Source organism: Rosa chinensis, chromosome 6 (assembly GCF_002994745.2).
Source record: "Rosa chinensis cultivar Old Blush chromosome 6, RchiOBHm-V2, whole genome shotgun sequence".
Taxonomy (NCBI): domain Eukaryota; kingdom Viridiplantae; phylum Streptophyta; class Magnoliopsida; order Rosales; family Rosaceae; genus Rosa; species Rosa chinensis.
Window position 1 is genome coordinate 40,254,678 of NC_037093.1, and position 72,089 is coordinate 40,326,766.

The 72,089-nt window shown below is 37.5% G+C and overlaps 3 protein-coding genes and 2 long non-coding RNA genes across 5 annotated transcripts in view; 2 read left to right on the forward strand and 3 right to left on the reverse strand.

Annotated features, from left to right (window-relative positions):
- The first annotated feature begins 9,877 nt into the window (after positions 1-9,877).
- On the forward strand, positions 9,878-13,382 carry LOC112174663. The gene is made up of 3 exons (XR_002926116.2): positions 9,878-10,101; positions 11,051-11,180; positions 12,281-13,382. It is a non-coding gene; the product is annotated as an uncharacterized LOC112174663 (long non-coding RNA).
- Positions 13,383-15,616: 2,234 nt separating this feature from the next.
- LOC112168792 lies at positions 15,617-19,706 on the reverse strand. Its single transcript, XR_005802390.1, has 8 exons — positions 19,654-19,706; positions 18,758-19,171; positions 18,109-18,593; positions 17,479-17,997; positions 17,345-17,408; positions 16,245-16,331; positions 16,068-16,152; positions 15,617-15,875 (listed from the first exon to the last, which is right to left on the reverse strand). It is a non-coding gene; the product is annotated as an uncharacterized LOC112168792 (long non-coding RNA).
- A 504-nt stretch (positions 19,707-20,210) lies between these two features.
- On the reverse strand, positions 20,211-25,432 carry LOC112171326 (probable LRR receptor-like serine/threonine-protein kinase At3g47570). The gene is made up of 5 exons (XM_024308526.2): positions 24,798-25,432; positions 23,920-23,991; positions 23,438-23,797; positions 20,914-22,902; positions 20,211-20,830 (listed from the first exon to the last, which is right to left on the reverse strand). The coding sequence occupies exons 1-5, from the start codon at positions 25,351-25,353 to the stop codon at positions 20,439-20,441; spliced, it is 3,369 nt and encodes a 1,122-aa protein (XP_024164294.1). The 5' UTR covers positions 25,354-25,432; the 3' UTR covers positions 20,211-20,438.
- A 16,606-nt stretch (positions 25,433-42,038) lies between these two features.
- On the forward strand, positions 42,039-42,608 carry LOC112171328. The gene is made up of 2 exons (XM_024308527.1): positions 42,039-42,206; positions 42,258-42,608. Exons 1-2 carry the CDS (start codon positions 42,039-42,041, stop codon positions 42,606-42,608), a joined length of 519 nt encoding a protein of 172 aa, XP_024164295.1.
- A 29,338-nt stretch (positions 42,609-71,946) lies between these two features.
- LOC112172812 (S-adenosyl-L-methionine-dependent uroporphyrinogen III methyltransferase, chloroplastic) overlaps positions 71,947-72,089 on the reverse strand; it is a 3,991-nt gene continuing 3,848 nt past the window's right edge. The window contains exon 5 of the mRNA XM_024310298.2: positions 71,947-72,089. This exon is cut by the window's right edge and continues 607 nt beyond it. The gene's annotated coding sequence lies outside the window, so the exon portion shown is untranslated.

Here is a 72,089-nt window from a genome sequence, read left to right on the forward strand (position 1 = left end):
TAAGGATCAGGAGGAGGTGTATACATCAGAGGGAGTCTAACACACATGTCATCCTCAAATGTAATAGGTGCGTTGTGCTCTTTTCCTTCGACCAAGGTGTATTTTTTTTGTCCCACAAGGTTTTTATTGTTACTTGGCAAGGTTTTTAGTGAGGCAACAATTCATGCACCATTTCATCTTTGACTTGGCATAAGGGGGAGTGTTAAAGGAAAAACGCATTATGTGCCTTTGTCAAAGTGACTGACAAAGAGGGAATCATGGAATTGCAATCACAGCTCAATCAGCATTTACTATCATTATTATAATTGATATTTCCGTTGTAATTTTATCCTTATATAAAGGGACTATGAAATGAAATGAGTAGACCAATTCCCATCTACTTTTACATATATGAAATTAAACTTTCTGTGTAAAACATTTTAGGAAAGTGAACAACAATTTTACTTGAACCACTCGAGTTGTCCATTTGGTTATTCTCCTGATTCCACCTTTATATTTCTCTTAGATTTGATGGGACTATTTCAGAATAAGAAAACAATATGTGTATCAGCAGGGACAAAATCTGACATATATACAGTTAGCCATTCACGTCAGTTTCTTCCATCAAGAAACTGTCATGATGTGTTAACTGTATCTTCAAATTAAACATCATAATTGAATTCATTTGAATTTCATAATTTTAACAGATTAGAAGTCAGACCATATATGATTTAATATAGTCTCTACACTTATTTCAATTCTTGAACTCAAAAAGCAGTTATACATATATCTACATTCAGCTTTATATAATGTCTTGTTCACTACGATATCTAACATTCTTTATCTGGGTTCAATTTGTTATTAACAACAATTTTCTTTTCTTAAAAAGGACAAAGTGAACCACATATTTTATTTGGTTTTTCTCATCATCAGGGCCGGCCTTGCTGCTGGGCAGCATTGGCGATAGCCCAGGGCCGCAGATCCAAGGGGGCACCAAATTTGAAATTCCAATTTATTTTAGTATATATATGTATGTGATATGATGTCATTTTTGTAATGATAGAGACAGGAAAAAAAAAATGATCAAGAACCAAGGAGATTCTAATTAAATAGAGTTAAAATAGGTTCTCTCTTCTAGGCATTTTTCTCTTTCTTTACAACCTCTTTCTCTCTTTCATAAAACAAGAAAACACTCTTTTCTCATTCTCAAAAAAAAAAAAAAAAAAAAAAAAAGACTTTCTCTTTTCTCAAATTTTGCCTCCATATCTATCTCAATCCCTCTTCCCTCACAAGTTCATCGAGTCATTGTCTCATCATATTTTCTTCTCTATAGTTTTTTCTTCTTCTTTTTTATATTCTCTCTTTGCTGCAATCTCCAAAAATTAGGGTTTTTGAAATAATAATATAATAATAAGAGGTATGTCTTCTACTTTTCTAGACTAATACAGAATGAGAAAGAGATTATGTTTTTTTTTTTTTTTTTTTGGGATGAGTTTGGTTAACCATCCATACTAATGCACGTTTTGTTTATAATTTTGCTGAATTTTGTAGTAGAGGTTTTTTTGGTTGCTAAAATTTTGCAGTAGAGTTTGATACTTCCATTGAAATATATATTTATTGTGTTAATCCTCAATAAATTTTGAATCATGAATTTATATAGATCTTATTGTACTCGATCTCTGACAAGCCTTGTGAACCAAAGACTATTTACAAGACTTATATTAATATGCAAATTAGCGGCCCCGAAATAATTCTCGCCCGAGGTCTTGAAAGACTTAGGACCGGCCCTGCTCATCATATGATTATCCTACTTCTATATAAATCCCAAGACATTGAATTGTTTGCCTCAAAATCTCTCTGCTCAAATGTGACAGTCAAAGGACTTGCAGTCCAATTGTCCTTCTAAATTGCATGGGCATGCCAACTCGTGGTCACAGCTAATCAAGAATTTGTTGTTTAATTTTGCACTTGTATCTGAATTCCTCAAGTGATTGTGGGTCGAGGAAGAAAACTTCTCTGCCGTAGGGTTCTCTTGCCTTTGTTGCAAGCTTTTGGCCTTTTCACCGAAGTTGTTTCTTTCTCTAAGTACAAACATACCCCAGTTCCTTAAGCGTCAGTACAAACAAAGTGGTTGATGAACTAGTGAACAAATTAATAATTTAATTTTGCAATTAGTCGGCCCCATTGTTGAGTAAACTTTTGGCCGAGAGAATAGAGGTATTCTCAGCCTCACTCCGAAATGCTTCCCAGTCGTAGTCCTTGTAAGAGTACCCTAACTTTAGTGGCAATAGAACTAAATGAAGCACAAAGAATTCATTCTTCGAACATTGTAAATAAGGATTTTTGCAACTTGTTGGAACCCCAAGTGGTATGCTTGTGCCTGGGGAAGTAATGATGCCAAGGACTTTACAACTTGAAGAACAAAGCACAAGAAAGAAGCGGAGGAGGCCTCTGGGCTAGAAGAATATGAACCCTTCAAAATCCAAAAAGGTATCTGCTGATGAAGTCCTAAGTATGTTGTACTCAAAGAAACCTCCTAGCCCTAGCTTGAACTGCAAGGAGAAGTAGTAGCTTCTTTTTATGTTTCTATGCCTATAAACTATGTGTTAGATATCATGTCATAGTTATAGGCTCACTCTAAATAAGTGAGCGGTAAGTTTGAATATAGTTGGTCCATTCCTATGTACCATTATGGTCTTAACCAAGAATCCTTATTCTGTCTATTGCGAGGCAGCAAGATGGTATGAATGACTTTTTTAGTATGAGTTTTATCAATAAAATTATCATTTATACAAAAAAAAAAATATTTAATTAAATTTCTCAAAAGAAAATCCTTGTGTGACATCAAACAAAAATAAATATGAAATTTGATCCTATTTAATTCTATAAAAAAACGTTTGATCAATAAAAAATTCTTAACATCGGCCAATTCAATCATGGAAACTAGAAAGGAAATATATCACCCAGAGTTGTTTTTTTTTTTTTTTCATCAAAGTCAGAGGCTATATATACAACACAGAGAGCTCAACTTGTACAAAGCAAAGCAAATTTTACCTCAGTCGAATTCACATAAGTCCCTGCAGGTAGACTCATACATTTAGCAAGAGACTATGGAGAAAGCTACAGTATTTTCGAAGACAAGTCTTGGCCATCTTCTTGGTAGTCATTACATCTTGTATGTTTTGATCTCTCGATCCTTCAATATCCCAAGTCTTACTTGCAGTTGTAGATCAACTAATATTTAGAAAATTACCAACATGTACTAACAAAATATGTTCATATTTAGGTGTATCATTCTCATTAATGTAAGCTAGGTCTATTCCGGAATCATGCTGTACAAGTCGTGACTGCAACGACGTATTGTGTATCCAAACTAGCCGTTTGTGTTACGCACAAATGCACATGCATGGATGTCTTTCCATCAACAGAATTGAGTATTACTAATGCTCCTCCTTCTGAGCAAGTAATATGTCTCGAGTCTATAGGGACCAAACTGCCTTCTATTTCCTTGTCCCGATGGATATTGCCCTATAGAAGTTGCTGGCGAATGCCGGTATGTAAAGGCTAATTAGAGTGGTTGGCCTTGAATAAGCTAGATCCACTCAAGGATATGTGGCTAGCTTTCCTCGTAGAGCCTGAAATCTTAATTACAATAAACATCAGAAGAACATCACGCAAAATATTAGGAGTCTTCACTAAATCTATGTATTCTACCAAGCACCAATTAGTAAAGAGTGCACAACTAGCTGCTGTATTTTCTTACACAAAGTGGTGATATAACGGAAATATTACTCTATCACACGAAGAAGCATCATTACAAATGACATAGCTTTCCTGTTATGTTGCCGCACGAAAACAAAGTCGGCGACATTCCATTTCATCCTGCCACTAGGAGGTTGCGTCCATTTGATCAAGTAAATAGCTAGCTAGCTCGCTAGGTCAGACAAGACACACTGAGTGCGCATATCGGGACCAAGCCCACGTCCCCCTACCATAGAGTGATAGAGACTTATTAACAGCATAAAGCCACTTCTAATTAAATATAAAAAGCAACAAAACATAAAAGAAAAACATTTTGGGATCTAAGCTCAAACCCAAGCCCAGGGCCAAAAAACATCCAGCCTAAAAACCAATGCCTGAGACCAGAAGACCAAGGTAGTCAGTCTCCATTCCTCTTGTCTAGCCCACAGTCACGCCTGCACCATCACGCCCACCACTTTACCACCAATGTTGTGCCTCTACCACCGCTGCTCCGTCGCTGTCGTCAAACCATAGTGGAGAATGCCATCCAACTCCACGATCCTAGCCCTACATAGCCTCAATCCAGATCTCAAATCTAGACCCTAGAGAAAGCCAGTCCAAACAATGCCCTTCTTCATCCCTCATATGCAAACTCCCATATGCAAATAATCTCCCATATGCAAACTCACAGCACGTCCAAAGACTTGACTAGTATACAAACAAATATGATTGACAAGAAAATGTGTGGATCAAAATGTTAATGGATGGAATAATCAATCCAGAAGATTGACTAGGAAATGTGTGGATCAAATTGTTAAAGGATGGAATCGACAATCTAAGAGAAGGTTCATAGTAGCTAAACTTCATTATTAGAGAGAGTGATGGAAAGACAAGCTCAAAGACTTAAACAACAAATGGACCCATTAAAGTAGACTTGAGTTGTCACGCCCCTGATTTTTACACAAATAAAAATCGATATATAATCCCATAATTATACATGTGTGAACGTTCAGTCATCAATACAAAATACCTGAAATTTTCTTCCCTTTAAACCAAGTACATACTGATGTCTTGAACCCTCAAAGTTAATATACACACGCTCCATAGAGTTATATATATTACACAAGCTTACGAATTAAATTGTCAACAACAAAATAAAACGTAAATGCTCCTCAGAGCTCACTACAAGTAGAAGTCTTTATAATGGTAAAGTCACAAAATTGGCTTCCTACCGTAAAGCTGCTAGCACGCTACCCAGTTTTCAGCCACGATTACCCTGACCTGCAGGATTAACCCCTACACCGTTGAATGGTGCACCGGGTTGCCACACAACAAACCCGGTAAGCTTTTGTAAGCCCGTATGAGTAACTCAAAACAACTCACACAAAATCACTGACTAAACCCACACAAATCACGAGATAAACTCACACGTTACAACCAAGACGCAATTCACACAAATCACGGGATAAACCCACACAAATCACGAGATAAGCTCACACGAATCACGTTTCAAATCAAGAAACAAAGCACGAGATAAACTCACACGAATCACGAGATAAACTCACACGTTTCACATTTCAATCAAGAAACAAAGCACGGCGGACAGACTAGAACTCTGACTGAAATCGTAACCACTCGTCCGGCAAAGGACGTGATTACCTATTTCCTACCTTGGTCACCATCTGCGACCTATGACTTCAGACCCCGTCTGGTCATAAAATCAAATATCAAGGTCACCATCTGCAACCTGTCACCATCAGTGACATATGATCATCAGACCCCGTCTGGTCTTAACATCAAATCAAACATCATGGTCACCATCTGCAACCTGTCACCATCTGTGACATATGATTTCAGACCCGTCTGGTCTCAAAGTCAAACGTTAAGTAAGTCACACCCGACCTAGAAACGTTACAAACATCTAGTTTCGGCTTTCCTCATCCCTGCTCACCATCTGTGACCCTTGGTACAGGGACCAATACATTTAAAATGAGTCACGCTTGACTCGAAAATGTAACATCAAACTCAATACTTTTCAAACAATAGAAAACATCTTTTTCCACAATATTGTTTTCTGAAAAGTCGCCTTCAACAATAATATGAACACCATCATGCATATTATTCATCACACATCATCCACAAGAATATATATATATATATATATATATATTTCACGTAAATATATATACGTAGTCATTCGCTCAGGAATGCCTACTAATACCAACTATAGTTTGCTGTTAAATAATTAACGCCAAAACAATAATGGTAATTCCGTTCATAATGAACCTTGTGAGATTACTCACCTCAAAACTCCTGCTGCGTCTTCACACCACTAGACTGCTTACAGAACGCCTCTGTCAAACACCTAAGGAAGTACAGCCTTGATTCAGTCATTGAAGCACAAGGAATAACGTTCGAAACCCTAAATCGAACCAAAATTCCCAAAGTGACGCCAATTGAGGCGAAACCACATCCGAGACCTCCCAATGTCTCCGGAATACTTCTACGATCGATATGTCCAAACCACAAGTCGATCGAACGCTCGGATCCTCACGGATCAAAACATCGAACAGTCCCAAACCGTAAAAACCCTAACATGCTCATACGATCTCCAAAAATTATAAACAATATATCGAAATGCTCGTATCGACGAGTAGATCAAACTCAGGAACATAAACTATCCTTGAGGTGGCCGGAAGCCGCCGGAAAACACCAACACAGTGGCCGCGCCGCCGCGAAACCAAACTCAAAATTTGACAAAACTCCCAACAGCAAAGTTCTTCATCTCAACTCCAATTTCAACTTTCATAACTACACCAAAGTCCAAATATGAACCAATCGATCGAATTTTACCTTAGAACAAAACAGCTCGATTGAAACCTTAGAATTTCAATTCCAAAATTCGACCTCCACGAGTTGAATTGATGCAAGCCACCTTGTGGGAAGCATCTACGTCCTCCAAGCTCCAAAAGCCCTCAAGAACCACCAGCAAAGGTGGCCGGAATCTCCAGTTCCAACGAAGGCGATTTCGTCCCCGACATGGCTTCTTCTCAGCCTTGCAGCGTCCACCACTGCTTGAATAGTGAAGAATCACTTCCATAGACGTGTAAAGGAGGTTGAGGCGAAGAAAGCCCACTTGGAATCGCGTCCGATGGTGGCCGGAGGAGGAAGAACGAAGCCGGCGAATTGGAGAGGAGAAACCGGGCTCGGGAGAGAAGAGAGAGAAAAGGTTTCCAAAAAGGGAAATCTGATTTTTCTGAAAATTTTCCGGAAAAATCCCATATATACCAAAATGGAAACTTTTTTCGACGAACATAACTTCCTCATACGAACTCCGAATCTCGCGTTCCATATGTCCACGAACTCGTATCGACGCGCTCTACAACTTTCGTGAAGGAAGTTTTTGGAGAATCTCAACATATAAAAAGTCAACCTTGAACCCCCCCTAAATCCACACTTTTCGAATAAATATTCGTCCGAAACACTTCCGCTCCATCCACGAGCCACGAAATTGTCCGATAATCACTAAATTAAATTCTGAAAAATCCTCGGAAAATAAATACGAATTTTCGGGGCATCACATGAGTGCTCTCCTTTGTCGATCAATCACATAGAATACTCTCCTTAGATGGCCATGTTTTCAGAAATTTAGCTCTCCATTTTGCCAAAAAAAAAAAAAAGACTCCTTTTTGGTTATAAGTACTACCTTTTTTTCCTTTTGACTGGATTAAGAATTGGGTAAAATGCTCATACGGAATGCACTTTTTGGTTCCTATGCATTTTCATAGAGTTTGGTGATACATTTACTATCCTTCTGTTGCATATTGTTCTTCTGTTAGATAAGCCAGAAGTGTGTGAATCTTATCAGAGATACAGCAAGTGTATGCAGAGATATCAGACTTGTTTTTCTATGCTTGAAATACCTTTGACAAATTCTAAAGTTGACATGGATTCAAAACCTATCTATGATGTTGTATACAATTCTGATTTTCATTTTGCTGTATGACAAACACAATTCAGTTGAATCTCTAGTACTGAGATTGCAACCATTAGATCATCAAGCTTAAGCTTTTATGGCAGGACCAAGAATGCTATCAAACTGGTATACAACATGTGCTTGAAGACACATACAATTAGTATGCCGTTCAGGCAAAATAAAAGACAGCAGCAACATCAAATTCCAGCATTCTCTAACTCTTCATTGTTCTAACAACAATAAGTAGGAATCGACAATGATCAACCATAGAAATTCCAAGATTTGCATATTCCTCAAAAATCTCTAGCATAATATATATTCAGACATCTTGTTATATGTGTAGTGATCGATTCCTCCCCATTGATGGGTTGCTGCATTGCACGTAGAGAATTAAACGTTTATTAGAAGTGCATTATCTTATTTGAGGGAACATGAGACCTAGTCAATTTAAGCAAATGAAAGGAACTCATAGGTGTAGGTCCAAGTTTTCATGGCACATTATGTTAAGCAGTACTTTTAAAACCATTGCCAAAATCAAATTGAAGTAGTGTGTTAAACAAGTAGAGGAGAGAGTATTGCATAGTTACCATTAGAACTGAGACTGTTGGTGATTTGGAAATAATATCGTCGGGGAACCTTCTCTCTTCTCCTCCGACACCATTTCCTAGCAAAGGACATTTGAAGATTTGAACTTCAGGAAGAGAGGTTATTAGCCTTTCAAATGGGAAAGACTGGAGCTTAGGGCATTGACATATTTTCAACCTTTCAAGAGAGCTGTCTCTAAACCCCTCGCCTTCCATGGTCTTAATATTCAAATTCGAGATGCCGAGTGAAGTGAGAGCACTAGGCAGTAGTGCCTCCTTCAGATATGAATCTATGTCGTCACATTTTCTGAAGTAGATTCTCAAGTTTATGAGAGAGGTCAGTCTGTGTGAACCCCATTGCATACGATTTGCAGTAAGCTTTTGGACTTTTTTGCAGGATTGAATGCCAAGAGATTGTAATTTAAAGGCAATCCCCCTGGAAATGATTCCAGCTCTGGACAATCAGTTATAGACAAGTGCTTAAGCGATGGGAGGCTGTGCAAGTCTTCTGGCAGTGATCTCAGGTTATTACATTTATGTATGTATGTGCCTTTCAACTTTGGTGCATGCAGTTCTCCATCTGGAAAAGATACCAAATTTGGGCAGTCAGAAATGTCCAAGCTAGTGAATGATAGAAGTTCCCACTACAGCAAAATTGGTCTTTTACGGCGAACATTTGAGGTGTGCCGTAAAAGACTGTCATTTATGGCGCACATCTCATGTGTGACGTCGGAATGTCTTTATTCGGATCATTCATAGCGTGTATCTGATGTGTGCTGTAAATTTAGTTATCTATTAATGGCGTGCACATCCGTAAATGAGTTATTTTACTAATCTTTTACAGTTTACTTTTCTAGCATGTCGTAAATGAGTTATAAAGTATTAAATTTTTTTTTTTATCGAAATATTACTTTTCCAACTTTTTTTAAAGTGTGGTTCTAATTGGACATCCAAATTTGATATTTAGACCTCCAACTTTTTTCAATTATTAATAGACTTTGTCAAGTTATATGAAAGGATAAATAAGGGCAAAGAGATAAAAATGAGAGAAAAAAAATAATAAATACTCTTCTTAACTTTCCAAATATAACATTCAATTAATTTTTTTTTTCCGGAATTTTGTTATATTGCCTATATAGTTTTATAATTTACTTAAAATAATTAAGTAAAAATAATAATTTTCATTTAATACAAAATTAAATTTAAAATATTCTGATTTAGAATTTCCTTAAACTAAATTTATTGAATATTATGATATAATTATTACTCAACCTTCCAACCCAAAACCCTTGAAGTCATTCTTTTAGTAAATTCAAAAGAATTCCAGCATAATCAAGATTGAGAACCAACGCTCTGATTAATTTTGGTGGAGGAGAGACTTACTCATAAGAGAACAATATCATGTGATTTTGATTTATTTTTTTTCTGGTGGTTGAAGATTCAGATAACAGATTGTTGTATCTCATATTTAAAGGTGTTTTGATAAAAATAAGGAGGTCTACTTTTAGCATTTCAAGTATTCTAAAAAGTAAATTAAATGTGTACTAAGTATAAGAGGTCCAAATAACAAATTTAGAAGTCTAACTAGAACCACTCTTTCAAATATTGTATCGAGGCAATGCCCAGGAAGAGAAGACAGAAAAGAAATCCCTCTCTCTCGACTTTGAGCTCAGGACCTGGTTTTTGAGCTACTCTCACTTCTGGCTCTCGATTTTGAGCCCACGCATTCGATTTTGAGCTCCTCTTCTCTCACTTCATCTTCAATTTTGAGATCAGAACCTCCTCTACTCTCAATTCCGGCTCTCGATTTTGCGTTAGCAGGTCAGTTACTCAATTCTCTCTGTGAATTTTTCGGATTTGAATGTGGAAATTGCTCGAATTTGAATTTTGAGCCCATATGGCTCGTTTACCGAGGAAGATCTCGCCGACCTTGTCGCCGGTGAAGGAAAGGACAGGGAGGGTGGCGGTTAGGGTTAGGGCTTAGGGGTTTGGGGAATTTGAATCTAGGGCATTGGGTCTGAGGGTTTGTGTGATAACTTTTCGGTTACAATATTCAATTCACCGAGGGGTTTGCTGATTGGTTTGAGGTGGTTCAAATCTTGGTGTTATTTGGATTAGAAAGAATATGTTTATAATCTGTGGACTCTTGCATTTTTGGTTTTGATGGGTTTGTACGAATTGAATATTGTTAACTTTGATTGTTTTGTACGAATTGCATTGGGAGGAATGGGAAATATATACCTGTACAGCTTAAAGAAGCATGAGCTCCTTCATTTCAATCTTTCTTAAAAGATATGTGTGATACTGTGGTTGTTTCTACTTTAGTGGTTTTTCTTTGGTGAAAATGAAATTGTATTTGCATCAGCTTAATGTAAACAGTCGAGTATGTTTACCTTGAACAACTCCACAATTTTCTCCGACTTAGACAAAATCTGTGGGAAGGTCTAAATTAGTGATTAGCTTCTTGGAGAGGTGCCGAATCTTTTCATTATGTTGTAAATCCTGTTTGCGACCATAAGTGTCTGAAAGTCTTTCAAACCCAATCTATAACCATAAGTTAGCATTATATGTACCTGTTTTAGAAGTATGATAAAAGTTTTCAATTACTGAACTTTATATCTACTGCGACCATAGTGACTGGATTTCAAACTATCAAAATTTAAGTGATAAAATTGCACTGGATTTGTTGTACTGTAGAATCAGTTTTTGATTGTATTGAGATACCCTTGTGATCTCTTATAGTGCTCATAACAGGACTACCTAAATGCAGGTTGAGGAATTGGCTTCTCTTGTCAAGGACAATCTTTTGTGCAAGCATCTTATTCTCTCAGTGGAAGAGGCTTCTTATTCTCTCAGTGGAAGAGGCTTTGGTGGACTTCCGTCAGAGTGATACCAAGCATGTAAGACAACTGCTGAATTTATTGCCATCATCCTTTTAAGCTAGCTGTTAGTTTAGACAGAAAGCTGTGCAATTCTTAACACTATATCACTTAGGAAGTTAGGAGTGTGCTGTGATAGTCAAGTGTCAACATCTGAGATTGGTTTGATGCGTCATTAACTGTAGAGCTCTCTACTATAAGAGAGTTTATTTTAGATTCGAAAGTCTTACAGTGTCTCTTATAGAAATACTCTTGCAGTGATTCTTTATATGTTATCTTCGAAATCTATTTCATCTAACTTGATCTAACTGAGCATGTTCTATAGGTGAATGGTTATCTTGCTTGTCTTTTCCATGTCTAATGTCCAACTTTCAGCCACACAACATTATTAACTAACAACATATTAAGATTACGTAGCCAAAAGTAATATGTTTATTGATAACTAAATATCTCTAAATCTGAGTTAAGGTCTATTGAAAAATCTTGTATCTCTCCCTCATGTCCGTTCGTATGAGAACTTATGTCAGTTCCTCATTGTTATGTGAAGGGTTAACTTTAGAAATCCTCGGTTTCAATTGCTCTGCAGCATCTACTTCAGCTTGTGGGTGTTAATGTTAATATATTTGCCTCTGCTGCTTGCAGTGATTTTGTTATCTGATGTGGAGTTTAAACTTTGTTCTAGAGAATCTCTTGAAACTTTTTTTTTTTTTTTAATCAGTCTGTGCTGAGAGTGTTAATAAGAAAAATTGTGCTGCACTGCTGCAGTTCCAGATTCAGAAGTAGGGTTCTGGCACGTTCTTAGTTGTGTCCAATCAACACATCTAGATTCAGAATTAGTAAGAGTGATACTCTCCTTTATTTAATATTTAGATAAGTAAGGGAGATTATTAGCTTATACTTTGATATTAGTTCAGAATTAGTAAGGCAAGTGCATTAGTGGGTGGTTTTGGTTGAGATTTTTATTTTTTTATGTTTCTGATTTTTCTGTGTTAGTTTTGGTAGCTAGCTTTTGATGGATAGCTTTGTTTTACTTTGTTAGTTTTAGAAACGAAGTCAAGTGCATTCAAGTGCTTCTACCATATATTGAAGTGCTGATGCTTTTGTCCATTTTGTGCAAACAGGAGCCAATCGGTACTACTACATGTGTTTGAATGATCTACTAGCTTTGGTGGTGGTGGTAACTTTGCTTTATGCTTAGATGGAGATCTGTCAGTTACTTTGCTTTTGCACTATTTTACTTTACTTTTGTGTTCACACTTGAGAATCTGCCAATTTAGTACTATGTCTACTGGAGAAGTAAGTTCAATCTTAAGAACAAGTCTACTATGTCTGCTGGATTTTCTGTTAATGTGGTCTTTTGGTTGATTAAGAAAGTTGAAGGAAAAATGAAACTGAATTTTGCCTCAGCTTATTATAATTAGTGTTTTGGTTTATGGGATTGTCATTTCATTGCTGGGTTCCTTGTACCATTTTGCCTCAGTTTAGGTTGCTGCTGCAACCCAATCTTGTTTTTGTTTTTGTTTTGTGTACTTATTGAATTTGTTTGATGAGGCTTTACGTCGATGTGCTTTCATTTTAGCAGAGAGATGGTTGTTCCTTAAACAAAATGGTGGCAGTATAGCTGAATTTCATCTTGTTTTCTTTTTTTGTGAAATATACTCTCTCTTATTGATAGATAGTATTGACTTTGTGTATGTCCAGACTTCAAAAAAAGGTGGCAAGAAAGGAAAAAAGCAAAAAAAGGGTATAGAGGCAGATGTTATTGCTATTAATAGGGAAGAAAGAAATCCAGGAATAAGAATGTCTGTGGTTGTTTGTCTTGTTATTATGCTTTGCATATATTGTTGCTCATTTAGAATATAGGAATGATGGTTGATCAGAACATCCTCATCAATAGCTTTATCAAACAAATTTAGTGTAAGGAACAAGTTTTTACTCCTACTAATGCTTGTCAATAGCTTTAAAGGGCCAACTTCACTAATGCTTGTCATTTCTTGTCTTTGCAGGCTCTATGATGTATGACTTCTTTATGGTAAATGGTTGGCATGTGGCATCATATCAAGCTATAATCAGCCCTTTCAAGTACTCATGTAATCAATCCGAATACAATTCTAATCTAGCTAGCATGTTCTATATTTGAAAACCAATTTAACTATACTATGATTTTGTAATATGAAGTTACTTAATTGATATAATTTACTACATGAATGCTTTTGTTTACTATGCTTGAATGAAAGGGTTTAATTGAAAGTATTGTCTATTAGAAGAGTGAATGAAGACATCTTTTAGGACACGCAAAAGGGTCTTTTAGGACACGCAAAATGGTCTTTTACGGCACTCAATCAAAGTTGTAAAACGTCTTTCACGGCGCGCAAAAGAGTGTTTTACGACGCGAAAAAAATGTTTTTTATGACGCACATTTTGTGTATTGGGGTCTAAATTCATTTGGTTCTTTGTATAGAACTGGAGTCTGACCCCGATGGCGAGTTCGTGTCCCTGGACTGGCTAGAGGGAATTGTTCGGAGTTTGCACGAAACCACGCCCTGTTATGTTATGGAACAATTGAATTAGAAATTTATCTTTGACGACATGGTCTTTTGCGACACACTTTTTTGTGCTGTAAAGTTGTCGTTTACGGCGCACATTGTGTGTTGTAAAAGACCAATTTTGCTGTAGTATTTAGGGTCTTGAGAAATAGCAAGGCATTCTAGACTATAGTGTACTGATGTCTGATTTTCAAGGAAACAAGCTTCTATTTGCCAGATTAAGATGGGATTCAGATTGCTAGATACTTCAAGGAAACTCCTTTTTCTGTCTTTGATTACACATCTAACAGAATAATAGAGACTACTGCAATTGACGATATCAGATTACAGAAACATTTAACAAGCGGTGTTTTCATGACTTTTGATATAGGCTGATAGGAAAGGTACAAGCAACAAAAGCTCTTTAGTCTCACATATGACTGACATAGCAAAACACACAATAATGGAGAGGATACAAAAAAAAAAAAAAAAAGGCGGTTTTACTGGCTCCTTTTCTTAAAGAAACTGCATACGCAATGCTTTAATGGCACGTTTACTTACTTGGAATGGAAAATAATCATAAATCGGAGACAAGTGGAATGGGAGAAGAAATGAATCGGTATTGATTCCGGAGGATTGATTCCTAAACCCATCTCCCCCCTTCGTAATCAAATTCCTGAGTATTCAGGAATCGATTCTTGATAAGGAGGTAAGACTTACACCCATTTCGATTCATTTATGTGTTAGTAAACACAGAAATTCTTTTACCTGGAATCATTTCGATTCCTTTATATGTTAGTAAACGCAGGAATGTTTTTACCCCGTAATCATTCCGTCCCATTCCAAGTAAGTAAACATGCCCCAAGTTTTTAACCTTGTTTTGTCATTCTCATCAAGATAATCTCAATGTCATTAGCATGTGTATTAGTTTAATCTATATGCAATATCTGTACCTTGATTTCAATCAAGATTTGATAGCAACAAAGGCATTAGATCATCAATATATGGTTTCATACTTTTCTTCTGGACTTTTGATAAGGCTGATGAGAAAATTACAGAGAACATAGCTTTTAAAGACGCCATGGTGGAACTAAAAGGCAAAGGAAAGAACCAAATATGTTTTGAACAGAGTATTTCCTATAACAAAAGCTAGATCCAACGCTTTGTGGAGACAGAGAGTGAGAGCTGACCTCCAAACAAAAAGGCAGCATCCTTCCGTTTTCATTTCCCTCTTATTCTGGATATCTGAAAAGTTTAAGTAACCCTCCACAGCTGTTATACAAACTGAAAATAAGTTCTGCTATCGTTTTAGATAGGTGAACTCAGGAAAATGTCTCTGCATTACATCAGTTTTGCATTATCATCGTTGTCAAGTGAGAAATAAACAGCAGAAGGGTGAACGTGTCCACCTCTTCCTTTTCCATGAATCAACCTTAAATTCTTGAAATTCTAGGAAAGAGAAAATTTTGAAGAATATAAACAAATAAAAATTGAAAATTCGAGGAAGGTCATTTGCTGTTTCTCAAGAAATGCAATTTGACGTCGGTGTTGATGGGCACTGTGGTCTTCATTCCTTGCATAGAAGTTGAAATTATCATATTTCAGTTTACAAGTCGATCCATTTGTTCAAAGAATTTGATTACAACTACAGGAGTCATGAATTTCTAATTTAATGGCTGACCAAATGAAACGAGATTGGGTGGGCTGCATATTTTATTTTGGAGTAATCCATTTTCTCACCTGCTAAGCATGTATTAAATGGACAAGATACAGCAGTAGTTCAATGACTCTACAATCAACAAACAGCCCACACCCCAATTTTACGTTTTAACAATGATTTAACATTGCAATGAACAGAGATTGGCTTATATAGTTCAACTTACCAACCAGCATGTGTTAAGATATATATAATTGAAAGTATTAAGCCTTTACAATCACTATCTAATCAAAATTGCTTGCAGACAGCGCTTATGTATTCTTTATATACATGATAGACTTGTATTTACATACTGTAAAAGGAAAGTCATCCATATAATGTAACAATAATAAGCCTCAGCTAAGGTGATGATACTAGCCACCACAGTAAAATGAGTTCCAAATGAAGCATTCACCATTGGCAAATACCAGGTGCCTCCATACAGCTTTGAGCAAGTACTTCCTCATACTTAGTAGAAGACACAAAACCTCATAACTGCATTACGCAAACATAAATCAAATGACTGACACTTTTTCTTTTTCTTTGGAGCCAAAGAGCACTGCGTTTATACTTTATATTATAAATCCACATTCATATTTATGGGTATAAGAGTACCCTGGAAGGGGTGTGTGTATGTGGGTGTGTCTGCGTGTCTATCAAAGAGAGAAAGAGAGACATTGTGCATACCTCTACTTCTTTAATATCAAAGTCTTCTGAGTTTGCAAGACATGGATTCCCATAGGTTTCTGAAACTGAACTTGATCCACTCAATCTTGCATAAAGATAAAACAACTGAAGAAATTTAGAAAATACAGTAAAGTAGATTAGGAAAAACTAAGGAACATGAAGAGGCAAGGTTCTCACAGATCACTGTTCAAATAGAGTGCAATGACCACCCCCCACCAATAGCTAAAACGTCAGTAGCGCACAATGTGATATAGCGGTTGGCACCTGCATTTACATTTCATAGTTCATTCCAAAATATATAGTAAAAGATATTCCATTTAGGTACCAAAAAAATATACAAAAAACTTTTGTACACTGGGTTGTTTCTAGAGACAGTTATTTCATAAATGACAAAAATATGCATATTTCAAATGCAAACATTCAAGTTAAGCTATCAATTAGTAATTTTTTTTAGACGCAACATAGTTGTGCAAGAGAAATTTGAATCATTAATTATATTGCACAATTTATGCCACAGTTTTAATGTTGCACCTACCCTTTGCTCGAATTTCCTTGCAACTATACTTCAAAGAAGGAAGGGGCTAACAGGTGCATTACAAAGGGATAATTTCAAGATAAAAATTGATAATCTAAGTTTATTCTACAAAACAAAAACAAAAAAGAGTTTATATACAGCTGTACTTTAGAAGTAGTATCTACGAGTTTATTTTTGCCAGCATCATGGAGTAATAGAAATGGTGTAGTTAAATATTTAGCGGTTACTTGTTACCAAGAATTATGCAACGACTCTTGTGCAGTATTTTGACAATTTTCAAACCCTTAGGTTTGAAGAAATAGTGCAGAAAGTGATCACATTATACAACCACTACATCAGCAAAAAGAGGTGGTGAAACAAAGATCTTATGATTACATTATATACAGCTCTATCGAAATCTAAAACATGAATATATTTTGTATTAAATACTCTTCTACAAACTTTGAAGGAGCACATCCTTTACTCAGCATAACCTTTAGTACTTACAGGATACAATAATATTTTCTCCTAATTCCAAATAATGTTTAGGTGGAAAACATACATTTTTAACACTTACAGTGGATGACATCTGTAGAACTTACTGCAAGCATAAGTAAGCAGAAGGTATGAGAATTGCTTTCACCATCTCGTACATATATGAAAACCATTTCAAGGCATGCAAAAAGCTTCCACCTAGGCAGTGACAAATTGATGATAAATCAGAAACTGTGTTCCCTAGGAAGCAAAAAGGATAAATTTGTACCTGTAGGGCCATATATAACAGGATGACCAGGTGTATTTGTGAAAAGAAATGTGTCATTTGTTCCCTGTTCAAAACACCAGCGTGAATACATTTGTAAAAGGAAATAATTGCTAGATGGACTCATAAGGATGTACTTGCTTCAGCAGGACTTGATACTTGTTGTCTCGACATCTGAACTTTACTCTTATCTCCCGACTCTGATGATGATAAAAGTGAGTAGAAAAATGCAGTAAATGAACAAGTGTCAGGCCCATCAACTGGATTAGCCGGACTCTCTTCACTTATTGTTCCATTTTGACTTCCTTTGGACCCATCCACATCTTCCTGCTAACACAAGAATTATATAGTGAGAGACTCCATTCTAATAAGAGTTCTACAGAGTCCAAACAAAACTACTTCATCTATACAGCAATGCAAACTCAGTGTCATGTTTTACAATAAGTAACAAAATGCCTCCAACATTTTTCTTAAACTGAGTGACAAATAAAGCCGATCATTGTGTCACAATTATAAGCTGCATGTACTCAACTTTCCATGGGCAAAGATTCCATCCAAAATCCATGACAACTAGCATTGAATTCCAGTCCTGTTTCCAAACAAAATGAAGAACTGGGTTTTGCACCCACAACTCCAGAACCTAGAAAAGCCCTTATCTTTGGCACATCAGAGAATTGAGTTTAGGCACCCAATAAAAGAACCACCAAACACACCATAAAGTAAAATCCCAGAAAGCTTTCTGAGTAAAAAAAAGATAGAGAGCTTACAGGAGGAGTAAGTGTGGTCTTTCCGATCCCACCTTCTCTCAAACCCAACACATCTCTTTCACTTAGAGTAAGTTCTAATCTATCAAGAATCTCCAATATTAGTTGGGTTCAAGAGTCTTGTCAAGTTCATCGAAGGAAATTGTGAAGCAGCGAGTCGATTTCCAGCAAGTCGTCTGCAACATAGAAAGCATCTCCGAGCTCATCAAGCCACTCCCTCACTGCTGGGTTTCTGATTTGTTTCTCCTCCCCATCATCAAGAAGAAGAAGAGGGAGAAATTTTGTGGTTCAAAACTTGTTTGTTTGATACTTTTAAGGGTGAACAGAACCACTGAAACTCCAACCCAGATGCGCCGGAGAGAGCTGTAGTCAGTCTTGGGCTAGTCCACAAAGTCTAGCCCATCAGTTTTAGTCTGAAGTGTGGAAGTTCGATGAAACTCACCCTTTCATTCTCTCTTTCAGGATGAACTCCACAACATCTCCCGTATCTGAATTGTCCTTGCAATTGCCAACATGGAATGGAAACAGAAGCAGACTGATCAAGAGCTATAATATGGTTTTTTAATCAAAGAGATACATGTCTTCATGGTGTATACTTATGCATGATCAAGAAGTAGAACTTCGAAACTACAGATCAATGCATGCTATTTACATGGAAATGTGGTAGGCAGCAGCAGTTGCTTCCATCTCATTGGCATTCTCCTTGCTATTTTGTTCACCTCAGTATAGGAGAAGGTGGACAGCCATGCGGAACTGAGAAACCGCACCCACCAATACCTCAATCTCAATCAGCAAAACGTCAAAAGACACAGAAAAGAGGTAAATATATTGGTCTAGTCTTACATGTATGGTATCAGGAAGCAATAATAGACAAACGATAAACCAGTTTTGCAAACAAGATGAAAAAAGCCAGATTAACATACCAGAAGTGAAACATCAATTTCAGACGTGCATTTAATAGGGTTTGATGAATTGCGAAGCCAGCGAACATACCAGAGTAGCATATTGAGGTTGATGATGCCTGCTGTACATAGCCATTGCATTTGCAACATGAAGGTTTCACCAGCTGTTATGACCAACAATTGAAAGACTCGAACTTGGATAGCAATTGAGAAATAACTACGGTACCAGATTAAAAAACAACACTGGAAGAACCTATCGAAATTTGAATGACTTAATATTAAGGATATGGAATTAAAGAAATTTAGCAAAAGTTAACTTATGGTGAAACAGGGTAGTAGGAAATACGGGTAAGAGAGAAAATAGCTAATTGCACGATAGATTCAATCTGGACTCTGGACCAATGTAAAAGTACACAAAAGGAAAAGAAAACTGAGCAACCTAGTCCAACAGCAATAGATAGTGATTCAAATTTCAGAAATGGGATTATCTTATAAAACAAGGACAAAGAAGATGGAAGCTTAATTAGCTAGGCTGGGGACTCAATTCAAGCAAGCAACTAGAAACAATTCAAAGGCACAGGCATGTAAGCACTTCTAATTTTACTACTGGAATTAAATTTAGAAGCACAGGCAGTAAAACAAGTACCATTAGAAGAGCTAAGACGCTTTAGTAGTATGAATAATGAATCACTGGCCAATCTTCCCCTTGCCCTTTCTGGTATTGTTGGTCTAGCAAAGGATATACGCAAGCTTTACAACTGGCACGCACTAGAGCTTCGAGCAATGAATCAGTGTCAGCTTTTTAAGAGACAATAGGTGTCATACAAGGAAATGAGACTACTTCTCACACTCAATGAAGCCGACTATCAAGCATCTCTGATAATTGAGGCTTTCTAGACCACACTTCATTTGATTTGTAATCAGTCTTTTGCAAGATAGAATGCCAACCAATATTAAATTTGAGGCAATCCCGCTTCCGGAATGACTCCAATTCTAAACAATCTTTTGTAGGTATGATTTGGAGAGATGAGAGAAGGGTGTGCATCTGCTCTTGAAGTGACCTCAGTTTTGCACATCTAGCAGTCCTCCACCAGGAAAGAAACAATCAAAATTAGTGCATCCAAAATATTCTGAAACTTCAAAGGATTCAAGTTTAGGTATAGATACTGTACCATGATGGGTAAGTTGAGAACTTAGAAGAATTTGAGAAAATACTAGTGCTTTGCTTTATTTACGCAGCTAGGCCCAACACGGAAAAACACATAAACTACAAAAGTGGAAGGAGCTAGCTCGAAGTTATTTTTGAATACATATTAGGAGAGCCAATTACCAACCAAACATGAGTCAGGACTCAGAACCACACTATAGTACAATTACATAATTACGTACTAAATCAAATAACATGAGTCAGAACTCAAACACATTAAAGGGTTACGAAACAGGACGACGGTTCGACACCAAACCTCCTGCAACAGCGTCCTTTGTAAACTTGATCTTGATTCTTTTAAGCGTGGCTACAGCATCTTGCATGTTTATCCTTTCTTCCGGTGATTCTGCTGAACAAGCAACAGCTAATCTCATAATGGATGATAAGCACTCCCTCTTGCTCATGAAGTCATGATCCTCATTTGTTCCAAGTAAAGTAGCATCCACAACTTCAACTATCGCATCTGCAACTAGAAAATTTGCAACCCATTGACTTAATCTCATGTCCTTAACGAAGATCTCATCCGTTGGTTTCCTTCTTGTGAATGTTTCCATCACTACAATACCAAAACTATACACATCCCCTCTTTTGGTCACTATTCCTTCCATTCCATACTCTGCATATATAAAATTGATATAAAAACAACAATACTTTTACAATTAAGGACAACATACATAATTGAAAGATAAAGTACAACACCTGGAGCAATATACCCAATTGTAGCTAGGGTCATGGTTTGAGTCATAGAATCTCCTTCACCCAAGAGTCTCGCAATACCAAAATCAGCAACATGTGCAACCATATCATCATCTAGTAGGATGTTGCTCGGCTTCAAATCACAATGGACAATAGCTACTTCATAACCATGATGAAGGTACTCCAATGCTGATGCAACATCTATCATTATATCCAACCTCTGCATTATGTTCAAAGAAGAATTCTGAGAATACAACCACTTCTCAAGGCTCCCATTAGGCATGTAATTCAACACAAGACCTTTGAAATCAATTTGGCTGCAGCAACTGATGACTTTGACAAGATTTCGGTGACGAACATTGCTTAGCACTTTACATTCAACCTCAAAACTTGTAAATGCCCCTTCTAACTCCAAATTGAAAACCTTTATCGCAACGTCTATCCCATCTGACAATGTTCCTTTATATACTGAGCCAAAACCCCCAGTACCAAGTAAGTTGCTTTCATTGAATCCATTTGTTGCACTTTGGAGCTCTTGGTACGAAACTCGTCTCCATAAAACTTGAGGGGTCAAGATAGTATGTGCTGCAGCATTCGCATTCTTTTTTCTGCGGAACATCAAAATCCAAAATATGGAAGTAGCTAGAAGCATTGCTGACAAGATCCCGGGAATAGCATATTTCCAGATAAATATACTAGTTTTTGTTTTGCATGGTGGAAGTTGAAAATGGGATGCACCACAGAGTCCACGGTTTGAAACAAATGATTCAGCAGGGAAGTTTTTGAATGGACCGCCGGTTGGAATTTCTCCTTGGAGTATGTTGAAAGATAGATTCAGATACTTGAGATATGAGAGTGCTTCAAGAGACTTTGGAATCACTCCAGAGAGACTGTTCTGAGATAAATCCAATAGTTCTAAGCTTGAACATGTAGCAAAGGAACTAGGAATAGGGCCTTCTAGATTATTATGTGCTAAGGAGAGATTGACCAAATTCAATAAACTCCCAATGCTGCTTGGTATACTACCAGATAATTGGTTGTATGATACATCTATGTTTATAGCAACTTTCAAATTACCAACACCACTTGATAGAGGTCCGATTACAGAATTGAATGACAAGTCTATTTCCAAGATATTTGTAAGTCCCCACAAGGTAGATGGTATTGTGGAATTCAATAAATTGGACCATAAGGATAGATCTCTTAGAGATGCTGTTAGATTACCCAAGCAGGAAGGCACAGAACCAGAGAGTTGATTCCCACCCAAAATCAAATCACTCAAGTGTTCTAGTTGACAAAGTTCATCCGGAATGTATCCTTGCAATGTGTTATCATAAATATACAAACCTTGAAGATTATGTAGTCTTCCCATTGAGATTGGAATTGGCCCACTCAATTGATTCTCATCGAGGGATAACTTTATCAAGCTACTCAAATTCCCTATATCACTGGGGATGTTACCTCTCAAGCTGCATTTTGCTAAATAAAGATATTCAAGTGATGTAGAGAAATTACTGAAGGAAATTGGAAGCATGGAATGTAATGGATTGCTTTCCAAGGCTAAAAACCTCAAATTTCTAAGATTTGCTAGACAAGACAAAATATTAACTTCTGGAGTAGAGGTATCAATGGTCAAATTAATTCCAACCAATTCGAGAAATTCAAGGTTTGTCAAGAGGCACAGAGTGCTTGGAATAAATCCAGAAAAAGAGTTAGCTCCCAGGCTTAGATGCCGAAGCTCAGAAGCATTGGAGATGGATTTGGGGATTACTCCACTGAGGTGATTCGCTCCTACTGATAACGCTTCTAGGTTTGGAAGCGTAAGGCCTATGATTGCTGGGAGGCTACCTGAAAGCTGATTGAAGCAGAGATCTAATAATGTTATTGTGGACATATTGAAGATTGAGGATGGGATATGGCCATTTAGATTATTCTCACTGAGCAACAACTTCTCTAAATTTGGAAGATAACCAAACTCATATGGTACAGTACCTGCAATAATTAATTGTCATTATTAAATACTCGTATAAGAAGATTTTTATGAAGGATAGAGTAAATTTCTTATTCTTTTTAGAAAAAAAAAATTGGTAGTCGATCAATTGTACTCTTTTGATACTCTTTTTTACTTGCTTTGATCAAGCAGGATTTTTAATGAGGTCATCTTAACCTCAATATTAATGAAATCTCTATTTCGATAAAAAATAAAACAAAAAGTTGTGGAAGGTTTTTTTTCCTTTTCTTTTCCTAAACATGGGAAAGTGAGGGGAGAGATAAAATAAAGAGAAAAGGATAGTGGGAGAAAAATTATCAAAAATTTTAGCAAATTATATTCAGATTTGTCTAACGTAAAAAGAGTAATATAGGAATGCATTAGACTAATGTAAAACAGGTATAAATTTGTTAGAATAATATAATATGATTATCAAAATATAAATGACCACATCATCTTTTGGATTGATAATTCTATGAACCGGTTTATAAAAATATATAATGGTAATTAAATATATGCAATTGAGATTATGAATACCTGTTAAGTTGTTGGTGTCAAGCCAAATCATCTTTATTTGGGTTAAGTTCCCAATATATTTGGGTATTCTTCCACTGAACTTGTTAGACCCCAAATCTAATAAAAGAAGTTGTTTGCATTGCCATAACTTGGATGGAAGTGGACCATCAAACTGATTGTAAACCAAACTTAAGTATTGAATATTTGGAAGATGTTGACATATATTGTCGGGAATTCTACCATTCAAGTTGTTTCCATAGAAACTTGCCGTAGTCAAAGATGAGATATTGAAGACACCCATAGGAATAGGCCCTTTTAAGGCATTATTTTGCACAAGCAACTTTTCCAGCTGATTCAAGGTGCCGATCTCATTTGGAATATCTGAAAAATCAACACACTCTAACTTATACTAGATATATGATATACTCTATAATATTTCACCAAAAAAAAAAAAAATCATGTATGGGGCATATTTAAATAAACAAATCCGATGGAAGTCATACCTTGAAAATTATTATAATCAAGGTTGACCACCTTCAACGTTGTTAGGTTCCTGATTTGCCTGGGGATTCTACCTGTTAATAATTATTAATTAGATATTTGCTTACCTAGATTGCTGTGAAACATATATAATTGAGAAAACTTAAAATCATTCCCACACATTGATTACTTGGGAGTAAATCATGATATATAGGAACAAAATAAAATGATTATTGCATATATGTCAAGTAGTTCCAGTTAACATCAATTGTCTTTATCTGGGTTAAGTGGCCAATATAGATGAGTATGAGAATTGTTATGTGATAATTGTAATAACAGTTTACATTGCAACCATTTGGATAGAAGTGGACCGTCAAGTTGGTTATAAGAATAATCCAACTTTTGAATGCTCGAAATATTGACATATAGTGTTTAAAGGTCTTCCCGTCAAGCTGTTTTCATGTAGACTCAAATATAATCAAAGAAGACATTTTGAAGACAACCATAGGAATTCATATGCCTTTTTAAGGCAATAAAGTTCACTAACAACTTCTCCAATTGATCTAAAGTGCCAATCTCATTTTGTATTTCTTAAAACTTAACAATTATATATAATAGTTGATCATCTGCACACAAGATGTCTGATTGAAGTTTCAAGTGTAGGGCATATGCACAACTATTATCTATTTAACTAATTCAACCAAACCGATTTGTAATATACCTATAAAATTGTTAGCATCAAGGTATATCTCCTACAACGTTGTTAGATTTCCAATTTCTATTGCTATGCAATAATCATTAATTAGAAATAAGCATATCTTATATCTTAACATGCTAGCTATGGTGTTAATAGATTAGGGTTTTAGATAATTTGTTGGTAGGTACATTAGTTTGTACGTACCTGAGAGTTGGTTATAACGCAGATTAAATATTTGCAGAGCAGATAAGTTGAAGATGGTAGCTGGTATAGAACCTACAAATTGATTACCAAACAACCTGAATCCTTGAAGTTTGTACAAGGACCCAAACCATGACGGTATCACTCCCATAAACTTGTTGTTTCCCAAGTTAATAAACTTCAACCGGCACAGGTGAGCTAATTCTTGAGGCAAGGTACCCTGGAAACTATTATTTTGGATGTCCAGATCAACAAGCAATGATAAGTTGCCTAGCTCAGGAGGAATGGTGCCTACGAGACCAAAGTAAGAGATGTTCAACTCTGTGACTCGATGATTGTGTGCACCACAAATGACGCCAACCCAGTTGCAAACAGGGGTGATGGTTGACCAATTGGTGAAGATAATGTTTTGAGGGTCACTGGTGATACGGGCTTTGAGAGCAAGAAGAGCAGAGCCGTCGGTGGTGATGTTAAGTTTGGTTTGTGTCGTTATAGTTAAGCACCTGGCCGCCGTACAACAGATCAAGTATACCAGGAAGAACCAAGTAACTCTCTCCATTGTGTGAATAATGGATATGCAAAGTGGGTGGAATTGTTAACTAAGACTGAGAAGAGTTTTTTTCGACAAATAAGACTGAGAAGAGTTGCAAGAGGAACTGGTTGGAGATAATTTAATACACACAAACACTAGCAATTAAAAGAGGTTAGTTGTCTGCCATTACTAGTGGATGCAATAATCAATCCAATAGAAGCTTCATAGTGGGATTAGTGGCTAGACGCCATCACTAGTGGATGCAATAATCAATCCAATAGAAGCTTCATAGTGGGATTAGTGGCTAGACTTCATTTGTGGTGAGAGTGATGGAAATGCAGGAAAGATAAGCTCAAAGACTTGATTAGTTATAGATAAAAGTGGACGGGATCATCTATCCAATAGAAGGTTCATAATGGCTAGACTTCGTTGGAGAATGTAATGGAATTGACAAGCTCAAAGATTTGAACAACAAATGGAACTAGTTAAGTAGGACTTTAGTGCTTTCCTTTGTTGATTGCACTAAAAAAAAAACTGAGCTTCAACCACGATTAGAATTCGTGTGTATTGATCCCAATAGCACACCTTTTCGTGTTCCACTTATAACACATCAAGTTTACCCTTAGAATAGTTTGTTGGAATGCCTGATCCACGTCACCACATGTTCATTATGCATATAGTTGACAAGAAGATGAACCCACAATGTTCTGTAGATAACAAAAACTACATAAGTCAAGCAATATAGACGTAGACATGCAATAGAAACTACATATAAGTACTCCAAGTAAAAATCTATATATTATCAAACGTTGTGAAAAAACATAGAATGATAAATTATTGTACCCAACTAGTTTGGAGTACATTTCTGTTGCGTAACTTTGCTTCAAGATGATAGAGGCTTATTCACCAATTTGATAGCCATATACATTGATCCATTAGACTTGCTCAACTTTGACAACTAAAATAACAAGAAATTAATGCCTATTTTGTAAATGGCAAAGGTCCTCACCGATCTGCTGTATAGTTTGAATCTTCGAAAATTATTCTGGTACTATCTTGTCCTAGTGTGACTTGGAGTATCCACGGACAAACTATTTGGTCCTTTCCGAGGCATGTTGAGGATGTCATAATTGAAGCTGTCAAAAATAGCCAAACAATAATTACAAAACAATAGCATGCAATTCAAAACAATTCCTTACGGAAGTGGAGCAAACTTGACTGCCAACATCAATAAGTTTCAATTAATGTTTAGAAATTATGGTAGAAATCCTTTAATTGCTGCTTGTAGGAATCTTGGTTCTACTAACATTTTAGTTGCAAAAGCTACTGCTTTGAGGGAAGGTCTTCGTACAACTTTTCTTCAAACAGTCTCTCATTTCATTGTAGACTTCTCGTTGATAGAATATTGGGTAGAACGTCTACTCCCTAGCAAATTCCCATCCTGATTAGACATATCAAGCGATTGGCTTCTCAACTCTATTATATAATTGTTAGACATATCTTCAAAGAAGCTAATTTTGTAGCTGACCAACTAACTGACATCTTTAGCTAATGAACATTAGAATCCTAAGGTCTGGTTTTCTTGCTTACCCATTTCAGTGTCCCCAACATTCCATTTGGATCAACTGGAAGGGGTTGTTATTGTGGTTATTCCTTATAACTTTTTTCTGTCAAAAAATAAAAAAATTAATGTCTAAGTGTGGGGGTATTTGATGTGCTCATATTATCCTATATTCCTATGCCTTTTAATCTTGGTTTTTATGTTTAGTTCTCCTTATTTATGATTCATTTACATCTTTTAGTGTTTTTGTACGTTTGTTTCGTAGAAAGAAGAAAAGAAGCTAAAATGAGTTAACTAGGATTGAAAGGCAATGTACAATTCCAAGTCCCGGCCCAGAATCTGCCTGTGCATAACACCCAACTTCGCTGAATTACTGGGAAATTTTCAGATCGTATCAAACAATAAGCCATATATGTATGGAAAGCTACGGACATCAACTTTTTGCAGAATTTTACGGATCTCGATTTTGATACTTCTGGAGAAAGTTATGATTATTTGAGTGAAGATAGGTCAGACAGGAAATCTGCTCGGGAATTTACAACCATTCGTGGAGAACTCAAATTCCGTGGCACAAGGTAGTCAATCCTAATGTTTCAAGCAAGTTAATTCAGATGAGGATTCAATGATTAACTTATTCCTGCTTTTACAAGAGATATTTCAAGGTTGTCCCATTCCAAATGAAGAAAGGAATCTAAACCCAAGTTTTACAAGGAAACATGAAGCCAAAGATGAGTAGAAAGCTTCCCTATATTAGGAAGAGCGAATTTTACATGAGGAGTCTCGGGAGCATAATGTAGATGCCTAAGGAGCGGAGACGACTCATCTATCTTCCCTTTCTTTTCCCTTCCATTCTTTTTATGTTCTTTCTATGTTTTATTTAGTTATCTTTTGCTAAATATTTTTCTAGGGTTAGGATGATGCCCTATCATGATTGTTTATGTACTTTGATGATTTATTAATGGATTTATAGTTTCTTTATAATGAATTCTTAGTCACTATTTGAATTGATGCTTTATGTTTAAGTTCTTTGATTGATCACCTTAGGGCTTTGCATCTAGTAATTAGAAGATGAATTTGAGGCGTACCTGCAATATAATTCAAATTAGCTTCTTGTGATTAAGAGTTGTGAATTACATTATTGTCGTACCTGAAGTAATGGTTTGCATGATTCTCTTGTTTTCTAGAATGTAATGAGTCCTATGTGTTAAATTTATACCGTACCTGGATAAATTGCATGTTAGGATATACGACCTCTGCCGTACTTGGAGAGAATCATACACTTAAGGGAAAACTATGGTCTAAGTGCCGTACCTGGACTTAGATACGGGAATCATCATCAAAAGAAATAAAAGAATCTGTTAATTGCATCGAAACATAAATTGGATTGTTAGTGGTTGATTTCGAAACCCTAGGTTTTATCATTATTTGTTTGTTTCTTTAATTCTCAAATTATTTGTTTATTGGAAAACCCAAAAATCAGTATCTTCTTTTGCTTGATTGTTCATTGTGTTTTTGTGTTCATAGTTTGGATTAATTAGATTAGAATTTAAATTGATTATCAATCCTCAGTTGGAACGACCTCATACTTGCACACTATACTAACGACGATTCGTGCCCTTGCGAGTTTTAATTAAAATTTCACAACAAGTTTTTGGCGCCGTTGCCGAGGATCGACGATTGATTTTGATTCTAACTTGATTTTTTCTCTATTTTCTGTGATTTTCAGTTTTGAATTTGCTAACATTAAATTTCTTTTTACCTTTTCAGGTTCTGTACGTACCTGCCTTTTGACGTAGATTCTGGATATCTTCTTGGAAGTTTTAATAGGCTTATTGTATATCACCGGAAAGCTACGCGAGTCTAGTTTCCAATGCACTAAGCAGATCAACATTCGGAGCTGTGAGCTAAGAGATATTTGAGAAATACCGAACAGTGCTCAATCTGCGCTGAAATTTTTCCTGATGACTCCTGAGATCTTTTTTTTGACTTCAACATCGGCTTTGTGCTATTCTTCAATAAATCCCAAGGAGCTCTAAACTCTTCTCTTTACTTTCTTGGTTTTATTTTTCACTTATCTATTTGCCATGCTTTTATGTGCATTGCATGCTTTAGTTCTTTCAACATTGACGACAATGTTAGATTTAAGTGTGGGGGAAGGGATTTCAATTTTTGTTTCTATTAGGTTGTTAGTTTTGTGGGTTATTAAACAAAAACAAAATAAAAAATCATTTAAAAAATTGTGTTTTCTTTGTTATTTGTGCGTCATTATTTTTTGTTTTTGTTTTCTTGAGTCTTAGGCATTTCAACAACTATGTTGAGTATTTATTTCATAAATCATGGCTTAAGAGAATCATAAAATTGAGATGATGTTTGACTTTATTCTTTGGTTAATAAGGATATATGATTGTCATATGTATGTGTAGTGGATGTGGTTGCTTACATGGTACAGAAAAGAGCTTGTTAGGATAAGTTTTTGATTCATACATAACCTATGTGAGATATTTGAGCCATATTCCTTTTCTTTGTTGAGTGTTAAATGAAAAAAATATATATGTCATCTTATTTTCTTGGCGATGATTTTGTTGATCTCATTATTTTTTCATCTTGATTGATTACTTACCATATATTAAGTTTAATGGACTATAGAATGCTAGAATTCACTTTTATACTTGTTGAGACTTTTATCAATACATGCTTGGACCTTGGAAAGGATAAAGGCACCCTAGGAAATTATCACCATTGCCAAATAAGCATGTGTCCCTATTTGTGTGCACAAGATGTACACCTCCCTAGATAAATCACTTTGAGACTACATTAAGCCTTTTCTTTCATCACCCTCATGATCCTTAACCCCTAAACCTTAGTATAGTTACAACTTTATCCCTTGTTCTAAAGACAAAGTGGAGCTAATTTTTGAGACATTCAAGAGTTTTTTGGCGTCAAGAATGAGATGGAGAAGAGAATGAAGTTCAAGTGTGGGGGTAAGACTTGTCCATAGAAAAATATATGTATGTATAAGCCGTGAAAAGTAATAAGGAAAAAAAGTAAAAAAGAAAAAAGAAATTGAAAAAATTATATGTGACGGCAAAAGAAAAAATATGATAATTGTTTATGGATTTTAGTCCCCCCATTGTGGATTTGAAGTTTGCTTTGAAGTGAAGGTCTATTCAAGAAAAATTTGGTTTTTGTCTAATTCACAAGTGTTCAAAGGAAGTTTACAATGAAACATGAGCCCAACAATGATGACATTTGGCCATTTATGAAGACTTTGAAGGAGCTATGACGTTTTTACTTGGTAGAATTTCAAGATTGTCTCTCTACATCAACATGAGCTCTACTAGGTTTTTAGGATACTTTGTGATTTTCCTATCCCTTTGTTTCTATAAACCCTAAGCCTTGGCCCCATTACAACCGGAAATAAAGATCTTTTTGATCCTTGAAAAGAGCAGCCTTTGATCTGTGGAGTTATAAGAGTTGAACCTATAGCTTGGGTTCATTTGTGCAAGTAGTTGGTATCCTTCATGAGATCATTTTTGAAAAATATTTTCAGAAAAAGCTTTTTCTTTCTATTATATGTGAGCTATTTGTTTGTCTTATATATTATCTCTCTCACATATAACTTGAGTGAATATATGTTTATGCTTATGCATGAGCCAATGAATCTGAGAGAATAAAGAGGGTAAACCAATAAGGATTTGAGTCATAACTTGTTTGAAGCATGCTGAGATTAATATCACCAATGTTGCCTCCGTGTCCTATATGTTTATATGTTAAGTTATATGTTTTTGTTAACTCTCGAATAGATGTTGATTGATTCTTGGTTGTTGTGCTAATCTTGATACCATGAAAATATGAGATTTTTGAGACAAACGTTGAAAGGCATAGTGTGTTTCATTTGTTTTGTTTTGTGTCTTTGTGTGTTATTAGTTTTTTTTTTTTTTTGCTCGAGGACTAGTAAAGTCTAAGTGTGGGGGTATTTGATGTGCTCATATTATCCTATATTTCTATGCCTCTTAATCTTGGTTTTTATGTTTAGTTCTCCTTATTTATGATTCATTTACATATATTTTTTAGTGTTTTTGTAGGTTTGTTTCGTAGAAAGAAGAAAAGAAGCTAAAATGAGCTAACTAGGATTGAAAGGCAATGTACAATTCCAAGTCCCAGAATCTGCCTGTGCAAAACACCCAACTTTACCGAATTACTGGGAAATACTCGGATCAAATCAGACAATGAGTCTTATATGCATGGAAAGCTACGGATGTCTACTTTATGTAAAATTTTATGGATCTTGATTTCAATACTTCTGGAAAAAGTTATGATTATTTGAGTAAAGATAGGTCAGACAGGAAATCTGCCCGGGAATTTACAACCATTAGTGGAGAACTTAAATTCTGTGGCAGAAGATAGTCAATTCTAATGTTTCAAGCAAGTTAATTCAGATGAGGATTCAATGATGAACTTATTCCTACTTCTACAAGAGATATTTCAAGGTTTTCCTATTCCAAATGAAGAAAGGAATCTAAACCCAAGAATTTACAAGGAAACATGAAGCCAAAGATGAGCAGAAATCTTCCCTATATAAGGGAGAGCGAATTTTACATGAGAAGGAGTCTCGGGAGCACAATGTAGATTCCTAAGGAGCGGAAACAACTCATCCATCTTCCCTTTCTTTTCCCTTCCATTTTTTTTATGTTCTTTCTATGTTTTATTTAGTTATATTTTGCTAAATATTTTTCTAGGGTTAGGATAATGCCCTATCATGATTGTTTATGTACTTTGATGGATTTATAGTTTCTTTATGATGAATTCTGAGTCACTATTTGAATTGATGCTTTATGTTTAAGTTCTTTGATTGATCATCTCAGGGCTTTGCATCTAGTAATTAGAAGATAATTTTGAGGCGTACCTGCAATATAATTCAAATTAGCTTCTTGTGATTAAGAGTTGTGAATTACATTATTGTCATACCTAAAGTAATGGTTTGCATGATTCTCTTATTTTCTAGACTTTAATGAGTCCTATGTGTTAAATTTATGCCGTATATGGATAAACTGCATGTTAGGATATATGACCTCGGCCGTACCTGGAGAGAATCGTACACTTAAGGAAAACTATGGTCTAAGTGCCGTACCTGGACTTAGATACGAGAATCGTCATCAAAAGAAATAAAAGAATCTGTTAATTGCATCGAAACATAAATAGGATTGTTAGTGGTTGATTTCGAAACCCTAGGTTTTATCATTATTTGTTTGTTTCTTTAATTCTCAAATTATTTGTTTATTGGAAAACCCAAAAATCAGTATCTTCTTTTGCTTGATTGTTCATTGTGTTTTTGTGTTCATAGATTGGATTAATTAGGTTAGAATTTAAATTGATTATCAATCCTTAGTTGGAACGACCTCATACTTGCACATTATACTAACGACGATTCGTGTGCTTGCGAGTTTTAATTAAAATTTCACAACATGTTGATTTTAATTATTTATAAAGTAAAATAAGTTGCACAAAAATAAACTAAGCTAAGAAAAACAAAATATAATAGAGACTTTGATCAATGAGGTAAATAGGTTGTAAGGCATCACACCTAACCTCCTTTGTGCCAAATCTAAATAACCAAATCTAACATGCTCATGCCAAGACGGAATCCCTCTCGGTTCTCTTGATTATCGAGTAACCAAGAAACAATTATACTAGAGAATGTATTTAAGCTACACCTTGATTATCGGACATTACTCTCCTATGAACCTTTTAGTTTCTACTTATTCCTTGATTATTGAACACAAGTAGACCTATGTAAATGCAAGCTAAGATCCCTTGATTATCTGACACCTAAGCCACATCCACATGATAAGCCCAATTGTAAGGACCCAAACAACCTTATTTGATTATCACAAGATTACCATTTCTACATTTGCAACATGCTTTAGTTTACTAAGTTTGTCAAGCCTAGCATACTTCCATGAAATTATCAACACTTACTAACCTTAGGTGACAAATCTAAGTTGCATAAATGATGATCAATTAAACTAGCAAAGTAGAAATTCATGGCATGGTCCATATTAAATTTAACTACATAATTTGTACACAAATTTGGCTAGGGTTATCCATATTAAATTTAACTACATAGTTTGTACACAAATTCGGTTAGGGCTAAACCCTAGCTCCAAATTTATTCTACTCACAACTCATGGAAATATACATAAAAGCCTTAAAAGAGTAATACATCATAAAAACAAAGAGAAGATGGTGAGAAAAAGTCACAATACCCACTGGTTTGGTGTGCAATACCATACGGAGATAAATCAATCCCCCCACAAGCTTTCTAGATGCAAACCGAGAAGATGTGATGCTTTAGAGTATAGTATTTTTGGTTTCCTCAAACCCAAAACACTATACAAATCTATAAACACAAAGAGAAGATGAAGAACAGGGCTTTATGAATCTATCCACAAGTGTGATTGATCAAAAGGTATAAAATCTCCGGTTTTGATTATCAACCAAAGATGCTATACCTCTCTCTCTACACAAAAACTAAACAAAACTACATAAACTACCTAAAAGATGAAGAACTAAGGAGAATGGAGAGGAAATGGAGAGAGGAAGAAGATGAAATGGATGAAGGAATACATGAAAAACGTTCGAAGTAAGGGGTGGGTCTATATATAGGCCAAAAGTGATGAATGGACGGTGGAGATCAAAGGAAATGAAGGGCTAGATGTGGTTGACAAATGTGCAAGCACAAAATGTGGATCTAGTCTTTAATTCCACATGGAAATGACCTAGAAAGCCCATAGATATTTTAGTGAAGTGGAAAAAGTAAGGGTAGAATGGTCATTGTGTAAGGGAACAAGGTAATAAATGGGAGACAAATGTGTAAGGAGTAAGAATGAGACTACTTGTCAACTTTTAAATTTTGAATTTCAAAATAACCTAGACCTAAAGTCTTCCCACATGAAGTCTCTAACCCTAATCAGCTCTTCCTTGTCCTCCACACATGTTCTTGGCTGGCCAACTTGGTCGGAATCCGGCTTTGACCGGCGTTCACTCTCATTTCGTCATTTTTTCACACTTTCTTCCTTCAATTCAATCTCCACCAAGACTTCGGAATTAGCCTTATTCTTCATACCAAATATTCCTCCATGATTGTATATCATCCTGATAAAATTTCAAAGCTTAGTTCACCGTGGTGTGGCCGGAAATGCTGCCGGAATTCGTACAGGTCCTTGCAGTTTTTGTCTTTTAGTCAGAAACTTGGGCCGAAATTTTGAAGGCCTTCCACTCTGAACTAGCTCTTGAACAATTCATAAGAAATGATCCTTAGGATGTATAGAATGGATCTGAAAAGTTTCAACTCATTTGAAGTTTATTTGATCAGTCTTCCGCTCCTCCTTCCTTGCCTAGCTCGGTTTCTCCTAGCCAGAGCCGGAAAATGTGGTAAGATTGACTTTTTAGTGCATTTCCAAGCTTCTCCATCATTTCCTAGCATGATAAGGAAAACATAATAAATATATATATAAATAAACACAAAGGTTAAGAAAAAGTGCAAGATTAGGGGAATAATTACTAGGTAATTATGGACCTAACAAACGAGCAGCTAAGTAATCGACTCCAAATATGAGAAAAATACAATGATCGAATCTAAAGTGGCTAAACCTCCCAACACCTGAAGTAATCATCAGGATGGGATCTAAAAAAGCACCTTCATATTCCAAATCTCATGCAATTAGTTCATTCAAGCATATATACATAGCAAAGTGGAAGTTCAATGAAGCACGATTGGTCTTTAGCAGCCAATGCATCCGACACTAGACAAATAGAGATTCAAATTGAATCAAAGCCTTGATATCATTTCATCCCAAAAACATGATAGATACAACCATCCCATAGTTTTTTTTTTTTTTTTTTACTTTGTCAATGGAAACCCAAAGGGTTCCAAGTCCCAAGATAAACCCTTTCGGCACATGTGAAATGCTCTAACTGTGCATTGCAGCACAATGCCTGGCCACTTTGACAGCTTTGGGTTCAAACCTAAGTTGGGGAGCATATGCAACTAGGCAAGAACCACTAGGCCACTTGCAGTGGTTATCCCATAGTTAAATAGGATGCAAGATAAATATAACAGTCACAAAATTTGCGACAAATATCAATGAAGTCACAAACAAAAGCCTCCGAAATGGGGATTTCTATAGTGCTATCGAGCACATCAATAATCCACATGCACCTCAAGTACTGCAATGTTGAGCCATCGTCCTGCAATCAGTTCCAAATACTTCCTCTGCAACTAAACATTCATATCCCTACAAAAACGTAACATACTTTTAAATATTCAGTCTACTAAACATTTACAGTCATTCAAAACTAATATTTCCGTGATTTGGTTCCACCACATAGAGGCTCAAACTTTCTATTCATGTTTCAACAAAATAATAGTAGAAACACATCGATCCAGCCTGTGTACGTACATAATAGGGGAGTGATGTGAGTGATCAACTAGATTAAACACACACACACACACACACACATCATTGAAGTTCTTGCAAGGCACCTGCCTATAGAAAACATTCTAATACATGAAAAATGATAGTCCCTAAGATGCTGGAGTTAATAAAACTTCCAATCAAAGTCTCTTTATTGACAAAAACCTACGAGAGCTTCAAGTAACATATAATAAGGCTGAGGTTTATATAGATTTGTGGCCACTCCAAGTTACAAACAAAAAACTAAAAGAGTTGGTTTAGGAACATAGTTTATCATGGTGTGAATGAGTGACTGCCAAGTTATGACTAGTCACTACTGTGAAAAACAATTTCAATAGTGATTTGAATAATGAGTAACAAATATATTTTGTAATGCACCAGAGCAGGGGCAAAGTGAGGAGTGACAGAGCAGCTATAACATGAATGCTAATAGCAACCATTCCTCTTCATTTATACATCTAATTGATTTCGGGGCAAGCTTGATTCTCGTGTCTAGTTCTCGTTCAGCCTATGAGAATCATTTAGCTAGAGTAGAGTCTCCGTAAATTGTACATATCACGTGATTCACGTCACAGAGTCCCATCCCAAGGCTATACTGATTGCAGCAATCTGCAACATCCTTGCACTGAAGACAAAATCCTATATATCTAATTTGTTTTTGTTAGAATTCGTGGCTTTGATACCACTGTTATAATTTAGTGTGGAAGCTTTAGCAGTAGTGGACTAGGACAATGTGTTTAGGACTTGAGTTTTAGGAGCAAGAGTTTGAGAGAATGAGTTTATAGGACAATAACTTTGAAAAAGAGGAGAACAGATTGGAACAACAGAGGAAAGCTTTTCACTTCTAGCTTAATTGTTTCTCCTTGGTACTTCTTATTCTTTTTTTTTAATTTTTTTTTATTTTTTTTTGAAAGAGGTTTGGAACCCAGCCTAGCTGGGAGGCATTCTTACTTATTGATTACAAAAGTACATCTCATTTTTATAGATCTTGTAAGCCGACATTGTGGCTTAATATGACTACCGACATTGCTTATGGTTAATTATTGTAACAAATTACATATAAGTTATTGATAAAAGATGACTTAACAAATACATCCTTTAAAGATTGAATTAGACATATAAGGACTAAATCTTACAAATAAGAGCAACTCCAACAGCTTCCCCATATCTTGATTTTTCTCCATCTTAGGGAAAAATTTGGCTATTTTGGTCCAATAGATTCCCTATAATATCCCTAAAATAAACATAGTGATGAGAGAGGAAACAAAATTCCCTATATTTACAACAATTTGTAAAATTTTAGGGAATGATTTAGGGAAGAATTATGGAATCTTTAAAATAGAGAATCTGTTGGAGTTAGAGCAGAATTTTTTTTGGAGATTTTAATTTTTGCTTCTCTATAATAGAGAAATTATAGATAAGCTGTTTGATATGCTCTAAGGACAACCTACTCTCCATTTGCCACATGTCATGAGTTAATTGACTTTTTTACCTTTAACTAGATTGAATTAAATTTATAAGGACTAAATCTTACAAATAAGGACAATTTGCTCTCCACTTGCCACATGTCATGAGTTAATTTACTTTTTTACCCTTAACTATTTCTTTTGACTTTTAATCCCTTTATGTTACTTTTTTTTTTTCCTGAGAATAATCTCTTTATGTTACTTCTCAAAAGAAAAAGAAAAAAAATTCTCTTCCTTTTACACGTTGCTAAGAGAGAGAATCTCAGAGCTCTTCATCAAACTTCTTTTCTTCTTTCTTACTGAACGTGTCCTTGGTTCAGTAGCAACTGCATTTGCAGTAGCAAGAGCAGCAGCAGTAGCAGGAGCAATAGTAGCAGCAGTAGCAGGAGCAGCCATGAATGAAATTGAAGCCTCCAGTTGAATCTCGGGTTACTAAAATTTGGATACAAGATTCATCATTTCACCACAACTAAAACATCAACTTGCAATGATTCTACTACATAAGACATTTCAGAATCTATGCTAGAAGCAGTAATTGCTGGATCTTTTTGAACCCAATGTTTCAAAAGTATACTTTATTCCTCCCTTACATAACTCTACTCACTACACATAATCTATTCAAACTCCTGCAACGTCCAGCATAAACCTTCATGGCTGAACAAATACCCAAACCAAGTGCATAAGTAAAACACAATGCAGATACTCCATACCTTTTATAACTGTTCCATCATCCTACCATTCTTCTTCTCCCAAGCTTCAAACACATTCTTAATCCACACCTCCTTCGAGTAATACCCAGGCAAACGCTCCTCCTTTTCCATCTCAGACAATCGCTCCACCATTTCCAACAAAACCTAACTCCTAACTCCTAATTCCAACACCAACACCCATCACATTGTCAATTTCCCTAAATCATCCAAATTCAAAACCAAAACCAGGGGGCAAAACTAAACTCGTTACCCAATACATGAAGCGGTTGTACGCCGGTGACGTGTCGCTGGTTCCGCCGCCGAGCAACATGGCGAGGACCCCGCTGCCGTCAACCCAGTTGTGGTGAATCATGAGCCTCCGAACAAGCTTTTCGAGCTTGATGTGATGCACCGCCCTCGGTCTTGTGGCGTTGATGTCGAGCAAAGTCCTAATCTATGTCAATTTTGACCTCTGCTACTACGTTAGCTCCATCGCTTTTACCGATTATAGAGCTTCGCTAATGGTCGCCATGATTAGGTAGCATTTGAGCTCTGGGTTTTGGGGTTTCTGTGTTGGGTATTGGATATTGGATTCACTCAACGGCATGTCTGTAAATTGTGATGAAACTCGAGCACTTTGGTCATTTTTCATTAAAATTAGGAGTCAAGCTTGCATCATTTGGCTTTTGGGCTTGGGCTCATGTCCTTGTTTGTATAAATCTTTTTTAAAGTGGGTTTTCTGTGTTTACATTTTTGGTTATGTGCTACTATGTAATTTTTATAATTATTAACGACACCTTAATAGATCTTTTTAGACCATTATAAACTTGTTAGATACTTCTAGTTCCTAATTACACTTTCATGATTAATCTAGAGCCTTGCCATTCTTACATGATAGTTCTAGAGTCTTCCTACACCTACTTGCACAATCATTCTAGATTAATTTAGCAACTCTTAGACTTCACTTGATTGCTCTAGACTTCTCTAGATTGATGTAGATTATCTTATGTGATCAATGTGCATTAACTTTCAACACCTCTCCTTAATGCACATTGATGATACTTCGAGCAATTTTGTAGGAATTCAAGTCTTGATCTTGGAAGTGCCTTAGTGAAAGTGTTCTGGCTCTTGCTTTCTTTTTCCACAACCTTCCTTCAGCTTTCTTCTTACATAGCCTTTCTCCAGCTTTCTTTTTTATTGCAACTTCACATCTTTTAGACTTCGAAGGATTTGAGCTTTCTTCTTTATTTGCTTGATGTGATTGAGTCCTCGACTGTTTTTTCTCTAGGCAAATATTTTTCTTCTTGACTTCTGCTTTCATGGCCATTTGTTGCCATTGAATTGGAAAATTTCTATTTTTCATCCTTATTTTGAATATTAGCCTTCTATTCTTATCAAATATTTGCAAAAGTCTCCACGAAATAATATAGCATATCCATTTTCCATCATTTTTCCGACACTTGGGAGATTATGCTCCAAGCTAGAACTAATAGAACATCATTAATATATTTAGTTCCTAAATTAATCGGGATGGAAATCGTACCTTTTCCTTTTGTCTTTAACATTTCTCCATTTCTCAATTTCACTTGAGACTTTTGTGAAGTATCAAGATTGGAGAAAATGATTTTTTCTCATGACATATGGTTGTTGCAACCGTTGTCGACGTAGCACTTCTTGTTTTTGTCTTCAATCGCCGAGTGACTTGTATTGAAAAGATGCTCATCTTGCTCATTTTCTTCTGAAAAGTCTGCTCGGTGATTTTTCTTGAGGAAACAATTTTCCTCGATATGACCAAACTTGTTACAGTTTGGGCATTTTGGTTTTCCCCAAAACCAACAATCTTCTTCTTGATGATTATTCTTTTTGCAAATCCCACATAGAGGATAATTTCTTTTTTTTCTTAGCAACGTTTTTATTTTCCCAATATTTGGGTCTATCTCCTCCTCTAGAAAATTCTTCAAAGTTCTTTTTTTTTTTTTTCATTTTTCTGAGATCGAATATTGAGTTTAAATCGGAATGCACTTTCTATATGATTTTTATTCCAACTACTCAATCTTTTCTCATAAGCTTCTAAAGGGCCTATCAATTTTGTCACCGGAAGAGTCGATATGTCTTTTGGATGTTCAATGGTAGTTACTATTGGATCATATTTTTCAGTGAGGCTAATGAGTATTTTTTTCAACTACTCTAGTCTCACTAACATAGTCACCATAGGCTCTTAATTGATTTACTATTTCCTTTACTCTGGAATAGTAATTTTTTACGATCTCAGAATCTTTTATTTTCAAATTTTCTAAATCTCTTCTCATAGTTTGTAATTTGACTGAACGTACCTTTGCAGTTCCTTGAAACTCCTCCTTTAGTAGATCCCAAGCTTCTTTTGATGTAGTAGCTCCCATGATTCTTGAAAATTTTGCATCGTCCACCGCTTGTTGAATGGCGAAAAGAGCACTACTATCCCTTAACTTTTCTTTCTTTTCTTGCCTCAACTGTTCCACCATCGGATTTTCTAGAGTCGAGAACCCTTTGTCTACTATGTCCCATAGATCCTCCCTAAAGTCGAGAACCCTCATCTTGATACTCCAAAAATCATAGTTTTCTCCCTTGAAGATGGGAAGGGCAATTGATGTTTGGTTCAAGGTATAGGTAGACATGATGGAAGACAAAAATCAAAGCCCCAAATAGATGATCTTTGATACCAGTGTTAAAATTTGTGGCTCTGACACCACTGTTAGAATTTGTGGCTCTGATATCACTATTATAATTTGGTGCGGAAGCTTTGGCCGTAGTGGGCTAGGACAATGTGTTTAGGACTTGAGTTTTACGAGCAAGAGTTTGAGAAAAGGAGTTTATTAGTAGGACAATAACTTTGAAAAAGAGGAGAAAGAGATTGGAAAGCTTTTCACTTTCAGCTTAATTGTTTCTCCTTGATGTTTCTTTTTTTTTACTTATTGATTACAAGAGTATATCTCATATTTATAGATCTTGTAAGCCGACATTGTGGCTTACTATGACCACCAACATTACTTGTGGTTAATTATAATTAACCACACCTTAATAGATCTTTCTAGACCATGATAAACTTGATAGATACTTCTAGTTCCTACTTACACTTCCATGATTAATCTACAGCCTTGTCATTCTTACATGATAGTTCTACAGTCTTCCTACACTTACTTACATAACCATTCTAGATTAATCTAGCAACTCTTAGACTTCACTTGATTGCTCTAGACTTCTCTAAATTGATGTAGATTATCTTACATGATCAATGTGCATTAACTTTCAACAGTTTTCAACCCCCACGACATTGAATTTCAACATAACTATGCTACTGTCCACCTAGAAGATTAGCGGTTTATTTAGAAGATCAGCTGCATTCTGATCCAAGAGTCGTTGGGAAACGGCCGTCACTTACGGCCTAGGATTGCAATTTAGAGGAGGTTGAGAGGAGAAGTCTGCGACTGAGGGTTTTACTCTCAGAAGTGAATTTGAATTGCGATTTGGCGAATTGCTGATTGAAGAGTATTTTGGAACTCTAGCATTTGAGATGCAGCTGAATCGGATTGGAGATTTGATCGGAACCCTGGTCAAGATTTGCATTATAATAAGGTCCTTCAGGAGGTGCTCCGTCGCCGTCGCCGTAATTGACATCGCCTAGCAGAGTTGCTGCAGTGAACTATGGAGAAGAAATGTGCTCCACAAATGCATTTATACCTCTAGTTAATGGGCCTTTGTATTCGGCTCTGGATTCTTAACATGCTAACTCCAAAGCCCAATAGAAACTTTGTTTTGGTAATGCTTAAATGAGCATTAGTCTACCTCCTACTATTCAAGTGCTACCTGCGATTCTACCACATATATCTCAAACATGATTTCAAGTTTTGGTAATCGATTCAACGCATAGTTCAACACATAATATGATTGAGTAATCAAATAATCTAATCTGTCATATCTAACCTGTCCGAAATTAAAAGCATCTAGAAAGTAAAATTCTGCAGCATCTCTAAAACATGAAAAGACCATATTGATCAATCCAATATGGTAGCTGAATATACCTGTAGGCACAATCGGTGATTGAGGAATGACCAACCCAACTATGGAAGACTTGATATGATTATAAATCCAATAAAAGTAGATCACAAAAGCATCCAAGTTCTTTGATAAAATGATAGGACAGGATAATCATTCATTGACAAAGGATAATAAAAAAAAGTTAGATGAATTTAATGTTATTATAACATACCAACTTTTAATAAGAAATACCGTGACTTTTACTCCCCCTCTCTCTCGCTCTGCTAGGGTTAGGGTAGTTTTTTCGAAGTTGTGTGCTGCTATTGCCTCCACGACTACCAGGCTAGCGACCAAATTATCGCTCAGAGAGGGTGAAGAACCTGTGGATTTGGGGAACCTTAGGGTTCTGGGGAAGGAGTTTCTCGCTCGTCACTTTTACTTGGTGGGGAAACTTTATACCTATAGGGCGGTGGTTTTGGATTCTTTCCAGAGTACGGTGAGATCTATGTGGCGACTGACGGGGACTGTGGAGGTCCAGCCACGGGGTGATCATTTTCTGTTTATGTTCACCCATGAATGTGATGTCGCTCGTGTGAAGAAGGGAGGCCCGTGGGGCTTTCAACGTGCTATGATCTTGTTAAATGATTATGATGGCTTCTTAGAGATTCCTGCGGTGAAGCTTGATTTTGTTTAGATCTGGGTTGTGCTTCAAGGCATCCCACAGGGCATCTTGATGGAACCCACGGTCCGGCTGGTGGGAGGAACTATTAGAGAGGTTTTGGAGGTGGACCGTGTAGCCCTGCGTCGTGGAGAAGCTCGGGTTCGACTTACTTTGCCCATCAACGACCCGGTACGCCTGGATAGTAGGGTTAGGGTTTCTCCTATTGACATTCTCACATTGCGGTTCAGGTATGAGAGGCTTCTGGGGCGGTGTAGCCTGTGCGCCCTGCTGAATCATGGACGGCAGAGATGCCTTAGAGAGGGTGAGGTGGAGGTCGACACTGTGGTGGAGGAGGACTTGACGCAGGCACCAGGTCTGGCTCTTCCAGCCCTCGTGTTTAGGGCTAACTCCTAGCCTTCTCCTTCCTTGCTTTCGACTTTCAAGGTGCCTAGCATGCTGAAGAAGAAACATGTGCAGATTCGGCCTCTTCCAAGGCTGGTGTCTTCACATAAGTCAGAAGGCACTTCTGCTGCTGCTCCAGTGGTTGGAGTACGTTGTCCTCGGGAGGAGGAGGACCCTGAGGTGGGTAGAAGGGCTAAACATGGTTTATCTCTTGTCCCGGCTACTCTGCAACCAGAAAACTTAGGGCTAGAATTTTCCTCTAGTGGTTTGGTGGAGGTGAAGGGACATCTCCTCCCAAGGTCTACAAGAAGAAGGGCAGGCCTTGGGGACAGAGAAACAAGGTCAAGGCAGCAACGTCTGTCTGTGGAGGTTCGGAGTCCATAGTTTTAGTTTCAACTAGGGATGGTCCTGACAGTGTGCATGGTGGGCATGAGTGGGCGGTTGCTTTGCTTGCCTCCCAGTCTGAGTAGGAGATGTTCCCCTCCATCTTCTAGCGTGTGATGTTGCCTGTTTGGTCTTAGCGATGTACACCACAAGGGTCTTAGGCGTCAAAAATATCAAGGAGGTGTCATACGTTAGAAGGTGTTGGGTTCTTGCTTTTTTAGTTTATTGCTTTTGCTGTTTTGGATTTTAGTTTTTTGGATTTCCTTTGGGTTTCAGTTTCTCTGATGAGCATGCATTGTAATATGAGGGGTGGTTTTTACCCTTCATGCTTGACCGAGTGAGGTCGTTATAATTTTATATCAATGGATTAATCTTCCATTGCCCTAAAAAAAAAAAAAAACATACCAACTTTTAATGAATAAACACTACAATTAATGGTCTCCACAATGATGTCTCAAGACTTCATCTTGCAAATAAGGTTTCAAATTGAAAGACATCGATTGAGCTTGACCCCAATATGAAAGGCTCAAACAGGATCCTCTCTTTAATGGGTAAATTAGGCGACTAAATTAAAACTTAGAGCAGTAAGGCAGGAGGAGTTGTGGAGAGAAGACAGAGCTAAAATGGAGAGAGATAGAGATCGAATGGGTGAATGGTGAAGTATTGATAGAGATAAGGCTTCTTTACTCTTTAAAATCTGCTAGGATAGAGAGGAGAGAGAGATGAGGCCTTTTATCCAATAGTGATTAGTCCCCATTTTTAGTCCAAAAAACAATGTTAAAAGGACAAAAGAATTGGAGGGAGTTTCGAAAATCAAATTTGAATAGGGCTGGGATTTTAGTCCGGAAACCCGAAACCCGACCCGGAACTGGCCCAGGACAGGCCCGAACGGTCCGGGCTTTAGAATTTATTTTATCTGTTTTGCAAGGCCCGGCCCGAAATAAATATAATACGGTCCGGGCCCTGGCCCAAGAAATCAAAAGAAAAAAAGCCGAAGGCCTGAAGATGGATACAATCGACACATGTTTGCATATTAGTGGTAGTTATAATCAAGCTTACAGTATGTGTGCAGAGGCGATTCCTAACCCAACTAAAGACCTAAGTCACCTAACCCTAAGTCCCAATCCGCTCAGTCTCTCAGTTCACACTCTTCAGCAGCCGCTTTCAGTTCACACTCTTCAGCAGTTCGACTCTCTCTCTCAGAGTCTTGGCCACCATTTTCGCTAAACAGCCGACACTTTGACTCTCTCTCTCGGAGTCTCGGCCACCATTTTCGCTAAACCGCCGACACTTCGACTCTCTCTCTCTCTCTCTCTCTCTCTCTCTCTCTCTCTCATCTCTTCGACACTACGACTCTCTCTCTTTCTCGGAGTCTCGGCCACCATTTTCGCTGAACCGCCGCCGACCCACTCTGTCCACCTGTCGTCACTTGACTCGCTTCAAAGTTCTACCTCAGCTTTGGTTTGAGTCTTCGCCGGTTTGACCTCTCCGATCCACTGTAAGTAAAACCTTCCCTTTATACTTCATCAGTTCATTGTTGGGATGTTGGTCTCTAACCCATCGATCTCTCCGACCCACTGTCTGTCAGGAACATCTGCCATCAATTTTGGTTTTGATAACGGTACTTTCTGTTTTGATTCAGTCAGCAAGCTGAGATAGGTACTGATGTTTGTTTTTTTTTTAATTTCTTTTCTTTGTTTTTAGTATTTTCAATGTTTGACTCAGTGTATCATTAGCTCTGTACATTTTTTCCACAGAATTTGCAGACAAACAAAGTGGAGAGAAGGCTGTAAAAGCTTCCAAAACAAAGGCAAGCAAACTGTTGTTAGTGTTGTCGCAGAACCTAGTTGGTGTTGATTACTTGATTGTTTTTAAATTGTTGGTCATGTTTTTGAATGACTGGTCACATTTTTTCGTTTTGAATTGCTGCTGGTCATGTCTTTGAATTGCTTTTGGTTATGTTTTTGAATTGTAGGGAGCAAGCCTTCTGTCCAAGCTCAATGAACTCACTGCTGGAAGATACTGAAATGAAGCCGTTGGAAATTGGAATGTCCATTTGCAGTTTTACTTTATCATTCTACAATGTTTGGAACTTGTTTTTAACTTTATTTGGGAGTTGGGACTGTTTGATTATGAACTTGTTTATTTGGAACTTGGAAGATTTGAATTTTGGAAATTTTGGTTGTGCTTGTCAAATTCATTGAGTATGAAGTACATTACCTTTTTTACAGAGAAAATAATTACCCACACCTCATCTACATCTATCCAAAACTTTATATTATGGGGGTACAGTTATTGCTGGCAATGCTTTTATCATAAGATTATCTATATATGTGTCTATGTTTAGGTACTTGTCACGCCCCGAATTTTGAATAACAAATTCAAAATCCGAAACATGAATAACAACCAACACAAATAACGTCCTGAATTTTTTTTCTTAACCTGCGTCTTGCAAACCATAATATAAACCTTGTAGCAAACTATCTCTCGAGCCAATATTTACAATACCAACAAAGATAAAACATTAAGTCCGAGAGAGTCTACAGCACACCAAAATAGGTTAAGTGCAGTATTTAACACCGATGTCCTACACCGCTCGATCTCGACCTTGATACTCCTGACCTGCAGGGTTATCCGCTACACCGTTTGAATAGTGTACCGGGATTGCAACAACATAAAACCCGGTAAGCTTTTTGCAAAGCTCGTGACTTGTGAGTAAATAAGAAATGAACGATTGATTTAATAAATCACAAGTCCTTAAATTTACTCAAGTAAACATCCAACAATCTCAACATCACAATGAGAACATCAACCCCACTCATGGGAAACAACAAGGAATACAATCTCAAAATCCTCAAATCACAAATATCACCACTTTGGTCCCATCCCACAACACGTTAGAGCTCTAACCACATCGTCACCTGTCACCTTGGCCTAGGTTCAAGTAAACGACCCAGGTTAACTTAATAACCCTCGAACTTTGGACCTCCTTATCCTCAGAACAATATATCCCCGTTATTATTTAACGGTCGAACTTTGGACCTCCCTGTCCTCAGAACACATACACTCCGGTTATCATTAACCAAAGATCCTTGGACCATTCGATCCTCGGAATCCTACATTCTCTACCTTCTATTCAACTTACAAAATCAACATTTATCAAAATATTAACAACATGATTAAAATCATGTTATCACAATTCCACACACACCTCAATGTCACACCATTCAATACATAAACACGTAAATATATATATATATATATATATATACGTAATCATCCACTCAGGAATGACCACTAATACCAACTATAGTTCACACGTAGTAAAACCAAGAAATTCATTTTCTTATATACTTTAAATCTCATTTTCTTAAAACCATTTTCTCACACATAATCATTAATCGTGCAATAAGGAAATTCGGTTCGTAAATGAACCATGTGAGATTTACTCACCTCTCACTCCCGCTGCGTCTTCTATCAACCAAATCCCAATATCTCAATCACAAACGTCTGCCCAACCAAAACCGTCAAGTACCTAATCAAAACAATAATTAACTTAATGCACAATTCAAGAAATGCACTTATACGAAGATCCAACGGTTGAATCTTCACCTGTGACCACCCAAAGTCATCAGGACAGTCCTACGATTATCATAGCAAAACTACAAGTCGATCGGACGGCCTGATCCTCACGGATCACGAACCGAATGATCGAAATCGTAAAATTCTTAACTAAATCAGACGATATCCAAAATTTAAGTGTTGTATGTTGAAATGATCGTATCAACATGTAGAACACAAAAATGGGCAGAAAATGCCCTTGAGGTGGTCGGAAGTGGCCGGAAATGGTCGCTGGAATTAGAGGCAGAGCCACTGCCGACCACCGCCTATGGTGTCGGGGGTAGGCTAGTCCTCTTCATTTCATCGATCTGAGAAACTTTCATAACTAGCTCGACGTCATAAAATGAACGGAAGTGGTCGAAAATACCTGAATACAGTCCGGTTTGGCCGGAAATTTTCCAGAAACCTGTGAGAGCTCCGACGAGAGTGAAAACGTTCACTTCAGGTCCGATCCTTCTTGGAACTTTATCAGGAGGTTGAGGCGAGTTCAACAAGCCAAGAAACTCGAGTTTTGGTGGCCGGAGCTAGGAGAAAACTCGGTTTGGCCGGAAATGGAAACGCGGCTACCGCCGCCGCTACAGGCCGTGCCGCCGCTCAAGGCTGCCACTGGCAGCTGCGCAAGGTTGAGGCGAAGCTAAAGGAAGTGGTTTGGTGTGGTTTGGTGGCCGGAGGAGGGAGAACGGAGCCGGAGACTCCTTGCTCTGTTTTCGGCTCTGTTTCGGGAGGGAGAGAGAGAAAAACCGAGCGGCTACCAAAAATAGAAACCCTAGCTATTTTTGGAAATTTCCAAAAATAGCTAGGTATATATACCCAAAATGGAAACTTTTCCAAACGCGATAACTTCTTCATACGAACTTCGATTCTTGCGTTCCGCATATGCACGAACTCGTATCGACGGGCTCTACGACTTTTTGTGAAGGAAGTTTTCCCAAATTCCCTACGTATAAAAAGTCAACTTCGTAACCACCCTAAAATGTGCATTTCAATTAATTAATCGCCCGAAACACTTCTGCTCCACCCACTAGCCCTGAAACCATCCGATAATCACCAAATTAAATTCCAGAAATCCTCGGAAAATAGTCACGAATTTCCGGGGCATCACAGTACTTCTCATAAATCATAATGGTCTCTCATTTTTAACAGTGCATAATGGGTTGTGCTTTTCTCTTGAGCAGTGATGGTGCAGCTTCATTGGTGCAAGTGAGTGGGGAAAAGGCACTTGAACTTGGGTTACATGCTCTTGTTCTTCATTCCTCGAGAAAACCAACCCCTTTGGTACTGTATCATGCTCTTCTACTGCAATATGTGCTAACTCGTGAAGCTTCACAATAAGCTTGGAGGTGATGCAAATGAGAGTATATATAGTGCACAGGATGCTTAATAAAATGGCACAAGAAGGTTTTGTTGAAGCGAAAAGATATTATATCAGCTTTTGATTCATGTGTAGCTAGCTAGGAATGCTTTCTTGTTTGGTACATTACCTAGTCACTTGAATGTATGGATGTTTGAAAAATGGTAATGGAATGATATGGATTTGAGTACTTTTTATGTGGTAATTACTGTCCAATATTTAGTCTTACAACACAATGCAAATCAATGTGTTGTCTGACTGTAAAAGAGTTCAAAATTGAGGCTTTTCCTACAACAGTCACCGGTTTGTTACCCAATTTGATTACAATATTCACACCACAGCTAACCAGATACAGTAGTTGTGTGAACTAACAACCAACAACAAAAGAAACAAAGTTCTGTTGTGTGAGATTCATAACACACAATAGAAACCAAATAGAGTAATTGTGTGAACTAACAACCAACAACAAAAGCAAGCAAAGTTCTGTTGTGTGAGATTCATAACACACAACAGAAATGAAATCATCACCATTGTCTGAGTAATCAACAGACAAGGGATATAATTTCACTTCAGTTGTGTGTTATTAATCTCAGACAACAAATAATGAGTAATATCTGTTGTGTGTTACATATCTCAGACAACAAAGAATGAGTAATATCTATTGTGTGTTATGAATCTCAGACAACAAAGAATGAGTTATATCTGTTGTGTGTTATGAATCTCACACAACAGTGAATTCTTTCTTCTGTTGTCTGAATGTACAGACACATCCCCGCGCATGCCATGCCAGGCACATGCTTGCGCAGAATTCACACAACGGAAATAGATATTTTGTTGAGCAAAGTATTGTCACACAACGGTGAAATCACCATTGTCTGATTTTTCAATCACACAACACTCGTTTAGACCACGGTTAGTTTGGTCATCACACAACAAAAAATCACCGTCGTCTGATGACCTTTTTGTAGTAGTGATGTCACTAGAAAGTTTGTCGAAAAAGTCACCAGAAAGTTAAGTCCTCCTCGATCAAGCTGATCAATAAAAATATATTATTCAAACAAATACAGAATTGCCAATGTATATGTTGTCTAAGAAAGAGGAAAAGTGTGCACTTAGCATACAAGACAATAGAAAAGAGTAAAAGAAACATCACTTTAGTAATCAATAACAGAGTAGGAAGGCATCTAAATGTACATATAGTTGAGTTTTAAAGGTACATGAAAAAATTTAAATATATATCTATGTTAGACAACAACACTGCTAGCTAGTTTTTTCAACTAGAGTACAAAATATTAGATAGAATGTATTTGAAATGAATATGCAATATGTAGGTACAAGAACTATTTGTGGTGTGTTGGCATTCCCATACAAAACTTTGAAGTATCCTACACGCTGATCTCAGAGAATCTCAGGTAAATGCAACTCATGCATTTGAGTCAGTCCTATTGGGAGTCCGTTTTTGGGAAGTAGGTTTTGGGTTTTATGTAATTGCGTTTTTTAAAGATTTTTCCAATTGATAAAATCATGGTATTGAAGTCCTAGGCATTTCAGGATTTGTCTATTCGTAATTGATTTTCTTTAGGATTTGTTGGATATCTTATATTTAAAGTTCCTTTCCTAATAAGAGTCTAATTAGGGTAGAATCTTTGTGGGTTGAAGAGATTACGTTGGCTCTGAATATATTGAGGAAAGGGAGACGTCCATATGGGGAGAGATTTTGGACGCAAGAATTTTTGAGCAGTTTTGCTTGTATGCTTAAGATTGAGTCTTCACAAGAGTCAAAACACTTGGTCTATGTATAAATGTTCTTGATCATTTTTTCATATGCATAAATTCTCTTGAGATCAGTAGAGAAGCTGTGAAGAAAGAAGAGCAATAGTCGAAGATCATTCAAGTGAAGAAGGAGTTCAAGATTGAAGACAAACTTCTCATTAGTTATGTCTAGTGATTGTAGCCGAGCAAGTGCTATTTGAGTTTGTAAAGAACATATCCTTAATTTAATTGGTCTTATTTTGGGTTCTCAAGAGTAAGAGCAGCCCCGCAGTATTTTTAATCTCATGTTTGAGGCTTTCACTGCGTAACAAAAAATCTTGTGTTCTGTGTTATTTTTGGTTTCTGCCCAGTAAGGATTGCAACGTGCCTATCAATCCCCGTTTTCCAGAAAACACGTTCTGGTCTTGTATTTTCACAATACATTTAAAACAAATTTGAAATAACTATGTGCAATATAAGTACATAGTTAGGGTCAGCCATAGGCAAGGCAACAAAGCAATTGCTTTGGGCCTCACTCTTGAGAAGGTCTCACTTAATCTAGTTCCTTATGAAATATTTATGTCAATATAGCCAATAGAAAAGAAAAATGGATTGGGTCTTGGAGTTAAACAAATAACTTTATAGAACATAATGTGCTGCATGCGCTAGGGTTTTCACTAAAAATTTATGTACTCATCCAACGGCACGACCTTGCAGCGGAGTCGTCGGACGGGTGACCTCCTATCTCACTATTCCTCTTTGACGTGCTAGCATGGTTTCTGTTAGAAGTCTGATGGGAGGGAGAATCTTAGCGGCTAGTGGTGAGTGGTGGTGGTTTTTTGGGTGGTTTGATTGATCTGGTTTGGGTTGCGAGCTCCTCTTTGGTCGGAACGGCGATGGTGGATTGTTGGATCTGGATGTGAGTGTAGGTACAGGCACAGGGTGGTGTTGCAACTAGAAAGGTTGGGCTTCGGGCTCCCTTGGTCCGACAGGTGGTGCAACACACAATCCAGGTGCGATTTGGATGGTGGAGGATGTGTTGAGGGGCGGAGATCATGGTGGGTGGGGTGACGATGGAGGGGCGATGGTGGCTGGCTGTCAGGTGCTGTGGTGGTTTGAAGGTTATGCGACTGGACTGGTGATATCACGGTGGTGGATTTGATGTCTGGTTTGTGGGCTTAGCTAGCACGCTGGTTTGTTCCCTTTGCTGATTGGGCCCAGTTTGGCCATGATTTACTTTTGTGTTGCTATGTTTTTCCAATTGTTTTTGTTTATGTCTATATTTTAGTTCAATTGCGCCATAGGTGAGCAATAAGTCCTTATATAGATTCTATTGGGCTAGCTAGGTCTTGTGTCTGTGTGTGCACTCTAAGTGCTTTATCTGGCCTAGCGAGACGACGATCCGTTGTTAAATGGTCGTAACCTCCTACTAGCAGGATGAAACTGAGTGTTGTCAGATTTATTTTCCGGCGACAACTAGTAGGAAAGCTATGATTTTGGTAATTGAATTATCTTTCCGGTATGTCGCCGCCATGTCAAAGCAAATGGAGTAGCCAATAGAGCACTCTTTGCTAATTGGTGCTTATTAGAATAAAAGTATTTTGTAGAGACTCCTGATATTATTTCATGATGTTCTCTAAATGCTTATTGTAATCAGGGGTCTAGGCTCAATGTCTCCCCTTTGTATTTGGCTGTTTCATTAATCAAGGCTTGAGGGCAGCCGCATCAGCCATTCATTCAAAAAAAAATATATATATATATATATATATTTATATATATATATATATATATATATTTATATCAATTTTTTTTCTAAACAAAACAATGCCTGGTATATGAATATTTTGCCCAATAGTTAGTTAAAGACTTTGAAAAGCTTGAGGCTTCTTAGTCCAAAGTTTGTGCCTAGTGAAATTGAGAGCTTTTTTTAGGCCTTTTTATCCAAATTAGTTTGTTCACTTAAATTTGAGGCTTTCTGACTTAGTGGGACATGTTCTGTTAATAAAATTTAGGCTTTTTAGTTATTGTAATAATAAGATTTTATTTTTCTTTCTGTTAAAATTGGGTCCTTTATACGTTACATTTTCTTCATTTTCAAATCTTGCCATTTTTTCTTTTTAAAGAAGAAAATTCATTCATTTTTCAAGATAAAAAGGAAGAAAGTTCATTCGAATTAGGAAGAAGAAAAAAATTAGAAATACAAAGAATGAACTCAAAAAACAGTTTTTTAAACTGATAACAAAAAAAATTTGCCTTATGCCGCATATTCTATTGGGACGGCCCTGTACGTAGTCAATCCATATGTTCACTTATTTTTCTTCTAAAGAAAAAAAAAAAAAAAATCTCTGCTAACTATAGATTGCCATAGCTTATACAAAACTGAATTCAAAATATATTAGAGTGAAAATAAGGATAATCAACTAGAAGTGCTTGAACAGAGAACGACAGCTAGCAATTAATCCCTTGTCCAACTTTGGGGTAAACATCAGTTTGGTTTCTGATTTTTTTTTTAATCACGATCGTCCCTGCACTTTTAATTTTCATCACCCACGTCCAAATTTTAAAAGTGGCTTCAAAGATGACATCAGAAGCTGAGTTGGCCCCGACGTGGGGGCCTACTTTTCAGACTTTGACCCTCAATTTGGACGAAATGTCCAAACTACCCTCCTCTCATCTCTCTTCCTCGCCCACAACCCTCTGTCTAACCCTAAAAACTCAGATCCCTTCTTAGCTCCTCTTCTGACAAAAGTAGCATTTGTCGAGGACCTGATCAATATGCTCCACCGCTTAGGGTCAACTGCAGCCACAACTTCATCACCCAAAAATCAAATCTCTAGCTTTCAACAATCTCTTGATTTACTCCGAACCCAAAATGAAGAGCTTCACCGATACATAGAAACCCCAACCCCAAAATCATCTCTGCTTCTCTCCCCCAAACCCCAACCTCACGCAGGGCCATCAAGGAGAAAAAGCCACGTGTACCCAAGAAGTCCTCCGGCCCCAGAAAGTCCAAAGCTTTATCTCCTCAGGAGCTCAAATCCTGGTCCCAAGGACTCCTCGTCATCTCGAACCGCATCCCCTACACTCAGCTCCTCAAATCGAACCAGGAATCGAAGCTCAAGCATGTAATTAAGCCTCTGGGGATCGAATTGCTGCAGAAGGGCGAGGCAGTCCTGGTGGTTCTCAATGATTCATGAGCGCTACGCACTGTTTTGCCTTTGACAGAGACTGCAAGAGGTTCTAGGAGCAATGTGAGAAGTTGAATTTGGACACTTTATGCGTCAAAGCCTACATGCCACTGCTGAAGCCACCGGAGGTGCCTCTACCATACCTGAGTTTCCTTGCAAGATTACCAGCAGTGGTGGTGGGGTTTTTGCGGATAAGGATGCCGGTGAAAAAGGACAGCAAGAGGGCGGCAAAGTTGAGGCAGGCAAGGGAGGAGTTCAAGATGCTCCCCCTTCCACATCCCCTCCCCCCCTGAACAATATCTGCTCCATTCATAAAAACACATAGGAGAGGCTCATAAACTATTTGATTCTTCATCAAAAAATGAAATTATCATATGAACAAGACAAATGGTAAGGTAAGATGTCATTGGTTGTATATTAGAATCATAACTGGGTATTCTATCTTGCATCTCCTTGAATATCATATAAACAAGGATCAATGATTGTATGATTTTCCTGTAAAAAATAGACACTTAAGTTCATCAATATGTTTGCTCAAAGACATTAATACAAATATACCCATATCAGATACTAGAGATAGAGTGATTGATGCTAGTAGATGAGTTGTTAAGAGAAGAGAGAAGATACTGAGCTTCAATAACCATGGAGGGCATTTTGCCAATTTTGGAACGATGAGCATTGATTTGGAATTTCCTTTTTTTTTTCCTTAGGTTTTGCAAAGGGTAAATTAGGATCTCAGATTTTTCAAAAAAGTAGGGAGGTCTATATATCAAAGATGGAGGTATGAATAAAAGTCCTCATTGAGAAAATAGAAGTTCAGAAGTTGTTAAAAGTTACTTAATATGTATTATCAATTTTTATGTGCTATTGCTTTTATATATTTTATTAACTATCATTGTTGGAAATGTCACCCATCCTTAAATTTAATTTTAAGAGTTAGAGATTAAAATACTTAAAATTCATTAAGTTACTTAATATGTATTATCGATTTTTATGTGCTATTGCTTTTATATCTTTTATTAACTATCATTGTTGGAAATAATTCCCACATTAAAAACAAGTCTCCCACTTGCATCCTTTATATGTGTATACACAACACACGTATTTAAAATTTTTAATATATTTATATCTGTGCAATGCCTTGAAATGAGAGTTGTATCCTGTAGGACAGACGTTTAAGCAAACCAGTGCACATATGTGGGAACGAAATTCTGTCTTAAGACATTGCTTCGCAACCCTCTCTCAAGAATCAAGTCAATGCTCCTGTTTTTGCTCAATTCTGTTTATATTAGAATTCAAATATTAATGCAGTCATATATTAGGATTCAAACATTACTGCAATCATGTTGGTATATTATCTGTAGATTTTTTGTTAATTTCTGTTTATATGTACTGAGATTCAAGGTTCAAAAAATCACTAGGCGCTAATCGGGCGGTGGTCAAGAGACTAGCGCCCAGACGGTTTTAATTTTTTTAATTTATAATTTAATTTTAATGCATATACAAATATATATGTACATACATATATATATATATATATATATAATTATATATAAAGACTTAAATGAATATTTAAAGATTTATTATAATTTATAAATAAGAGTAATAAGAATATTATATGAAAATGTTAAAGGAAAAGCACATTATGTGCCTTCGTCAAAGAAACAGACGAAGAGGGAATCAAGCAATTACAAATCACAGCTTAATCAACATTTAGTATCATCAATGTAATTGATATTTCCGTTGTAATCCTATCCCTATATAAAGGGGTTATGAATGAAATGAGTAGACCAATTCCAACCCATTTTTACTTTTACACGTTATCAGCACGCTCAGAGCAAATAGTCAAAAGAAAAAAAAAACCCTTGAAAACCATAGAATTTTTTTTTTCTGCAGCCCTAAACAAGTGAAATTTTTTTTTTTCCTCCCCAGCCGCGCAGCTCCAGCGACGTGTGCTACTGCCGGCGCACCATCCAGCAGTAGCCCCGACACCGGCGCAGTCCTTCACCGGCACAGACATTCACCGGCAAAGCCCTGCCCAGCCTCTAGCCCACCTGTTGCGCAGATCCAGCGCCTACGCTGCACCTCCAACGCCCAGCTCCGACGTGCCCAACCAATCCACGTCGCCGGTGATTCGCCTCCAGCACCGACCCAACCTCGGCGCAGCCCACAGCCGGCCAACCTCAGCGTGGCTCCTCGCCTCAGCCAGCCTGCAAACCGTGCCAGCACGCTACTCAGCCCGACCCAGAAGACCGGCCGCGCTACTGCCCATTCCACGCACGCCTCCGAGGTGCTGCCCTTGAGACTCACCGATCTCAGACCGGATTCCTCTTCGGATTCCGACATCACTTCACTCGTCTGCACCGGCAACCCGGCTCCGGAAGACCGACGCAACTGGACGACCCGGTTGCTGCCCTCGACCCGATTCGGGTCCATTTCCAATTGGGCTGTTGACCCAATCTGGAAAAAAAAAAAAAAAGGCCCAGCAAAAGAAAAAGCGGCCCAGAAACAAAAGAAGAGAGAAAAGAAGAATAAAAGAGAAAAGAAAAAAAAACAAAAAGAGGTGATCCGGCCCAAAGTAATAGCCGGTCCAAAGAAAAAAAATAGAGGCCCTGCGGCCCAGACACACAAAAAAAAAATGAAAATAAGAACAAGGCCCGTGGCCTACTGTTGAAATGAAAAGGAAGCGGCCCAGTTTTCTAAAGCTCAAAAACATCGCTACGCACGCCTGCATCAACATGCGCGTGCGCTAGGATTGTTTTATTTTCTCGCAACTAAGTATGTTCTCTTTTATTTATTTTCATACTATGGTATATTTTCATTATTTATAATTAGAACTTTTGAGCATGTTTAGTTAGATAATTTTGATCTTTTTAAGCACGTTTTGTTATTTATATTTTACATAATTATGTTTAAGCATGTTTTAATTATGCTATAGTTTATACTTTATTTTTTGAACATGCCATACATATCTTGTTATACATTATTTATGCAATTGTGAGCATGTTTTGTGAATTTTATTTACTCTTATATATTTACTCATACGCATGCCTTTATATTATGCTATTGCTTATATTTTATTTTACGCATGATATATTATTGCTATCATTATATGTAACATATATTTTGGTATACATTTGTGAAATTTGAGCATGCCATGTAATTTATTTTAATATATGCGATGTTTTTATTATTTATTACGTGCTATGATTATTACTTGTTTAGAATGCTATACAAAAAGAATTGCGTTTTGCCATGATAATGAAAGTTCATGCGCATTATAAATACACACTTACTGTGATAAAGTATTGTCACATGGCATCGAAAAAATGTGACCATTACGAATCTTGGTCTTGAAATCTAATTCATACGTTTGGAAAATAATTCACGTGGATGTCTTTATGACTGCGTAATTTATATCTTCCCTCTTGTTTTATGTAGATGGCTGATCCAACTCGACCTCAGTTTGACATTTTGGACTCAGAAGGATTTGAGTACCATCGTTGGGTTTCCGATATGGAAACTGCCTTTGTGGCAAAAGACTACATTGCCACCATTACTGACCCCAAAGATGATGAACTATCTCATAAGGTGAAAGCAGATGCCTTAATGTTTCTGAGGCGACATATTGATCCTAGCCTACATTGGGAGTACCTTCAGTTGAAGACACCCAAAGAATTGTGGGATGCCCTTAAAGGACGTTTTGGGAACATTCATGACACTTTACTCCCAGAACTAGCTATTCAGTGGAATGGAATCTGCTTGCTTGACTATAAAAAGGTCAGTGACTTCAACAAGGACATGTTGCGCTTAAAAGCACGTCTCAATTTTTGTGGAAGGGAAATCACAAAAGATGATATGATCTACAAGACTCTTACCACCTTTCCTAATTCAGCTTTTATACTAGCGAACCAGTATCAGTTGGATTATAACAACAAAAGAATCACAACCTTCAATAAGTTGATAAGCCTACTGCAAGTGCAAGTGGCTGAGAGACATAATGAGATTCTCTTGAACAACAATGCTAGGCCCACTGGGACAAAGAAAATTCCCGAGGCTCATTATGGAAAAATGAAAGGTGAAAAGAACTCCAATGCAAAGGGGTTTAGACGTGCTGATCCCTACCCACGTGGCAACCATGCACCACGTGGAAAGGGACATGGGGATCATGGAAACAAGATGCAAAAGGAAAGAGTTGACAATGAACCATGCTATAGGTGTGGATTCATTGGGCATTGGTACAAGAACTGCCAAGCAAACAACAGAGTAGCAGCCAATTACAAGAGGTATAGAGAGTCTAAACAACAAGAGGCTCACTATATGGAAGAAGGAGGTCATGACCTAGACGTCAACCTTACAATTGCAGACTTCAATGGCAAAGAGGAACTTGCTAAGTCAATGGATGCTCTCAATCTTGACTGATCTGCTTTATTCATTTTTCCAAAGATAGTTGTGAAGGCATAATGCCTCATTTTTAATTAGACTATTATTTGGTCTTAAAGAATGGTTTGATGAATTAGATTTCTGAACAAAGACCTTGATTTGCTTATCGTTGGCTTATTAATAAATTTCAAATTTTATTCTAAAGCACTGAATTTATTCAAATTTATTTTCTATACACATATTTACATGGTTCGAAATTGCAATATAAAGATGTAAAGCAATACATCTAGAGAAAAAATTATTATTAGAATGAAAAGATTATCATTCTACTAAAATAGTACTCTAAAGAATCTGAGATATATTTAAAGTCAAAGACGCTCTGTATGCACCAAGAGCTAATCGAACCTTGTTAATGTTTCAAAGCAATTTGTGCCAACGGTTATCATGTAAAAACACACCGTGAGAATGGAACTGAATACCTTGATATTACATCTAATGACTATGGAAGGAAACACATATTAGAGAAAATTATGAGTCAATCTAATGGACTGTACCTCACTACGATTCGGATGATTGAATCCTATACTGTCACCAACAATGAAATGTGGGACACTGACTCATACAGGCTTTTTCATGACCGCCTATGGCACCGAGGTCGTGACATGATGATCCGTATTTTTAAAGAACTCACACGGACATCCCTTCTTTAGAGTGAAAAATGGGAGAAAAATCCGCCACACTGCAAGGTGTCGGTTCTAGTATTGCTCAAATGCAATCATTGCCTTCTGAAGTACCAGTAGCTCTACCTCCCTCATATTATGCCTCATTGACTATTTCAAAGGCAAATAACTCGTTTTGTAAAGCCTGCTCTTTAGTAAAAACAGGATCGAGACCTTCCTATGCTAAAGATACAAAACAAAACATTCCATTCTTACAAAAGATACAAAGAGATGTCTATGGATCTATCCATCCAGAATGCGGACCATTCAAGTACTTTATGGTTCTGGTGGATGATTCGACAATCTGGTCACATGTCGTTTTATTGTCCACAAGAAATGCTGCAATACTCCTAGCACAGATTATACGTTTAAGGGCTCACCACCCTGATCACCCTATCAAGTCTATAAGGCTTGATAATGCTGGAGAGTTTACATCAAAAGCATTTGATGATTATTGCATATCTATTTGGATCTATGTAGAGCATCATGTACCCCATGTGCATACACAAAATGGTCTCGCAGAAGCCACCATCAAAAGGCTACAGATGGTGGCTAGGGCATTGGTTATGCGCACCAACCTGCCTATATCTGCATGGGGTTATGCAATATTGCACGCAGATTTACTTATTCGTTTCAGACCCACTGCTAGCCAACCATTTTCTGCGTACCAGTTGGTAACTGGATATGAGCCTGACATTTCACACTTACGCATATCTGGTTGCGCAGTATATGTGCCTATTGCGCCCCCACAGCGCACTACACTGGGTCCTCAGAGACGATTAAGTATTTATGTTGGATACGAATCCCCAACAATTATCCGCTATTTGGAACCCTTGACAGGCGATCTCTCTACCACTAGATTTGCGGATTGTCACTTTGATGTGACAGTCTTCCCATCGTTAGGGGGAGATAGGAAAAAGGATTTTCCAAGGGAACAACAGGAATTGTCGTGGTTTGTCCCCACTCTGTCTCATTTTGATCCCCGCACTTCACAAAGTGAAAGTGAAGTGAAAAGAATAATCGATCTTCAGAACGTAGCAGATTTGATGCCTGATACGTTTACTGATATCGCAAAAGTGACGAGATCACATATACCAGCTGCAAATGTATCTGCAAGGTTAGAAGTCCCCAACAAAGGGCACGGTGCAGCAGATAGAGGCACTGCAACCGCACTTAGTGGAGGTGTGGTTGAGGCCATGGCTCTCCAAGGAAGAGGGGGAGGTCACTTGGTTCGATTGACACTCACCCAAGGAAGAAGAGGGTGAGTAAGGCACAAACCAATCATCAAAGTATAGAATCCCTCTCATGAGATTATCTCTGATTATAGTTATGTCCATGAATCAATACTGGAGGACGCTCCGATGTTAAAAATGATTCCAGAGAACAAAGAAATCTCAGAGGATTATGAGAGTGCGTATGACTTGATAGAAAGATCTTCCATACACATTGATGATATATATTGTTGCTCAAGGAATCATAGAGCACGATGATATCGAACCACGCTCTGTTGCAGAATGTCAACAAAGAGCAGATTGCCCTAAATGGAAAGAAGCAATCCAGGCAGAATTAGATTCTCTGACAAAGAGACAGGTATTTGGTTCGGTAGTGCTAACCCCACCAACTGTAAAGCCTATAGGACATAAATGGACCTTTGTGAGAAAGCGTAATGAGAAGAATGAAGTCCTAAGGTACAAGGCTCACCTTGTGGCGCAAGGTTTCTCACAACGCCCTGGAATTGACTACGAGGAGACATTCTCTCCCAAAATGGACGTTATAACGTTCCGCTACTTAGTTAGCTTAGTAGTTTCCAAAGGACTGGAAATGCAGCTCATAGATGTGGTTACTGCATATCTCTCCATGGGGATCTAGATTCAGAGATATATAAGAAAGTGCCTGATGGCCTTACATTACCCAAGCCAAGTGACTCTAAACCACGGAGTGCGTTTGCAACTAGGTTGAAACGCTCACTTTACGGATTAAAACAATCCATGTAGATGTGGTATATATACCCGTCTAAGTGACTACTTGATTGGGAAGGGATATAAGAACGATGAATTATGCCCCTGCGTATTCATAAAGAAAACAAATTCTGGATTTGCAATTGTAGCAGTATATGTCGATGATATGAACATAACAGGTACTCTTGATGAAATAAGAGAAACCGCGAGCTACTTGAAATCCGAATTTGAGATGAGGGATCTTGGGAAAACTCAATTCTGTCTAGGCCTTGAACTAGAACACCGAGTTTCTAGAATACTAATCCACTAGTCTGCGTATGTCCAAAAGTCAGGCAATTTAACATGGACAAAGCGCATCCTACTAGCACTCCCTTGATCGGTCGAAGCTTGAATACAAAGAAAAATCAATTTCATCCAAAGGAAGATGACGAAGAGGTGTTGGGAGCTGAAATTCTCTATCTAAGTGCAATAGGCGCATTATTGTACTTAGCCCAATGTACTCGACCAGACATTGCATTCTCAATGAACTTGTTAGCTAGATTTAGCTCAGCGCCAACGCAGCGTCACTGGAATGGTATCAAAAACATCTTCGATACCTAAAAGGGACCATTGACTTGGGACTGTTCTTTCCCTACAGAGAGACAAGAGGGACCGCAGATGAAACTGCAATCCCTGAAGAAAATATTGATGGCGAAAGGGCCACTCACTACACCGAAACGCCAAATGATGTTTTGGTTGGTATCTCTCTGACCCACATAAAGGTCGTTCCCAAACTGATTATGTATTTACCATTGAGAACACGTCGATATCTTGGAGATCAACCAAGCAAACCCTTGTGGCTACCTCCTCGAACCACTCAGAGATCATCACTCTACATGAGGCGGTTCGTGAGTGTGTATGGTTAAGAGCTATCATCACACATATTCGAGGGACTAGTGGTTTGAGTTCTACCACTGAAGAGCCTACTTGCATTTATGAACACAATACAGCTTGCATCGAACAGATGAAGCTAGGTTGTATTAAGGGTGATAACACAAAACACATATCGCCAAAGTTGTTCTACAATCAGCAACAACAGACCCTTCTCAAGATTCAAGTGAATCAAGTAAGGTCTGAGGAGAATGTGGCAGATTTGTTCACCAAATCACTGCCTAAGGCCACATTTGAGAAACATGTGAAAGGCATAGGAATGCGAAGACTTTCCAAGCTCACTTGAATAATGTAATGATCAGGGGGAGGTATAGACGTCAGGGGGAGTCTAACACACACATGTCATTCTCAAATGTAGAAGGTGCGTTGTGCTCTTTTCCTTCGACCAAGTTTTATTTTTGTCCCACAGGGTTTTTATTGTTACTTGGCAAGGTTTTTAGTGAGGCAACAACTCATGCACCATTTCGTCTTTGACTTGGCACAAGGGGAAGTGTTAAAGGAAAAGCACATTATGTGCCTTCGTCAAAGAAACAGACGAAGAGGGAATCAAGCAATTACAAATCACAGCTCAATCAGCATTTAGTATCATCAATGTAATTGATATTTCTGTTGTAATCCTATCCCTATATAAAGGGGTTATGAATGAAATGAGTAGACTAATTCCAACCCATTTTTACTTTTACAGAAAAGTATTTTTAATTCTCATTGCCCATGTGCTCATGTCAGAGGCGAGCTCCATTCTCATTTCTTCTTTTCACTTCCGACTTTCATTGTTTACCTCTGCAGCTCTGCTTTACCTTTCAATTTGTTCAAGAATCAAAATCCCGACAAACCCAATAGTCTCATTGAGATTAAAAGGTGAAGTATGTTATGGGTTTAAGATCTGCTCTCCTTTTCAATTCGTTTAGTGCATGCCCAACACCGCTGACAGCCTCGCTCTGCATCTTTCACAGATCGTCTTCGCCAGCGTTTCACTCGCGGTCATGGCCTTCACCAACAATTTTTGTTTTGTTACTGTCTTTTGGTAACGCTTGTTGCTTTTGGGCATTCGTGATTTTTCAATTTTTGGTTTGGATTTCAAGTCTTTGATTGTGGTTGTGGTGTTGTAATTATGTCAGCAACCTTGTTGTTATTGTTTTAAAGGGATTCATGGATGTGGTTTGTGATCCAAAGCTATGAAACGATGATGTCTAGACCCAAGATCTGATGGGGAAGGAAGAGATTCCGATGCCGACGCCTAGCAAAACCCAGCAACAGACCCGCCTAGCCAGACCGCCCAAGCGCCTAGTCGCCCGCCTAGGCCGTCTAGGCTGCCGCCCATTCCTTGCCCGCCCAAAAGCTCCGATTTTGCATTAATCGAGGCAGAGAGCTGCCGTCCAGCGCCTAGGCGGCCGATTTTTAGAACACTACTGAGATTATATATTGAATTAAGCAACTATGGATTAATCTGGGACTAACAATCCCCTTATTATCTAACACACTCAAAGGTATAGCTAATATATAGTCTCAACATCATCCTCATGACAAAACTGTCGAACCATAATCTCATATTCTCATTCCACTTCCCATTTTTCAACATAAAATCACTCATCAAGCTGCCATGGTCATAGACTCCTACAGTAAGAGAAAGTATGAAAGAAGAATCCCTTGGTAACCAAGGATCATTCCACATCTGTATGTGAATCCCTGTATCCCCTTGCCATCGAATTCCTCCACTTAAAACACTCCTTGCTTCACAAATGTTGCTCTCAATTTCTCATATTTTAATAAAAAATTTATTTAAAAAAAAGTACAAATAAACAAACGTATAAGCTCATGCCCAGATGTTAGTGTTAAGTAAACAAAAATGTTAGTTTCTCAAATTAGATGGTGATTAAGTAATACAAATATACAAAATTCATCATGAACCGCTAGCCATGCCGTATGGTTCACAATCTCGTCTTTATCAGCTATCTGCGTATGCAGGCATTAGCTCTCTCTCTCTCTCTCTCTCTCTCTCTCTCTCTCTCTCTCTCGGGAAACACAGCTTCCTCTAGGAAGAGCAACCGCCGTCTATTCTTTTGCTCTGTTCGACGGCAAGTATCACAACGTCGTCATCTAACGGACCTTATGATCTTCTCGCTGGTTTTCTCTTCTTTTCGAGATAAAAGGTGAAATAAGCACCTTGGCATTGGAATTGTTCAATACAAAGGGATCTGCGTGGTAGAGGCGCGGGACATGCTTGTTATGGCCGAGTTGAAGCGGCTTCTTCATGGTTGTGTGCTCATCTCTCTTGGCTAGGTGGAGGATGGTGGTTCCTCGTGCTTAAGGATTGGATCGAATGTGGTGTGCAGGTGGCGGTGTATGGCGGCTGCTGGTTGGGTTTGTCTTCGTGAGGGTGGTATGCTAGGCCTCAAGTTGGGCTTCCATGTTGCTGGGCTAGGGGCTGGGTCTGACTTGGTTTGGGCTCAGTCTTTTAGGGTTTTTTAATCTGGTATTATTTAGGTTATAAGCTAACAATATTCTCTAGGGTTACCTCCTAGGGTTTCAAGAAATAAATTAGGGTTAGTGCTTGGTATCATTCCGGTGCTTTCTCTAGTAGTGTCAAGTTTCCGACTTTGGCCTTAATCTTAGGATGTTGCATCTTAGGTTGCCCTAGTTACATTGTTTCATTTGGTTTCAGCCATAGGGCTCCTTAAGGATAACTCAATCTTGTCGTAGCCCTTCTTTTGGGTGAGCTATTTATTTGTAATGTTATTTACATTTGATGTTAATGGATTGACACATAATTTTCTCAAGAAAAAAAAAAGGTTAATTACATGTAAGTGTATATTTGAATGTTTTTTTAGCCATAAGGCTACTAACTATTTTTTTTTTCCCTCATAAGGCCACTACATTAAAAGAGTTAAATACTGTTTAGTTCTTATACTTATAGGGTTTTATCGTTTCAGTCCCTGACCTTCTAATTTCACCTAAAAAGTGCATGAACTCCTAATTTCCTCCCAATTAGTCCCTGCCGTCAAGCATCCGTCAAAGACTCCGTTATCTTGCTGACGTGGCGGTCGTTTCCCCCCTAAAAAGTCTATTATACCCTCGCTTACTGTCTTTTTTTTTTTAATTTATTTTTTGTCAATCTCTCTTTTATTTCTTTTTACCTTTTCTTCTTCCAGCTCTTCTCTCCTCCCTTTGGTTATCCGTCTTCTTCCTCCAGTTTTCTCTTCATCTCCAAACCTTCGGCCACGCCAACACCATCCACCACTGCCATCACAACCCTCATTCCTCTCCTAACCTACCGCCTCCCTTCTCTCCTTATCCCACACCCCAATATCCTCCCCAACCCCCCGTCGCCATGCTGGACCGACAACGAGGTCGAAGCCCTCATCTCTATCTTCAAGGACAAGTGGTCTTCTCTCGGCCGCCACCGACTGGGATGACGTCGCCACCACCCTCGCCGCCCAATTCCCACTGGTCTCGCCTTTCAAGACCTCCTCGCAGTGCCACAACAAGATCCAGAAGCTCAGGAGAGAAGTGGAGGTGAGTTCGAAGGTCGAACAAGAACTTCTTTGGGATGAGATCGGAGAAGAAGAGTACCGCCATCAGCTATCTCTCTCTGATCTCTTAATTCGTTTTCGTTTTCTCTAGAAATTTGAAAAGCTTGTGTGTTAGTTCAGCAATGGCTGCCAGCCTGCCACTGATAAAATCTCCAAGCTCAAATCTGAGGTAACCGCTCTCAGCCAGATCAGGTATCTATATACTTCGTCTCCAATCCATTCATATTCTTCGTTTTTGTTTCCGATTGCCGTTTGATCTGAGCTTCATTTGCTTCTATCTGGTGCAGCAAGAATGAGAAGAACGGATTCATCAACCTCATCTCTCGCTATCTCAGGTAATTCAATTATGCTTCCTCTCTCCTCATTTCAATTTCTCTGCTTTTCTCTATGTTTATGTGATTCTGGGATCTGGTTCGTGCAGATGTGAATCTGAAATGGTTAATTTGTATTGTATGAATCTGAATTTGTTAAAGTTTTGTTCTTTGTAGCGTCGGACTGGTTTTGGTTTGGGAATTTGTGATATGAAGCATTTGTTTTGAGCCTGAACTGATATTGGAATTGTTAAATTGAGTTTAAAATGTGATTCACTATTGCATCTTCAATCTTCGAACTATGCCAGTTGTTAATGTGGCTACAAGCACCAAATGTTTACTGATTATGAATGCTTGATATGTGAATATTTGTGAAACTATAAGATTGTTTTACGTTAACTCCATGGAATCAATCTGGTGGCGTTACCCATGCAGCTGAAGGTTCTTACTTTGTTTATAGATCTGTGGCTAGGCTGTAAAACTTGTCGAGTTTGACTTTGTTCTTCTTGTGTGGTATTGGATTTGCAATTGGGGTATTGTATTACATTTGATAGATTTGAGATGATTGTTGCTTCATTTACTGGTTTGGTTGCGATTAAGTTATAGACATGAGTTCAGCTTGGTTTTACTTTTCTCTTGCAGATGATAGAGGTGGTGGGTGGCATTGGCATTGGTGAAGGAGGAGAGGAGGAGATAAACAGAGGAGGAGAAAGAGCTGGAAGAAGAAGAGGTAAAAAGAAAAAAAGAAAAAAGAGAGAGAAAAAAAAAAGAAAAAAGAGAGAGAGAATAAAATTAATTAAAAAAAAAAAGAATAAGTGAGGGTATAATAGACTTTTTAGGGCGGAAAGGACCTCCGCATCAGCAAGATAACCGAGTCTTTGATGGAGTCTTAATGGCAGAGACCAATTGGGAGGAAATTGGAAGTTCATGGACTTTTTAGGTGAAATTCAAAAGTCAGGGACTGAAATGATAAAATCCTATAAGTATAGGGAGTAAGCAGTATTTAACTCATATTAAAAAGTGTTAAATTTTAGACACAAAAGCCAACATATTTACATAAATGCCACTGGAGTAAAAAGTCAACAATCATTCTCTCTCTCCTCTCCGGCGAGGTCTCCGGTTAACTCCAGCGGGTCTTCGGTTGACCTCTAGCCAACTCCTACGAGTCTCCGGCGAACTCCAACCGGTTTTCGACAGACCTTTGGCCAACTTCCGGCGAACTCTGATGACCACAAAAGCTACTGTCACTAACACCAAAAATTACAGTCACCAGCAACAAAAGCTATTTTGTTGAGATTTCTAGCAACCTCCGGCGAGGTGACAAAAACTACAGTCACCAACAACAAAAGTTACTGTTACCAATAAAAGCTACTATCACTAGCAACAAAAGCTACTCTAGTGAGATTTCCGGTAACCTTCGGCAAGATCACTAAAAGCTACTCCTCAATAAAAGTTACGCTCCTCAAAACTAAAAGCTATTGTCACCAACACTAAAAGCTACTGTCACTAGCAACAAAAGCTACTCCTGTGAGATTTCTAGTGACCTTTGGCAAAGTCACAAAAAGTTATTATCACTCGCAATAAAAGCTATTATCACCAACAAAAGCTATGCTCTCCAAACCAAAAGTTATGCTCCCCACCAACAAAAGCTAATATCACCAACAACAAAAGTTATTCTCACAAGCAACAAAAGCTATTGTCACCAACACCAAAAGCTACTCTAACCAACACCAAAAGCTACTACTCTCACCAACAACAAAAGCTACAGTCACTAGTAACAAAAACTACTCTGGTGAAATTTCTGGTGACCCGGCAAAATCACAAAAAGCTACTGTCACTAGCAACAAGAGATATTGTCACCAACACCAAAAGCTACTTTCACCAGCAAAACAAGCTACTATCACTAGCAACAAGAGATACTGTCACTAACATCAAAAGTTACTTTCACCAGTAATAAAAGCTACTGTCACCAACACTAGAAAGCTACTGTCACCATTAGCAAAAGCTAGTGTCACTAACACCAACAAGCTACTCTCACCACCAACAAAAGCTACTCTCACCACTATCAAAAAGTTACTTTCATCAACACAAAATGCTACTCACTAACACTAAAAGCAATCACTCTTTCTCTCAACCACCCAACCCTTTCCAAACACTACTAGATACACGTCTTCATACCCAACCTTCTTCAATCTATCATAAAATGCATCTTGTCCTTTAAAAACAAAAACAAAAAACAAAAAGAGATATACATACATATATATATATATATATATATAATTTCCACTAGCAAACTACTCCCATTCAAAGCCTTCATACGCAAATCATAAGTTACAATAAACTACCTTCTACTTTTAGATTCCAAAGTTTCAAAAAGTGGAACTGCAAAACGTGATTGAAATGGTACCAAAAGAACTCAAAATTAAAGCAAATCAGATCAACATTTGTGCATAGAAACAATTAGTTCAAGCAGCTTTCATTCTAATAACAAGAGCAGCTATTGTTCTTCATAAGCCATCCACATTACAAAGATAGGGAGAAGAATGACTGGCCTAACAGCCCTCTGCAGAAGAGCGATTCCTTCCTCTTTTCCTAACAGCCCTTGTCCGTCCTTGCATTATCGTTACCCTCAACCTTAACCTGAAAATAGTAACATCCAATTCACATCCAAATTCATAAACCCTACAATTTCCAGAATTACAAGCATTTAGACCTAGAATTCACAATCCTAACAATCTCACTCTCTCATTCTCATTCAAGAAAAATTGCAGAGAGATTGAGAAGAGTGATACTTACTAGTCTCTCTGTGGTGGAGGTAATGGCGTCGATCATCAGGGGAATTCAAATCAACAATTTGCACAAAATCTCATAGATTTGAACTTGACAAAGATCCAAGGGCATCAGATCGAACAAAAACTTGCACATCCAGGGGAATTCAAATCAACAATTTGCACGAGGTCCTACTGCGCCGCCGGCGAGACACCTTGGATACCTGACGACAAGGGGCGAGCTCCGATCCATGATGCTCAAGTTCGGCAACAACGACCACGACATTGATTGGAAATCTAAGACGAAATCACAGAGGTTCTGCGATCTAGAGAGAGAACTCTTCATCTTCATCTGCGTGCGAGAGAGAGAGAGAGAGAGAGAGAGAGAGAGAGAGAGAGAGAGAGACATGTAAGGTATAGCATAAAAAAGAGCTGATGGTTTTGGGTCCTAAAGTGGTCTTATGTGTACAAAACAATTTAGGTAGGTCTTATATTAATAAGTCTCAGAGTGACACTTATATGTAATTTTCAAAAAAAAGAACTCAGCCTAATTTATTTCTTTCAACTACATAACCATGTCTAGTTGGCACAGATTCAAATTTGCTCACCACCAATACTTTGGTGGTGATACCACCACTCAATATAAAACTGCCATGTGTTGTAAAATATAATAATAATTAATCATTATGGTTTATTAAAAAAAAAACATTTTAAGTATTAAATGAATTCTATATGACGTGGCAAGTTTTAATAGGGTGGTGATATCACCACAAAATAAAAGTAGTGAGCAAATTTGATTCCAGTTGACACCTTCACTGCTTCACATTCGAATTTTTCAAATACAAAGCCCTAATTGGCTCAATTTTATTTTTTTTCTCTCTCCACAATTTATTGGGATTCGGTTGCAGGGGTGGCTGGGTGGAATCATCATATAGATAGTCCCCGATTTTGGACTTAACGAGACCTGAGGACAGTCGATCAAGACCTTATGATTCCTTTGTTTGGCCTTTATAATGATCTATAGTTTCAACTTCCTCATGCGCCCGGTAACCAAATAAGGAACCACCAATTCACACATGACCATGAAAACTAGGCCTCATCAAAAAGCCCGCGGATCAAGTGGGCTGATGGGGCCCACCGGCCCGCAGGGCTTTTGGCCAGGCCCGGCCCGTCAAAAAACCCGCAAAAACCCGGCCCGGCCCGTAAAAGCCCGCAAAATATTATATATATATATATATATGTGTGTGTGTGTGTGTGTGTTTATATATATATATATATATATATATATTAATATATATATATATATATATATGTATGTGTGTGTGTGTTATATATATATAGATATATCTATATGTGTGTGTGTGTGTTTATAAATATATATATATATAGACACATATAGATATATATTTGTGTGTGTGTTTATATAGATATATATATATATATAGTCATATAGATAGATAGATATATATATATAGTCATATAGATAGATAGATATATATATAGAGGCCCGATCAGGAGCGGACGTCCGCACTTTCGTTAAAGTGCGGACGTCGATGCAGCAGCGGCTTCCAGGCGGCGGCGGAGGCATAGGGATGGCCGGAGGGAGGCCGGAGGCGTCCCAGACCTCTTCTGGGCCGCGTTCAAGGTCGGAGGAGGTCGGGCTTGCCGGTTTCTGGGCAGCCACCTCACCTGCAGTTGTAGGTTTTGTGCAGCACCGCAGAACCGTCGCCGGCGACTCCACCGGACCGCAGACCCCTCCGCACGACCCTCAGCGTCCCTCCAGCAAGCCGCGCCGCGCCGTCGCAGCTCGATTGAGGCCGGAGGAGCGACGTCCGCACATTTTCTGAGTTGCAAACGTCCGCTCTCGAACGGCTTTCTATATATATATATATATATCTATATATATATATATATATATATATCAATATATCATATATGTGTGTGTGTGTTTATATATATATATATATATATATAGAGAGAGAGAGAGAGAGAGAGAGAGAGAGAGAGAGAGAGAGAGATATAGATATATAGATATATATATATATGATATATTGATATATATATATATATATTAATATATATGTGTGTGTATATAGAGAGAAAGAGATATATATATATATATATGTGTGTGTGTGTGTGTGTGTGTGGAAGTTCTTATACTATTATACTTCTATATAAAATATGTGCATATATATATTCTACATATCGGTTGACCAATCCGATCGGATTCGAAAATATGGTGAAATTGGCTAAATTTTTTACCACACTCATAATTTATTGTAATAAACTCATGCAACGGTCGGTTTTTCCATTTTCTTTGAATTGATAGGGGTTGCTCTTTAGAGTTTATGATATATAAATATAGGTTTATAAGAGTAACTACGTTTGACCTAGTTGATCGAATTCGAAACGAGAACCAAATTGGCTGGATTTTCTACAACCACCATAAAATATTACAATCTCTCCATCGAGCGGTTGGTTTCTCCGAATTCATTTTCTACTTCATGGTTGCTTTAGAATGAACCTAAACAATTTAAATGCAATGTATAAGTCATACAACTATAGGAATAAAATTGGTATAGACCAATGTGTTTGTAATTAAAATTAATTTTTTTTATCTTATGTCCACGCACATCCATTGATGGAATATATACAAACGTGATGTGAAAAAATAAGCACGTTTCGCAGTTGTCACGGCATCGGTCAACCAATAAAACATATAAGTGACTACGGTTGACCAATCCGATCGGATTGGAAAATATGGTGAAATTGGCTAAATTTTTTACCACACTCGTAATTTATTGTAATAAACTCATCCAACGGTCCGTTTTTCCATTTTCTTTGAATTGATAGGGGTTGCTCTTTGGGGTGTATGATATATAAATATAGATTTATATGAGTAACTACGTTTGATCTAGTTGATCGAATTCGAAACGATAACCAAATTGGCTGGATTTTCTACAATCACCATAAAACATTACAATCTCTCCATCGAGCGGTTGATTTCTCCGAATTCATTTTCTACTTCATGGTTGCTTTAGAATGAACCTAAACAATTTAAATGCAATGTATAAGTCATACAACTTTAGGAATAAAATTGGTACAGACCAATGTGTTTGTAATTAAAATTAATTTTTTTTATCTTATGTCCACGCACATCCATTGATGGAATATATACAAACTTGATGTGAAAAAATAAGCACGTTTCGCGGTTGTCATGGCATCGGTCAACCAATAAAACATATAAGTGACTACGGTTGACCAATCCGATCGGATTCGAAAATATGGTGAAATTGGCTAAATTTTTTACCACACTCATAATTTATTGTAATAAACTAATCCAACGATCGGTTTTTCCATTTTCTTTGAATTGATAGGGGTTTCTCTTTGGAGTGTATGGTATATAAATATAGGTTTATAAGAGTAATTACATTTGACCTAGTTGATCGAATTCGAAACGTGAACCAAATTGGCTGGATTTTCTACAACCACCATAAAACATTACAATCTCTCCATCAAGCGGTTGGTTTCTCCAAATTCATTTTCCACTTCATGGTTGCTTTAGAATGAACCTAAACAATTTAAATGCAATGTATAAGTCATATAACTTTAGGAATAAAATTGGTATAGTCCAATGTGTTTGTAATTAAAATTAATTTTTTTTTATCTTATGTCCACGCACATCCATCGATGGAATATATACAAACGTGATGTGAAAAAATAAGCACTTTTCGCGGTTGCCACGCCATCGGTCAACCAATAAAACATATAAGTGACTATGGTTGACCAATCCGATCGGATTCAAAAATATGGTGAAATTGGCTAAATTTTTTACCACACTCATAATTTATTGTAATAAACTCATCCAACGGTCGATTTCTCATTTTCTTTGAATTGCTATATGTAGCTCTTTGGAGTGTATGATGTATAAATATAGATTTATAAAAAATTGGTGTCTTTAAAAATTTATTTATCAACAAATTAGTATCTATATATAAATATAGATTTTTTTTGTACAATATAGTTATATAGATTGTTATCTTTGGTTGTATTTGATCATTATCCATTGAATTTCCAAAGCTTGATTAAAAAAAAAATACTTGTGTCTTTAAATATTTATTTATAAATAAAGCCCGCAAGGCCCGGCCCAAAAAAGCCCTCAAGGCCAAGCCCGGCCCCACCCGAAAAACCTGCAAGGCCCGCTTTATATGGACGGACTTGGATCCTTTGATTTTTAATAAAGCCCGGCCCGACCCGGCCCGCAATTATTTAAAAATATAGCAAGGCCCGGCCCGTTGACGACCCCTAATGAAAACCTGCAGACAGTTTCGTCATTCAGAATTAGCTGACCAAAGAAACTTCAAAATGACAAAAGCTGCTGCAGCTAACCCTAGTTAATTTAAGAACATGACCATTTTTTATTTATAACTGATTACCAACTGTAGGCTTCATCAATATGAAACTCGTTTGCAGTGCGTCGTTTATAGTTTTATGTATGGTTCCAAATTCACAAAGAAATCTATTGATGATCGTGATATGAAATGGAAACACAAGACTTGCAACGAAATCTGATCACAACATCAAATCATTGAAAGAAC

What these genes read in the sequence shown, in the direction of transcription:
- LOC112171328 (XM_024308527.1), top strand. Translation starts at nt 42,039, where the DNA reads ATGTGGCGACTGACGGGGACTGTGGAGGTCCAGCCACGGGGTGATCAT. An exon ending in GCTTCTTAGAGATTCCTGCG is followed by an intron (nt 42,207 to 42,257) that starts GTGAAGCTTGAT and finishes GGCATCCCACAG; the next exon opens with GGCATCTTGATGGAACCCAC.
- LOC112171326 (XM_024308526.2), bottom strand. Translation starts at nt 25,353, where the DNA reads ATGGAGAGAGTTACTTGGTTCTTCCTGGTATACTTGATCTGTTGTACG. An exon ending in GCGTTATAACCAACTCTCAG is followed by an intron (nt 23,992 to 24,797) that starts GTACGTACAAAC and finishes AATTATTAACAG; the next exon opens with GTAGAATCCCCAGGCAAATC. An exon ending in TGATTATAATAATTTTCAAG is followed by an intron (nt 23,798 to 23,919) that starts GTATGACTTCCA and finishes TTGATTTTTCAG; the next exon opens with ATATTCCAAATGAGATCGGC.